Here is a 67885-nt window from a genome sequence, read left to right on the forward strand (position 1 = left end):
GCCCGCCTCGTGGCGCAAGGTTTCTCACAACGCCCTGGAATCGACTACGAGGAGACATATTCTCCCGTAATGGACGTTATAACGTTCCGCTACCTTGTCAGTTTGGTAGTTTCCGAAAAACTTGACATGCAGCTTATGGATGTGGTTACAGCATATCTCTATGGGGATCTAGATTCAGAGATATATATGAAGGTTCCAGATGGACTTCAATTACCCAAATCAAGTGGCTCTAAACCACGGAGCGCGTTTTCAATAAGATTAAAACGCTTACTATATGGATTAAAACAATCCGGACGGATGTGGTATAACCGTCTAAGTGACTACTTGATTGGGAAGGGATATATTAATAATGAAATATGCCCATGCGTGTTCATTAAAAGAACAAGTTCCGGATTTGCAATCGTAGCAGTTTATGTTGATGACATGAACCTAATTGGAACTCTAGATGAGTTAAAGGAAACTGCTCAATATTTGAAATCCGAATTTGAGATGAAAGATCTTGGGAAAACACGGTTTTGTCTCGGTTTAGAACTCGAGCACCATAGTGATGGCATTTTGATCCATCAGTCTGCATACACTCAGAAAATCTTAAGGCGCTTTAATGAAGATAAAGCAAAGCCTGTGAGTACTCCCATGATCGGTCGTAGTCTTGAGCTAGGAAAAGATCTATTTTGTCCAAAGGATGAGGACGAAGAGCTATTAGAGGCAGAAGTGCCCTATTTAAGTGCAATAGGCGCATTATTGTACTTAGCTCAATGCACAAGACTAGACATCTCATTCGCAGTGAACTTGTTAGCTAGACATAGCTCTGCGCCTATACGTCGCCATTGGATTGGTGTAAAGATAATCTTTTGATACCTAAGAGGTACGATTGATATGGGCCTATTTTATCCCTACAGAGAGAAGGGGAATGACGGAAGAATGGGATCGGACCCCATTAGGCATGGAGCCACCGTCCACCATGACAAGGTGGCCGGCCATGTTGCCGCCAACGCCGTCATCACCACCAGGGGTGGCCGGCCTCACCCTATTCCCCTTCATCAAACGACAATGATGTCTTAATGGGTTTTGCTGATGCAGGGTACCTCTCTGACCCTCACAAAGGTCGCTCCCAAATGGGTTATGTCTTTACCATGGGAAGCACTGCGATATCTTGGAGGTCTATGAAACAGACCCTTGTTGCTACTTCCTCAAATCATGCAGAGATTATTGCTCTACATGAAGCCGTACGTGAATGTATATGGCTAAGGTCTATAATTAGACATATCTGAGGAAGTTGTGGTTTGAAGTCTACCACAGATGAACCTACATGCATTTATGAGGATAATGCAGCTTATATTGAACAAATGAAGTTAGGTTTCATCAAGGGCGACAACACCAAGCATATATCGCCTAAGTTCTTCTATAATCAGCAACAACAATCACTTCTAAAGATTGAAGTGAATCAAATCCGATCAGAGGATAATGTAGCGGACTTATTCACTAAGTCGCTACCTAAATCCACCTTCGAGAAACATGTGAAGAGCATCGGATTGAGAAAGTTATCCGAACTCCCACGATTGTAGCAATCAGGGGGAGATATCAATATCAGGGGGAGTTATGATGTCTACATGTTCGATCTCGAAGAGTGAATGACGTGTTGTGCTCTTTTTGTCCTTCGACCAGGGTTATTTTTATCCCACAGGGTTTTTGTTACCTGGCAAGGTTTTTAACGAGGCAACGGATGAAGCGTCACCACCAAGTTTGAGCGGCACAAGGGGGAGTGTTGAAGCAATATCGATTTAGTGTGCCTTATCAAACTAGGAGTAGCAATAGGAGAGAAGGTTCTAGATTTCCCAATCCTACACGGATTGGTATTCCTTGTAACATTAGAACTAGTACTTTGTAATCCCTATATATAGGGCTCCTATTCTCAATAATAGGACACACAATTCTCTCATCAATCTCTCTCAATACACATATCCTTAAACAGTTTGATATAAATCTCTAGTTAGTTTTTGTGTTAAGATCCCCCTCCCGTTCTTGGAGCAGCTTCCCCTCCTATGAGCTGCAAGATATTATCTGCCTGCACTTTTTTTTTTTTTTTTCTCACAGATATAGACATAATATTCCTTTGTTTCCAACACTAAGTATATCAGAAAAGGTTTAGTATGAGTCTTCCATTTCCAGTACTAAAGCTATATTGAAACAATAAGCAAAGAAAATAGAGATTAGTGATGATGTATTGGAAGTTGTAGATGCTTCACTAAGAAACATGATTGCATATTACTCGACACACGGGACTAGATTGACAACTATTCTCAAGTCATCTGAACATCCCCTAACCTAGATGAAAACTTGGTTTGAATGAAGATCAACTGACCATTCAGGTAATGGAGACATATACAGGGAATTGTTTAACCATCGTAGGCTTCAGCATCTGATGCCAAGTATGGTTTGCTTATGATTAAGTACTCCTTTCATTCCTCACTCTCTCCCTATTTTTTTTTTCTCACTATATTACAGTAATTAACTATATACTCGGACACACTGTTTGTACATAAAGATGCACTTAAACAAATTTTCTACACAAGAACAGTTTCCTTTTCTTCCTGGACATTCTTCTCTTTGATAAAACGGACAAAAAGGTCGGTGCCAGTGGAGTCGCACTCTGACAGTCTTTCATTCCGGCCACCTTCAGCCATGCCTTTCACAAATTCAACCATGTTCCACCAGTTGTCCCCTTCGAACAATCTCTAATTCAATCTTAGGTATGTGAAAGCACTCAACACATTGCTGGAATCCGATCTGCTTGTGGCCAAAACCTGTCCATATGCACCAGAATCATACCTCTCCAGTGCACTCTCTCCTGCAAGTTCAATTCCAGCACTCTTGGTTGCCATCTTTACTTGCCGGACTAACCCCTCAGGAGAGCAATTCGCATTGTCAGGCTGTTCTCCATCTTTCATTTCCATGCAGGTGAAGTTTAATACAACCCCATGTTAGCTGAACATTTTTGCTGTTGGTATGTAACCATCTCTAAGTCTAGTATTATAGTAGCCAGCAGTTAATTCAGCAGCATGGGATCTTGTTCTGTAGTGCCAATGACTCCCAGCTACCTTTCCAGATAGTTTAGCTTTCCTTGGAGCACTCCTTTTGCAGCTGCCAGGAGTCTATCTCCGTGCCTTAATAGCTTCTCTGACTACCATTCGAGGAAGAACTGTCCATACTCGGTATTCCAGGTTCCATCTCTTTTGAAAAATCCGGTGACATCAGGAAACTGATTGTACCGACCGGAATCATGGGGTCCAGTCCTTCCCCAATCTCTCTTTCCTTGTGCCTCTGCTAATGCTTCCAGTTAAGCTTTCATGTACTGTGACAAAAAAAACCTTGTTTAGAAATAAAATATATACCAATATTCTCTACAATCTTTTAATAGTTTCTTTCTGGGAACACTTGCAAATATATCTTTGTTTAATTGTTTAGCACATCAATTGAAGTTAACATGTTTGTTGCAAGTATCTTGCCACAATAACGTCTCCCAAGTAATCTCTGAATCTGTCTTGGAAGCTCTGCATGTAGTCGGTATAAACCGGGATGGGCGTTCTTCCTCCGAAAACAGGCGATGAATCACACCCCAAGGATATGTACTCAGAATTCCTCCTACCAGATTTGTCTGTGTACACAAGGTCAGGGTTCTTGCTTATCTCTTCAAGCAACCATGGAGGTAGTGGAATACTAAAAATTCACAAAAGTGATTGTTTAGTAAGTAAATCAGCTCATAAAACTACACAATTTCTTTCTAGTCCAAGTAATTATTAATTTCTAGATCTATATCCCGAACCACTATAGAGATTAAGTTTAAACATGTCATACCTGCATGAGTCACCAACATTTCCTCCACACTGATGGAAAGAATACATGACAACTTGAATCTTCAAGCCATGCTTTTGGACCAAGTTCACAAGCTCTGCATACCCTTCCCAATGGTACTTGGAAGGTCCGTCTTTCTCGACCAATCCCCACCAAGCTCTGCATACCCTTCCCAATGGTACTTGGAAGGTCCGTCTTCAAAGCCATCAAACTCGCATTCATTGCTGTTGGCTTGTTCAAATGCCCTCCTTGCGTCACTGTGTCTAGTGGAAGCATCACATACACAGGCACCTTCTTGGAGTAGTTGTTATTGCTGCTATGAGCTATATTTGGGAGTGCGTGAAGCAACTCCCTCGGGAGATCATCAGTGGTGGTGCTCACCCTGATTCTTTCCCGGAAGAGCTGTGCTTCTTGCAGGGAACTCTTTGCCCGGATGCAGCATGATAGCTTGATTTGCGCAAAGCAAACTACATGTCTACATCCGAGGACTCATCGGAGCTCTTCAGGCTTTTGGAGTACTCTTTAAGATTAATGAAAGACGTTCAAGAACGAAGCGTTAACGTCATTTAATTTTCTGTGAGTTTGGCAGAGAGGAGCGAAAATGTGATGAGAATGATGAAGGGTTGTGTGCTTGCTTATAAAAATAAATTCTCTTTTTAAGCAGTGTTTGAAGGAGACAATGTTGGTGGGGTCTTATAACGTTACTTCGTAGAAAATTTAGTCATGGATGTCCGTGAAGTTTGTAAAATCTCAATTGTCCAAATAATTCGATGGTTAGAGCTAGAACCACAACGGTTAGAGCTAGAACCACATCACTTGATACAAGTCTATTGGTGTTTTCATTTTTATACCAGTTACACTGCTGTTAACTCCAAAAAATAAAAAATAAAAATAAAAATTCCGTTCAAAACCTCGTACAGCCGTTCACGATCCTTCATGGGAATACTAATTACCAGATATAGCCATATAGGATCCTCTCCTTGGAACAAATTAAAAGAAGAGAAGGAATGCTAAACCTTTTCTTCCGTTTTGCTTTCATTGAGTCTTCGTCAGTTGATCTCTCACAAACATACTAAAGGGCTAAGGCTATCAGATTTGTATATATTTCCAATAAATTGTTTCAAGTAATTATTACAGGGCCTTCGAAATTCAAATATACCCGCAAGGTTTTTCGTTTATAAAATCTGTCATGGGCGCTTCCCATGTTTTGGAAGTTGTTTCTTGTCATCTATGTTATGACTGAGGTGAAGAATTGCTTGTTCAAGCGCGTCTTATGAAACAACAAAAAAGCTAATGTGGTTGCGGAGAGTGAAGGAATCAACTACCCTATTTTGTTCATCAAGTGATGACTATAGCATTTTCAATTGGTTTTGTATGCGTATACTCAGATCCTAGTCGTTTTTTTGAGAACAGAAAATACAGAGACATCAGGCCAAATGGCCCAAACTCTAACCACCAAACGCCCATTTCCAAGGCTACTTTGAGCATTTGAACCCGAAAATTCCAGTAAAACCTTATAATCCAACCGCCAAGAAGACAGTGTCCTCTTCAACACCGTATCCGAAGGTACTAGACCACGTGTAAAGAATTGCACACCAGCAAATTGACAACAAAAGTAAACCAGAGTTGAACAAAATCGTCCTCGTCCTCGGGAATGACACCATTTACATGGCCGAACACTTAGAGAAGAGATGATTTCTTTTTTTGATGTAGTTAACGGCAATCAAGTGTCAGTTTGAACAAAAAGCCTCAATATAGGTGATGTGGTTCTAAATCTAACCATTAAATGAAATGGAAGATAGAGATTTTACGAACTTCAGGGACTTCACGGCCTTTGCACTTTAGAGTAGTCGGATCATATATTAATCTCTTAACCTATTTCCAAAAAAAAATAATCTCTTAACCTATTTGCGAATAGAATAGAGAACTGTAACAGGCAGGCATGCATCTTTCCCTTCAAATTCAAATCCAAGAAGAAACGAAAGGAGTCAAAATCAGCTCCGGATTTGAGAAACAAAAGCGACTCCTTAACTCCGGTATTAGACCTTGCCTCGAAATCTCTACCTTAACCAAGAAGCATACCAGAATTGTACAAAGAGAAGGAGCAGAATTTGAAGGTTTTCTCACTCCAAGAGCTCAGGGATTCAACCAATGGCTTCAGCAGGTTGCAAAAGCTTGGGGAAGGGGGATTTGGGAGTGTGTATAAAGGAATAATCAAGCCCAAAAATGGCAAGGGTAGTCCAATTTTGGTTGCCATAAAGAAGTTGAATCCACATAGCTTACAGGTTCCAATTCTTATCATCATTAAGGAACTGTAACTGTTTGGTTAATTTTTTCCATTTTTCTGTCTGTTTTTCTTCCACTTGGTTTTTCTCCATCACTACTGTCTACTTAGTCTTGGATGTTGAATGATTGTGATGGTAGCATTGAATGCTATTGTATTCTGATCTGAAAGAATTGTCATATTGGATAGGGAATTAAAGTAGTTTGTTTTTGGGTTGAATTATTCCTAAAGAATAGTTATATATATGTTCATGTTTTGACTATACTTCTAGTAGTGGCCCTGTTCTGCATTTGTTAATAAACATATGGTTTTTAATTGATCAGTACATGTGGTTTGTTTAGTAGATTTATTGGGTCTTTGTGATTTTATATCCATGTTAATATAGCTTGTTGGATTTATAAGAAACACTATTCAATTCTTCAATATAATCCCAAAATACATGTTAGGCACTAGGCATAGTAGAGTGGGGAGGAAAAAGGGGCATGGGGTTACCAACCCATCCTATCATTCCTAATTCCTGGCCAATTGGAGTGGGAATGATATGGAAGTAAATAATCAAATAGAGAATGTGCTCAAGTGAGTAGGACATGAAAAAGATTAAATGTGACATAATGATTTTTCCGTTGAGGTTGAAAGAAATCTGAATGTCTTCTATTGATCAAGTCACAGAAGTTCTGTGGTATACATTTAGTTAACGACCCTACATGCAGTTTTGTGTATGACAAATTTGGACCTTGGAATTAATCTGGTGCTCGAACTCTAGGAGTGTGGAGATAATATCATCATTTGTAGTGTTAGCAAGAACCAATAGGAAAGTGAGTACTAAACTTAGGCGAATGGATTTCATATAGTGTTTCAAAACCATTACTAAAGTGAATTGTAAATAGACTTGTTTCTATTATGCAGCTATCTGTTGTATGACAAGGCTCTTACTAGTTACGAAAGAGAGGGGTTTGCTCTCAAGAACATGAATTGGAACAGATTCTCAAATTTTGTGGAAATAGCATTTTAACTTTGAGAATGGATAAATGTAATGATTTAGCCCTTGAAATGATATTGGTCTGTGTAAAAGATACATCCCATTACTCTTTTAAACTGTTGAGAAAGACTCGCACATTCAACTGAACTCTAAGTTCAAGTTATCCTTTCCTAAACACCCATTTTGGAGGCATTGTGTGCCTCTCTATTATTTTTATCTATTTAGTTGTCAAGCTTATGGTTCTTTGCTGTTTTAATATAGGGTCATAAAGAATGGCTTGCAGAGGTTCAATTTCTTGGTGTGGTAAATCACCCAAATCTGGTAAAGCTTCTAGGATATTGCTCTGTAGATGGAGAAAGAGGGATCCAACGGCTATTGGTATATGAATATATGCCTAATAGGAGCTTAGAGGATCATCTTTTCAACAGGGCTTTGAACCCTCTTCCTTGGATCACGAGGTTACAAATAATGCTTGGTGCTGCTCAAGGATTGGCTTATCTACACGAGGGACTGGAAGTCCAGGTGAATATAGTTTTCATTTATTTGACCTATGTTTGACCATGTATTTCCTTCCAGTTTGTTTAGAATGTAGAACTACCATATCATGTGAGAATGCAACTCATATATGTTATTTTGACCAATGGAATACCAAATCAGTGTGACCTGCTTAGGATAGTGTAGTATTAGAACCACGACTAATGATTGGAATGTAGTAACTATGTATTATACATCTTTTACTTGTCTGCTGCATTTATAGTGGCATCTCTGGTTTTGGAACTTAAATTGTATCTGCTGCTAATATAATTGCCTCCAGTTACATATATTGGTGGACACTGTCACTTCAGTAACTGTCCATTATCTTGATGTATTTTGTTCTCTAAAAGCTTAAGCTGTTGGGACCCTGTGGTTGTGTCACATGGTATAAGAGTTCTTGAGTTCAAAACCATCTAATGAAATTGCACTCTTCTTTGTTGTCTAGTACAATTTGAAATTGAATATAAAACTTGAGAGTAATATAAAAGAAGCATGAATTAAATTATCATTCTGTAATTTCTGTGCGTTAATAGGTATCCCCTGTTTACTTCAACACACTAGTCCCCTAATCTTATTCTTCCATTTTTGTAGCTAGAAGTCAATTACAGGGAACAATTTAAATTCTCGCTACTTAAAAATATACTTTAATGTTAATGTTATAATACTACATCATAGATTTGGTTCAGCTATGATGTAGTATTATAACAAAAGTCAATTTGAGCCTAGTCATCTTGCTTGTGAGCTTAAAACAAAAGTCATCTTCTATCAATATCCAAATGCTGAAGAGTGTATTTAAGGATGGTAGATACTGGCTTACCTCACATGGTAATTCCTTATTTTGTTTGAAGACAAGAATTTTTATATACTTTGTTGAACCTTTTTTGTTGCATTGTTTGAATAGGTGATATATCGAGATTTCAAATCCTCCAACGTGCTCTTGGATGAGGACTTTAAGCCGAAGCTCTCAGACTTCGGGCTTGCTAGAGAAGGGCCAAAGGGTGACCGTACTCATGTATCGACAGCAGTAAGTAGATAATAGATGACTTATTTTACTACTAGCCCAAGTTCTTTTAGAATTCGATGTCAACTTCATTTGGAGGTTGGCAGAATCTTGTTTTAATTGCAATATTGAGAGGACAATTGGTATTAGTTATTATTTACTTTTCTGGTTCTTTGCTTCTATTTAACATTTTCCCTGGTTCATATTGTATTTGCTTTTGTTATCAGGTGGTAGGGACTTATGGATATGCTGCCCCAGAGTATGTCGAAACAGGCCATCTTTCCATCCATAGTGACTTATGGAGTTTTGGTGTGGTGCTGTATGAGATCCTCACTGGGAGGCGTGTCTTAGAAAGACACCGGCCAACAGCGGAGCAGAAGCTTCTTTATTGGGTTAGACAGTACCCTGCAGACAGTAAAAAGTTCAGCATGATAATAGATCCACTCCTAAGAGACCAGTATTCTATTAATGCAGCTCGAAAAATTGCCAAGTTGGCAGATAGCTGCCTGAACAAGAATGCAAAAGACCGGCCAACAATGAATCAGGTGGTAGAGATCTTGAAGCAAGCTATACAAGATTCACAAAAGGGTACCAACTCTGTAAACAACAATTTTGGGGCATCTGGGTCTAAATTGGGTAAAAAGAACCCCAAGTTAAGGTGATATAAGAGAGAAGCCTGTGATCAAACGAAAGCATTATTAATAGTGTCTGCTGTGACTATGTTCTATTTAAATTTTTTAACAGGTTGAAAAGATTGGATAAGTGGAAATGGGAAGTTTTGTGTAAGTTCCAATTTTGCAGACCTCAAATACTTTTAGCCTGCTCTGTTTTTACACCCTTTTTAACTGAAGTTAGGGGTTCTGGTCCAACATGAGGGTGGTTTGATCACTACTGAGAGAGGGTGTGCGTACTACTTGAGGGGGCTCGGGTACAATTGGATGGTTATCATTTCTACCTTCTGTTTTCCTGAGACTGAAGCTATGAAAGTTGGAGCAAAGAATGTAGATAAAGAGGGAGTGAAAAGAATGACAAAAGACACGATCACTCATTAGAAAGGGTAGTTGATTTTATAAGATGTCACTGATCTCTTGGAGCTACAATGTGAGTTTTCTAGTTTACTGGTTAGCGATGTATGAAACCTTGAAGAAACTACTGTACAATATACATCCGTTTTCCAAAATTACCATATTCTGTCACATTGACATATCCATGGTTATCTTACATTAGACATCGTGCATTCTAAACTGAAAGAAGGTAAAAAGAAAACAAAGAGCGAAATGCAGCTACAAAATGAAGAAAGAGGAGGCAAAGACATCTCAAATCGAAAAACCTCCCATATCCTGCCCTCGGGAGTAGGATACTAACTCCTTCCTCCACATAACAGTAGGCTGCAACTTCTAAGATCATCTTATAAAAAGAAAAAAAGACCACACTACAAACATTTATGTAAGTACAAAACAATAAATGATGATCTGCTAGTATTATTAGATAAATCATATCTTTTGTACCATACATGAATTTGAAATAGGCGCATCTCATGAAGACTTTAGTAGTGAAGTGTCAGAGACTCCCAAAATCCTCTGAAGAATCCAAGCTATGCACTATCGTAATAAAATCCTAGGTTTCTGATACCATTAGTTTTTCCTCTGCCACTAGAGATACCAGGATCTTGAGCAGTCGCATATTTCGGGGACTTGAGTGTTAGCTATGATCTGCAAAGTCCAAAATTCCCCATAGATGCAGAGTAATAAAATCTCTGAAGTTTGATTGGAATAGATCAGATTAATTGAAATGCTCTGGAATGGAACAATATATAATTGCAAGTAATTATTTTGAAATCAATCGAGAAAGCTAGGTTTAAATTACAGCCAGAAAGATGGAATAAAAGTGATACCAGCTCATACTACATACAATCCATTATTCACACACATTTCTGAAGAGATAAAAGCATAATAATTATTTCTTGCTGAAAGAGAAAGCAACGACATCTGAAAACCTTCAACATTAACCCTTGAATCTTTCCACTTCCGGGATCATTAGGCTCATTTCCTCGAATTCCAGAATCTCCTAACATCATGTCAAAACAAATGACAGTCAAAAAACAATATTTCTAAAAGATTGAACAAATATTTTGTGTTTCCAAACGATTGTAATACTATAAATTTGAAAGAGTTTCTACAAGTATATCTAGCCAGAAAACATAAACACTAAAAACCAATTATTATGTAGCTTAGTTTACCATTTATCTTTGAAGTCACCTTTGCAGTTTTGCCTTGTACACAACGGTTTTGACATAAATCCAGTCTTTTGCATTGTCCAGGAATCTGAAATAAGCATATCTCCAAGAAGTCTTAAGCAGTAAACTGCCGCAGACCATCCAAAATCCAGTGACGAATCCCAGCACAACACTGATAAAAAATCCCAGGCTTATGAGACCATCATTATCATGTTCTTTGTTATCAATTTCAGTTCCTTCTCCTGGACAACTTTGTGTCAGCGGTGGTCCACAAAGTCCACGATTTCCCATATATTGAGAAGCATTAAAACCCTGAAGTTGGGTGCCTGATGGAATTCTTCCTGACAAGTTATTGTGTGATAAGTCCAAGACACTAAGAAAGTTTAAGCTCGCAAAACTTGAAGGAATTTTACCAGATATCCGGTTTCTTGACAAATCAAGAGATTCCAACATCTTCATGTTACCAAAGTCTTCAGGAAGCTTTCCCGTCAATTTGTTTCTAGACAGGTTCAGAGATTTCAACTCTGTCATACTTGCTATACTTGGCGGAATTTCCCCAATCAAATAGTTGCTTGAAATGTCAATGCTTCTCATACCTATAAGATTGGGAAACTCTCTTTCTATTCCTTTCCACACAAGTTCCACATTTTCACCAACTCCAGTATTAGTAGGCAACGAGGTTATGTTATTGAAGCAATGTGGCAAGCCTCCTGAAATACTGTTGTGAGAGAGGTCCAAAACATGAATGGCAGCTAGACTGCACAGGGAGAAGGGTATGATTCCATTGAACTCATTGGACCGTAAGCGTAGAATCACCAAGTTTTTTAGGCTTTGGTCAATCCATGTTGGTATCTTTCCAGACAAGTTATTGTTGCCAAGGTCAACCATCAATAATCCGGTACAGTTCTCTAAAGAAGGCAATTCTCCTGAAAAGTTGTTATCATGTAACCGCAATATCCCAATTCCCTGTAGACTGCCTAACGAGCTTGGTATTTTTCCAGATAATTTATTCTTTCCCAAATTCAATAGATACAAACTTTGAAATTGCATCCAACAATTAGGAGCCTCCCCAGACAATAGGTTCTTAGAAATGTCAAGATACATCCAATATGGAGACTGCGTTGCACATAAGGAAGACAAATGTCCTGAAAACCTATTATTCGAGAGATACAGCCTTTGTAGCATAGGAGAAAATGATGGCAATGCGCCAGAAAATAGATTAGAAGACAAGTTGAGAGTAAACAAGCTTGTTGATGATAGATTCGGCAGTTTTCCTGATAGTCCAGCATTAGAGAGATAAAGATCAGTAAGATCTGTCTGCGTTAGAATCCACTTGGGAAAAGCTGGTCCCATCTTGCAAGAGGACATATCTAACCTCAAAAGCTGAAATGGTGGATTCCAATCAGAGCTCAGGTTGATAGAGAAACGATTACCAGAAAGACTCAAATACTGTAAACGAGAGAGGTTCAAAAAGTGGGCTTCTGTTATGACACCACTCAAAGAATTCCCTCTGAGATACAAGCTTTCAAGGCTAGAGAGTTGCCCGACACTCTTGGGTACAGACCCATTTAGTTGATTATTTGAAAGATATAACTTTCTTAACTTTAAAAAACGTTTCAAATCTGGCAATGATCCCCAAAATTGGTTAAAACCCAAGTCCACGGTCTCAAGTGTGTTCTCAGCACAAGACAAGGTTTTAACAGAGTCCTCAAAGTTTTCAGACAATTGGTTTGACCATAAGGTCAACGACTCTAAGCTGCATAAGTTTTGAATGCCTTTTGGTATCCCACCTTCAAGTTTATTCCAAGACAGATCAATATGGACAAAGTTGCTGCTGACATTGGCTATCCAATAAAATATTGAAGAATTAAGAGAGTTCCCAGAGAGGTCAAGGAGTTGAAGAGAGGTGGAAGAATTAATAAAGGAAAGTGATCTTAGATTGACATCAGGAAGCTCACACCAAGATAACTGAAGCTCGGTCAGCGAAGTGAGCTTGCTTAAAGATTGTGGCCAATTCACAACCTTTGACAAATCTAGATATGACATGTTCAGGTATCTCAAGGAAGAAAGATGAGATAACCACTCAAGATTTTCAGGACTAACAACTTGGTTATGGTAAAGATCAAGAGTGTGCAAATTAGAGAGGTTTCCAAGTTGGGGAGGAATAGGTCCACTGAAATTAGCATCTGCAAGTTTGAGTTCTTTCAGTTGACTCAGAGAGCCAATGAACTTGGGAATGATCATTCCTCCAAAATCATTATAACTGAGGTCCAAGTAATTTAGATATCGCAATTCAAGTAGTGAAGGACTAATTTCACCTCTCCGTTTAATGGAATGGTAATAACTATAAGAGAGATCAAGAGTGATGACATGACCTGTTTGGTTGTTGCATGCTATTCCTCTCCACTTGCAGCAATCTTTCTCACTTTCCAAGAGTCAAGAGCACTGGACTCATCCACAAGGCCTTGTTTGAACTGGAGAAGAGCATGCCTTTCACTCTCCAAGCACATGATGTTGTTGGAGCTTCCAACACTTGAACAACAAATAGCAGAGGCAATGGCCAGGCACACAAGCCCAACCAAACCAGAATGCATAGACCCACCACTCATTATACTGAAAAACATGATTATGAAGATGATATGCAACCTGTAAAGTGAAGTATATATAGTTGAAGCAAAAGGACTTTGGAAACTACATATGTACAATCGTGGAAACAGCAATGGAGTTGCTTCATTGACTGACTTGATCGGCATAATTTGGAAATTGGGTTTTTCCTTCGTCGATTATCACGTGGTTTTGTACAATCATTCTATGTTTCTCTCCTTTCTGATTATCACGTGGTTTTGTACTTAGGCTGGGCCCTCAACTGGACCCCAAGACTCTCTTCTCTTGTAAAATTGAGAAATTTGTAAAATTCGTGAAAATGGAGAAAGCTTTCACTCTGGTTCAGACAGTTGCAGTGGCAACAGTCTTCTACGTTTCCTGCTGGTACTTGCTTACTTTCTCTCAATTCCATTCTTTTCAAAACATATACCCGGCTCGTCATACATCTACTTGTTTGCTGCATTTATAGTGACATCTCTGGTTTTGGAATTAAAATTGTATGTGTTACTAATATAATTACCTTCAGTTACATACCTTGGTGGACACTGTCACTTCGGTAACTGTCCATTATCTTGATGTATTCTGTACTCTAAAAGCTTTAGCTGTTGGGACCCTGTGGTTGTGTCACATGGTATAAGAGTTCTTGAGTTCAAAACCTTCAAATGCCATTGCACTCTTCTTTGCTGTCTAGTACAAAGCGAAATTGGACATAAAACTTGAGAGTAATATAAAAGAAGCATGAACTAAATTATCATTCTGTAAGTTCTGTGCCTTAATAAGTAACCCCTGTTTACTTCAACACACCAGTCCCCTGATCTTGTTCTTCCATTTCTGTAGCTGAAAGTCAATTAAGGGGAAAAATCAAAATTCTTACTACTTAAAAATGCTTTCTTGTGCTTTAATGTTAATGTTATAATACTACATCATAGACTTGGTCAGCTCTTCTTGTCAGCTAGAACAAAAGTCATCTTCTGTTTTTGCTTCTGGCCATCAATATCCAAATGCTGAAGAGTGTATTAAAGACCGGCCAACAATGAATCAGGTAGTAGAGATGTTGAAGCAAGCTACACAAGATACAAAAGGGTACCAACTCTGTAAATAACAATTTTGGGGCATCTGGGTCTAAATTGGCTAAAAAGAACCCCAAGTTGAGGTGATATAATAGAGAAGCCTGTGATCAAACGAAAGCATTATCAGTAGTGTCTGCTGTGACTGTGTTCTATTTAAATATTTTAACAGGTTGAAGTGACAACTATATATTGCTAATACTCCTACAATTGGATCAAATAACGCGTCATTCTTTTTTCACTTGCTTATGTCTTCTTCTGTTTTTTTTTTTTTGTTTGGATCAAGTTTTGCTTGCTTTTGTCAAATTTCAATAAAGCAGTCAGACATTTAGGCTTGATGTATCGACATTTTAAATCCTCTAACGTGCTTTTGGATGAGGACTTTAAGCTGAATCTTCTATATTGGGTTAGGCAGTTCTCCTGCAGAGAGTAAAAAAATCAGCATGATACTAGATCCACTCCTGATCGAGTCTATCGATCCTCTCCTGTTCAACAACCATATATTGTGTGTTTCATATGATTACCGCTTCACTCATACTATAAATTAGAATATCTTTCTAATTGCAAGTCCTGTCAAACACCACAAATAAAGAAACAAACTTGTGTAACTTATTTTACTTTGCCATTTATCTCTGACGTCTCCCCTGCACTACTCTTGCCTTGTACTCGGCCGTTCATATCAAATCTTATGCTGGAGGCCTGGAGCTCCCAACTCTTGAACAACTAATTGCAGAGGTAACGAGCAAGCATAGAAGCCCAACCAACACTTGCTACTCATAATGTAAATATAGTCTCTGCATTTGATAATGAATAAAGCGACAGAAAGATCTCTACAATCTAGCTATAAATAGCTACATTGTGTGTTGTGTGGACTTGAATGCTGAAAAGTTACAAATACTAAAGTGAATGTATGAAATCAATAAAATAGATTCATCACTGACCCTGCAAGCTCGGACGAGTAACTGTAGAGAGCTCAGAAGATACTAAACAAGGCTTCGCTTGCACAAGTAAAACCTCAAACAGCTGGTCTGCATTTTTACTATTGAACTTCAAATCTGTTTTTGGCATTAGAATAAAAGTTCTGCCACAGAAAATGAACACAAAATTCAAACAGATACTTTTTGAATGAAAACAATTTGTGCATTTTTACTGCGTTTCACCCTGATTGAGCTTTGGGATTGATTAAGAAACACGAGAGAATATACATCTTCATGTCAAGGACTCAAAACATATACCCGAAAGAATATACATCTTCGACCAAGTTTGTCCCATCTTAGTGTCTTCTACTTAAAATCTTCCATATACAATATGTATTCAATCAATAATTGGAAAAAATTAAAATCTTCAAACATATTTAATTGAACAACCAAATAAGCAAGCATAGAAGCATATCATATAGAAGTCCATGTATGACTCACTCATAAAATAGTCGAGAATCTGGCAGGTGCTATCACAGACTTTGAAGGTTTCATAGCCTTTAAACATATACGATCACGATGTTGTAGAATGTAGCAGCACAGTACTTATCAAAATGAAATATACTGCCAGCTAGAACCAATTGCACTTGACCCTATATGGAACCAGTTTATGAACTTATCTTCTTTGTTTTGCATTTCATCAAACACATTGTGGGCATACTTCACAGTTCACAATGGTCAAAACGCAATATCTTCAGAGGATGAACAACCATTCTCCTTTTTCCTAACTTTTATCTTCAGAGGATGAACAACCATTCTCCTTTTTCCTAACTTTTGTGATATACTATGTCATGTATATGCAAGGAGATATTACAGAGGAGACTTCAAAGATAAATGGTGACGTGATAACCGAAAGCCACCGTTTTGACAAAAGCTAGTCTCAAAGATAAATGGTAAACTGCCACCCACTGACTCCGTTTGGACAAATGTCGTGTAGTATAGAAGAAGGAGAAGAACCTCCTCTAAACTAAAATCCAAGATTTAAATTTTACCGAAGGTGAAACTAACTAAAGGAATGAATGATTAATTATAATGACCTGCTCAATAATGACATCGAGTTTTTGTTTTTTCAAATTGCAGCTATTCAAATTAGCTATCATCCATCAATTATACAAATGTCTCAATGAAGAAAAAAAAAGCATAATATCATCAGGGCTTGTATCAGCCCATATTACATTTCTCAAGAGAAACAACCATAATATTTATTTCTTGCTGAAAGAGAAAGCAAAGACATCTAAAAACCTTCCACATTAAGCCTTGAAATTCCAGTTCTGGGGTAATTAAGCTCATTGCCCAGAATGCGCGCCAGCAGCCCCTACGATTTATCTTTGAAGCCTCCTCTGCATTTTTGCTTTGTAGACAGCAGCTTTGACATAAATCCAATCTTTTGCATTGTCCAGGAATTTGAAATAAGCATATCTCCAAGAACTCTTAAGCAATAAACTGCCGCAGACTATCCAAAACCCAGTGATGAATCCCAACACTGTACTGATGAAGAATCCCAAGCTTATGAGACCATCATTTTCGTGTTCCCTGTTATGATCATCTTCAGTTGTTGCATCTCCAGGGCAATTTGGTGAGAGTGGTGGTCCGCAGAGTCCAAGATTTCCCATATATTTAGAAGCATCGAAACTCTGAAGTTGGGTGCTTGCTGGAATTCTTCCAGACAATTGGTTGTATGACAAGTCCAAGACTCCAAGAAAATTCAAACTCGAAAAACTGGAGGAATTTGACCAGATATCTGGTTTCTTGACAAATCAAGAGATTCTAACTTCTTCATGTTACCGAAGTTCTCAGGAAGCTTTCCTGTAAATTTGTTTCTTGAGAAGTTTAGAGAAATCAAGTTTTGCATACTAGTGATGCTTTCCGGAATTTCCCCAACCAAAGAATTGCTTGAAATGTCAATGCTTCTCAAATGCCAAATATTGTTCCCGAACTCAATCTCTATTCCTTTCCACACGAGTTCTACAACCATATAAGCATAAAGAAAATCATCAGCCAAAGCCGTTATGTTATTGAAGCAATGTGGTAATGCTCCTGAAATATTGTTGTGAGAGAGGTCCAAAACATGAATGGTGGCTAGACTGCACAGGGAGAAGGGTATGATTCCATTGAACTCATTGGACCGTAAGCGTAAAATCAATGAATTAAAAGGCGTGCCTCAAGGCTCGCCTGAGGCTCAAAAGGCGGAAATCAGCCCTTAAATTGAGTGAGTTTCGGTTGTAAGGCGATGAGGCTTCAAAGGCGTCGACCAAGGCGTGAAAGGCGAACCAGAGGCGCAGGCGCAGTAAAAATTTTTTTTTCAAAACCCAAAGACGCCGGTTTAGGCTTTGTGTTTTAAGCATTGTCTAGGTCGCGAGAAATAGCAGAACAGAGTTCCAGAACAGATTTCAGCCTTTGCACTTCCAAAACGCAGCAAATTCGAACCTAACCCAGAAAAATGATAAAAATATCTTAGAACCCATTAGTTTTCTCAAGAATTTGACATTAAGGGAGATTCTTTTCTCACTTGGAATTTGAGTTGGAGACTTGGAGCAACTGAGCAAGAGATTTGGATTATGGGAGTTTGATTGGCAGCAAAAGATTTGAAGGTATGATATGAATTTGATTTTCGCACTTTGAATGAGTGATTCAAGGCTTAGGCTCTGCTTTTCAAAGGCTTTGTGAATATGTGATTGTTGATTGTTACAACTGAGTATTTCTGTTGCTTAATTCAATCAAATTGGCCATAGATGAATGTTTTGGTTTTTGCTTTTCATTATTTTACAGATTGCAGTAAAAGAAATTGATTCAGAAGTTCTATATCATTGACTCCTTACCCAGATTTTGTTTGATAGTCTTCAAATTTGCTGTCCAGATTTCATTTGAGAGTCTTCATATTTGAATGAGTGATTGGATTATGAAATTTTGAATCCCATTATCAAACTTTGAATAGGATTATGAAACTTTGAATATGCTGCCCAGATTTTGTTTGATTGGAATCATAGAATTATAAAACTTTGATTAAATGATTCAACTAGTTAGGCACTGATTTGATGGAGGCTTGGAGCTGAACCTTTGATTGATATACTTAATAGGCTTAAACTAGTTTGTTTAATTGATATGCTGCCCAGAATATAATCAATTTTTTTTAATTCCTGGCAGTTTGCAATGATTTTATGTTTTAGCAATTTTACAGTCTATGTAATTGGTAGGATGCTATTGATAGAAAAGCTAGAATTCATATGGAAATATAGAACACTACTACAAAAAGTTAATCACACAACACTTATCACACAATGGAACATAAATCATCTGTTGTGTGTTTAAGTAAGCTTTATTGCACAACGGTACTTGTTATATTCTGTTGTGTGAATGCCAACAAAGTGAAAACTTTTTTATCAGAACTACATTACACAACGGAAATGAAGTAATGTCTGTCGTCTGAGTCTTAAAAAATTTAGCGGCAGATTTTCCTCCACTTTGGAGTCTTGGTTGGCTCTTGAAACACTGAAATTTGGGCTACTAGGACAACGGGTTATACTATTTCCGTTGTGTGATTGAAAAACCAGTAATCAAAATTTGAGAAAACTTGCTTGAATATCTTCCCCTAGATAGGCCTAGTGCAAGCTGTTGTAATTGTACAACAGATTTAAGATTTTCTGTTGTGTGAAGATGGAATTGGGCGGCAACATTTTGAGCCAAAACACTGAAGGCGCCATGTTTCCCTCCATGATTTGATATTTTGATTTTAGTGCTGCACTTAGACGACAGTTGGTGAGATTTCTGTTGTGTGAATAACTTGAAAAATTTTTAGTTAGGTTTAATTGCCACATCGTGTCCAAAAGAAAAAAACACAGCCCTCCTCTCAACACTTGACGCCCAGCTCTCTCTCGACCTTAAACCTAGAAACCCATGCCATCTCTTACAAACCCATCCCTTTCGAATGGCTTCAATCTCATAGGAGCCTCTTCCTCCGCTTTCTCACCTTCACCCTCTTCTCTCTCGCTGTCACCGTCCTCAACAGCCTTGGTTTTTCTCCACCTCCCACTCTGTCTCTCTCTCCCTTCCGTCGTCAAAGCTTCCGTAAGTCTTTCTCGATCTCAGCCAATATGATTATGATTATGCTTGTGAAGTTAATTTCTTCGTTTAATTAGGTTGGATGGCTGAGCTTCCTTTAGTCGGAAACGGTGAGAATCTATTCAAATTGTTATGGGTTTGAGTGTTTGAGTCACCTCTCAATTGAAGGTGAAGAAACCTCCCCCCTAAAGCGCTCCAAGTTTCAGAAATTCCTTGACAACTTCTGCAAAGCAAGTGATTGCTTCAGCGCAATCCGACTGATTCTTCTGAACCTCGATCGGGAGCGCGGTAGCTATGGCCTTAAGGAGTCGGTGCTGGCAATTTCGCCCTCGTCGCCGCCAAGGTTAGTTAAGGTTTTTGCCAATTTTCTTTATTATTTTGCTGAGTGGATCTTGCTTCATTTTCATGAAGAAAGGGAGATTTTGTATATCACTGTTTCTTCTGTATACTATATTCAAATGCTAAACTTATCTATCAATATTGCAGAAGCAGCTGGAATGTCATTGCCTGATAATCTTTCTGTTGTTGGAGTTCTCCATCAACCCAGTTCTCAGGGAAACAGGCATGACAAATCCTTATGAAAACAGTGTCGAGATTTTTCTATATAACCAATGCGCTAGGCTGTCACATGTTTTTCTACTATTGCAAACTTAGTTTCTTGTTGAGATTATATTAATGCTTCTAATCCAAAAGCAAATTGACAGGCTGAACTGGAGGGGCAAGAACATGAGGGGTTCAGCCTTTTAGGCATATAGTTTATAAATTGAATATTCTTTTAGTGATTATCAGAGTCGATATGGCCTCCTTTTAATTTAGGGCCTAAGCTTGATGCATCACTATTTCCCTCAGTTGAAAAAATATGTTTGCACACACACACTTGTGCCCAAACAAACACATTGACACATGAGCATGTACACACATATAAATTTATGTGTATAGATACTGTCATGTACATTTTCTTATTCACATCAACTACAATACTAATCCATAGATGAAACAAGATGCTGCAGTTTCATATGTAGTTGGGTTATTTGTTCTAGTTAGCACATTTAGAAAATTATGTCCTTTTGCAGACTGCTGATTGCATATGAGAATGGTCTGATTGTTCTCGGGATGCTTTAGAAGATCAAGTTGTGCTTGTAAGAGGTTCCAAGGACCTGCAAGTGAAGGAAGAAACAGTCCATAATTCTTTTGAAGGCACAAGAACTGAGCTGACTGATGCTACATCAGGCAGCAAACAGGTGGAGAAAGAGATAAGCTCTCTTTGTTGGGTATGCGATAATGGGTCAAGTCTTGCTGTTGGCTATGTAGATGGTGATATAATGTTTTGGGATATATCAACTGCTGAGTCTACCAAGGATCATAGATCTAAAAAATTAGCTAACAATGTTGCGAAGCTAGAGTTATCATCAGATGACAAGAGACTCCTTGTCATAGTTTTACACTGGTCTGCAAATAGGTTAAGTCATCATCCTAGGGGCCAACTCTTTGTTTATGGAGGTGAAGGAATTGGGTCTGAAGAAGTTCTCACGGTATGATTTCAACTCAATTGATCTTGTTTTGTACTTTGTTGTTAGTTCTGTTACTTATATCTATGTTCCTGTGATACTCAATATTACTGTTAGAGGTACTGGTAATAGTATTTGTTAAAGATAGATTCATTTCAGCCCTTGATAATAGCAGTTAAGAATTCATGTAAAGCATTTCGCCCTGGAGACTTGTATAATTAACTCTGCATGTCTGCTCCTGGATCTAGATATTTCATTTGTCTTCTCTAATTCAACTTTGCAATAATTTCTCTCTAAATCACAGGTTCTGAGCGTGGATTGGTCTTTAGGAATAGAAATTCTGAAATGCATAGGTCGTGTGGACCTTACACTTGTTGGTTCATTTGCAGATATGGTTTTACTTCCAGCTACTGGTGCAATGGAGAATGGTGACACATTGCTTTTCACTTTGACAAATCAGGGACAACTGCATGTCTATGACAAGGCTTGCTGGTCTGCCTTAATGTCTCACCAAAAGAAAAGGATTGATGGGACTGCAGTGCAGTATCCTATGTTTATACCTACTACTAAACCGTGTATGACAGTGGTAAAGCTTGCTTTGGTGGATAGAGATGGGAAATACTCCTCAGCTCTGTCCAAGGTAGTGTTCTTTTGTGACACAATAAACTCTAGTTACATTGCATCTTGGTACTATCATCAACCATCACTTAGGTTTTCTATAATAATGAGATTGTCTCGGCTGAAAAACTTCACGAAGCATATAGAAGGAGAATTCAAGTATTCTTCCTCTTCCCTGTCTCTTCCTTTGTTGATTTTGTGTCTTTTGGTCATTAAGGAAGTTTTAGTTGACAAGTCTAATGCGAAACACACTTTGAAGAAGGGGGGTGCAAAGTGGCCTTTGACTGGTGGTGTTCCCAGCCAACTTTCTGATGCTGAAAATTTTTATGTCGAGAGACTATATGTAGCAGGATATCAAGATGGATCTGTTCCAATATGGGATGCCACCTATCCAACTCCGTCGCTTATATATGCTATAGGTCCTGAGGTTGGTATGCTTTCAAAACTTTTGTCAAGTCTACACAAACAATTTTTATGTTATCAAAATCATTATTTTCATTTGACAGTGTACTCGAGACTAAATTTCATAAAGTCATTTTTTTTCTTGTTTTTTATGGATGGAAGGTAAAAGGTATCAGATCTACAGGTGCAAATGGAACAGTCTCAGCATTGGAATTGTGTTCTCTTACTTTAAAATTAGCTATTGGTGATGTGTGTGGTCTGGTAAGAGTCGGTTGACCTTGTGGTCTGGTACATTGTTTTCAGCATTAGTGACTCAAAGTCTTTGAGTGTGATTGGAGTTTGGTGCATAGTTTTGTTATTTGGTTCTCTTGGTTTTAATGTTTATGTTTTGCATTTGTTATTTGTGATCAAGGTGCCGCAACGGAGACAGGGACTTAGTTCAGGTGGACTAATGATTAAGGAGTTGAATGACTTGCTTGATCGTTTGGCATCAGGTGAAAATAGGTATGTTGCTTTTGTCCTAGTTCTTAATGCTTAATGAGATGCACCTTATTGCTAATATTTTCTTCATATGTGTTATAAATGTCTAATTGAAGTACCTTACGGAGAAGATTTCTTCATTATATTTTGGTGTATTGTTTGTTTTTCAAAATGCTTAAATGAACAAACTAAGTATGGGTCTGTATATTAATTGCAGGGCATTGAAGTTGGAAAAGCTGTGATCCCGCTGCTGGCTCTGAGAGTTGGTGATGCAACTAATGCATGTAAACGAAGTACATTACTTCTCAAGGTAGAGGCCTCTTATCTGAATACACAAGTCTAGCTCAAAATTTATTCGTCTGAAGTCTTTATCTTGGGGATGTTATATTCTGAACGACATCCTTTAGTTGTCAATACAAATTTTTAGCACACTAATCTGTAAATTTACGTTTGCAATATGTCAGGACTACTCCGGTAGTAATTTTTTTCCCGTTTGCATTATGTCAGGACTACTCCGGTAGAAATTAAAGGATGATCATCTTTTCAAAGATGTGCTGAATACATGAAAATTTGGGCTGTTCTCCAACCTACCTGTGACTCTCTGAGATTTATTCCTCCTTTTTTTATGATTTTTAATGATTGCTTGCTTTTAAACTTGAAGTCCATTACTGTTCTAGATTTCGGGTAATGCTGTTCATGTGAAAGCCTAGGATATTTTGCGGATAAGGTTATGGTTACTATGAAACCAATGAGATTGTGAATCCAACATATTTTAGTTGTTAATTTCTTTGGTAACCTGCTAGGTACTCACTCAGAACTTGTGTTCAACAGCAGCAAGCAATTAATGTCATTTTGAATGCGTTTAGGACTTGTTGAAGAATGTTTCAATCAGCCAGAATCTTGAATGTGTTCAAAGGGTAAGGTCATTGGGTGAGCAGAACTGGAGTCAATACTAGAGCTTCTGCAGGGTCCTTGTCGATCATGTATAGGATCGATGGCTTAAGAGATCGAAAGACTGCTTATCATCTTTGCCTACAAGAGAGCTTCTGCAAGAACAAATGAAGGTGCATTAAAGAAAAGCAGTCGTAATCTATGTAGTTTAGGTCTTCCTAGCTAGAACATTTTACAAGTACAGACTCAATCTCTGTTGTCCTAGCTTGAATTATAAGGATTGTAGTACTGTTTCTATGGTCATATATTGAATATTATTTCTGGAAAAACGTTTATATGGATATTCTTCTTGTTGTCCAAATTTCATTCATACAACACAATACAAAACAATGTGTTGTATGACTGTAAAAGAATTCAAAATTAAGGCTTTTCCCACAACAGTTATTGGTCGTTAGCCAATTTGATTACGATATTCACACCACAGTTAAAACAAATATAATTGTTGTGTGAACTAACAACCAACAACAAAAGCAAACAAAATTCTGTTATGTGAGATTCATAACACACAACAGAAATAAATCATCTCTGTTGTCTGAGTGATCAACAGACAAGAGAAATAATTTTACTTTGGTTGTGTGTCACATATCTCAGACAACAAAGAATGAGTTATATCTGTTGTGTGTTATTAATCTCAGACAACAAAGAATGAGTTATATCTGTTGTGTGTTATATATATCAGACAACAAAGAATGAGTAAAATCTGTTGTATGTTATGAACCTCAGACAACAAAGAATGACTTATATCTGTTGTGTGTTATGAATCTCTGACAACAGCAACATTTCTTTCTGTTGTCTGAATGTACCGAGTCATCCCCGCGCATGCCATGCCAGGTACATGCCTGCGCAGAATTCACACAACGGAAATATGTTTTCTGTTGAGCAAACTGTTATCACACAACGGTGGAATCACCGTTGTCTGATTTTTCAATCACACAACACTCACTTAGACCACGGTGAGCTTGGTCATCAGACAACAGAAATCCACCGTCGTCTGATGACTTTTTTGTAGTAGTGGAAAGAATAAGACTTTGATGGAAAACGTTGTATATTCATTCGCAACTAAAGTGTTCATCTTTACAATGGTATTGATACCCTGGTTTGAAGCTAGGCTATATAGGTGTATGGAGATTGAAACTCTAGTACAAATCCTGAGAGATCATGAGGCATTATGTAGTGAAGGTTTATTTTTGTATGGCTTATATCACAATCACGCTTGTGAGCTGGGTGCAGCAAAGCTGCAGTCTTGACATGCGCATGACTTGGTTAAGACTGATTCATTTGTCTAGTTATCCTCTACAATGCTTGTCTGTTTGGCTGCTTTTCTGATAGGATTGCAGGAGTGTTTAGTTCAGACATATATCAGTTTCCAGTCTTGTGTTAGGCTTGTGATTAGTTTTCAATCCTAAATTAGGATCGATATCACATTCCAATCCTACAGTCTTAATAGCTATTTGTAATGCAGGTAACAATGAGTTCTACTAGTGGGATAACAAAGAAAGATCACGAGTGAATGACAATAGATAATATTTTTTTGGATACTCTTAATGTGGTATATATAAGAGTAATAATTACATGAATATATCTCATTTATACGTAAGGCTTACGCCTTACGCCTCAAGGCGAACGCCTTCTTGAGGCTCTCCCGAAAACGCCTCGGCCTATACCTCAGCGTTTTAAAACATTGCGTAAAATCACCAAGTTTGTTAGACTTTGGCCAATCCATATTGGTATCTTTCCCGACAGGTTATTGTTGCCAAGGTCAACCATCAATAACTTGCACTACACCAATAATGGCATCAGACAACTGCGCACATTTTAACTGTCGTATGAATTTATTAGACAACAGCAAGAAGTATTCTATTGTGTATGATTCAATCATACAACAGTTATTGTAAAATAGGTGTGATGTTGTCCGCATTTTTTAAAGGGACAACAGATTTTCAGATTGCTGTTGTCCAAATAGCTAGTGTTAGACAGCATAATAATTGTTGATGTTGTTTCATTGTTATTCAGACAATGGTTGAAATTTGATGTCGTCAGAATAAATCTATTCAGACAACTCTTTTTACATTGCTATTGTGTAATTTATTATCAGACAATCACTATATTTTGATGTTGTCTGACTTGTTTGGTTCAGACAACAGTCATTTATTGCTGTTTTATTCTGTTGTGCAAAATTCCTTTAAACAAATGGATTCCGACAACAGTTATTTGTTGCTTTTATAGTTTGTTGTGAGACTCTTTTTCAGACAATGAATGTGAATTTATGTTGTGTGAGTTTTCACACTTGACCAAAACTCAATTTTTTTACTCAATCCCTCCATCGACCAAGAAAACTTTCATTTTGCCCGCCCATTTTTGGGCCAAAAATTAAATTTCCCCCTTTTCACACTCTCTTACCACTGAATACTACTCTTGTTCTCTCAGACCCAGTCCTCTGACCTCTGTCTCAGCCCCCCGTACTCCCCTTGATACAAAACTAAAATCCCAGGGACCAGGCCTCCCACCCTAGGCTCACCTCCCCATCGCTCCTCCTCACCGCGCTAACGGCTATCTTCTCACGCATATCTGCTAAGGCCAAGCCGGCTTCTACCCATGTTTACAGAGAAAGCCAGCCATGGTCGCCGAAGCACCACGGTCGAAGCTCCAATCCCCGATCGATATCAACGGTCCTCTGCCGCTACTCCCCGCCGACTCCTCCGGCGTTGTGGAGAAGGAAGAAGACGAATTTCCTGATGGAATGTTCCTTATATAAAAACCCCTCACTCACTCTCTCCTCTATGACTCTCTCTCTTTGAGGTCTTGTTTCTCTCCCTGCTTTAATTCGTGTTTTGAGTTTTGATTACTATCTATTTTGAATGGGTTTTTGAAAAAAAGTGGGTTATTTGCACAAATCGAACTGAGAAAATTGGGAAAAGCGGTTTAGATTTTGCCCAGATCTGAATTGTTATTTTAAGTTTCTGGATGGAGTAGGAGGCTGGGTTTTTAATTTCAATTGCAAAATCTAGGGTTTTTGAAATTGAATCTGCGGGTTGTGGTTGTTGCTAAGGTAGGAAGTGCTGGATTTGGCTAAAAAGAGTACAAGAGTACATCATTGAATAGCCAACAAGTGCTGAATGGCTTATATATGTTACTCCCCCTGAACACAAAGATCATTTCAATACGGTTTTTAAGATATGTGGTGATTGTATTATAGCATACTGTTTTTGGTTGTTGTGGTGTTCCCTGTTAATATTATTGTAGCATATAAGCCTAGTTACTCATGATTTTGTTTTACAGTGTGCTAAATGTGCTCGTTGGCTGCCAGATGATAATGGCTATCCAAAAGCTAGCCATATATCAGTTGAAAAGCTATCTAACTTAGCCGAGCCCTGCAGTTCATTAATTTGATCCAAGAAGCCAAGATACGAAGCAAAAATCTTGTTAAGTTTGTGGAATCTCATAATCAGCTTGAGTACTGGATGGAGTGGGCTAGGTTTTTAATTTCAATTGCAAAAATCTGCAGATCTTGGCTGTTGCTAAGGTAGGAAGTGCTCAATTTTCCAAATATGCAACCTATTCTATGTTTCAATAATTCCTACCTCCAGCTTATGACTTTATGTTTCTCTTATTGGATTCTTGTTCTTTGACCTATCATTTTGTTACATACGTGGTCAATGAAAAGATCACCGTCAGTTCTAACTCTACCTTCTCCAGAAGGTAATTGCTGTTGCTTAGCTCATCATTTACTTTTACAGATCTGTTAGTATTAGTCGAGTCCAATATGTGCATATGGTTTAGTTCAAAGTTGGAAATAGATTTTTACAGATCTCTATGACTCTTTGCAAAGATTTATTATTTGTTTTTGCATTAGCTCACTATAAAATTGGCTAATCAAACTGTGCCAATTGAAGTTATAAACTTGCTTAGTAAATGTTGCGTTGTTACTGATTAGTTTTTCTTATGTGGTTACTACTGCATTTAGTATGAGGTACGTCTTGCTCATGAAGTCATGTTTTTGTTTTTTTTTTTTTCATTGTGTAATGAGAATTTGAGGCCTATTGATTTATTGTTTGTGTTCTGTTAATTTAGTGGGATTAGAAGTCAAAACTGTTATCACAAGGAAGGGCATCAGGTGTCATGTACATATAGGGATACTCTGTATATGCTGATATTTTGAGCCATCCAGATTGTTGTGTCACAGATATCAGATTTCCATAACATGCATGTAATGGCTTTCAGTTATTGCAGCAATCATGTCCTTTGCCAAAGTAATAGGTAATTCTTCCATTAGAGAAACTCAAAAAAGACTTCATTAGAAAGCATTACTCTATATGGTTGCCAAAATTATAAATAGCAACCTTGGATGCTCTTTGGCTAATCTCCCTGCTTTTGGTAATCTGAACCAATTGAAGCTGCTAATTAAGCTTGTTATCTTGTCTGGTTATTTGCAGTGGGGGATTCTAATAATGCTGCAGCTGTAGTAAATATAAGTATTTTGTGCTATATTTGAATGAAAAGACCTATGAGTTTGTGCCTTATTTCTCCTCTGTGCTTCCTAGCTTCTTCTTTCCTTCCTTTTTGTTTAAGCTCAAGTGGAAAAATAGACTAGTGTTTCAATGAGGTACTTAATGAGTTTGCTCTATTTGTGTTTTCAGATTTGGTCAACAACCTTGGTACCATTGCAAGGTCTGGCACCAAGAAATTCATGGAAGCCTTGGCTACTAGATCTGATGTTAGCATGATTGGTCAGTTTGGTGTTGGATTCTACTTTGCATATCATGTTGTTGAGAAGGAAGAGGAAGTTGATGAAGAGAAGGAAGTGGTCATGTTTCTGGCCTTGATTTTTTTGACATTTATGTTTAGGCAGGGTTAGTATGTTCATGTTAATGTTGGGATATGAATACTGCTGATGGAATTTGTATGTTTTGGAACCAATGGAAAGTTTTTGGAATCAATGTTGGATGTGTTTGTGGATATTTTGATCAATAGGTTTTTGTTAGATGCAATGTCCAGAATGCATGTCCTATAATCCTATCTCACAGACAATTCAATTATGACTAAAAACTATTGTCTAATAACTGAACTTCAAAAAATTGAAATGAAAAAAACTGTTGTGTGTAAAACCTAACTACAATATCCCTGAAACAAGTGTAGTTGCCCAACTGTACGAAACACAACTACAAAACTACATATTCTGTTGTTCAACTACTAACAGAACAATAGTTATCTTGAAAAATGATGCACTATGATACATTAACAGACTGATATTTCCAAACATATGTTGTGTTAATAAAATCCACTCAACAGTTAACAACTATTCCTCGATGTTGAAGATTCATAGAGACAACACTTTTTCTAAAAGCAATGTTCTCTGACTTGTCCTCACAAGTCTCCAGCCTTCATCTTCTCCTGACTTAATTTGCTTTGCACAACCTCAATGGTTTTCTACTATTGTCTTTTCTGGTGTTCAGACAACAGGTATTTAGAAACCTGCTCTTGTACTATCCTTCTTCAGACGACAGTTTTGTGCTGTTGTCTGACCACCCCATCAGACGGCACAGGCTTTAACAACAGCGCCCAACCTCATCAGACGACAGTCCAAAACTGTCGTCTGATGCCATTATTGACGTAGTGTTGGTACAGTTCTCTAGAGAAGGCAATTCTCCTGAAAAGTTGTTAGCATTTAAACTCAATAACGTAAGTCTCTTTAGATTGCCTAAAGAGCTTGGTATTTTTCCAGATAATTTATTTTTCTCCAATTTCAAAGCTTCCAATCCTTGGAATTGCTTCCAATAGTCTGGAAGCTCTCCTGACAGTTGGTTCTCAGAAATGTCAATCAAACCCAAATATGGAGCCTGCGTTGCACAGAAGCAAGACAGCGGCTCAGAAAACTTGTTATTCGAGAGATACAACTTTCTGAGCTCAGGAGAAAATGATGGCACTGCACCAGAAAGTAGATTAGAAGACAAATAAACATTACTCAAGCTCATTGTTGACAGATTCGGTAGTTTTCCATGGATTTGGTTCATAGAGAGATCTAACTGAAATAAGCCAGAAAATATATCCCAAAACTTGTTAGGTAATGATCCTGATAGTCCAGCATTAGAGAGATAAAGACCGGTAAGATTTGTTTGCGTTAGAATCCATTTGGGAAAAGCTGGGCCCAGCTTGTAGGAGGACATGTCTAACAGACCAGTAAGTTGAAATGGTGGATTCCAATCAGAGCTCAGGTTGATAGAGAAATAATTACCAGAAAGACCCAAATAGTGTAAACGAGAGAGCTTCAGAAAGTGGGATTCTGTTATGACACCAGTGAAAGAATTCCCCGAGAGAGATAGATGTTCAAGACTAGAGAGTTGCCCGACACTCGCGGGTACAGACCCATTTAGTTGATTTTTGCCAAGATGTAACTCTCTTAACTTTGAAAATCGTGCCAAATCTGGCCATGACCCCCAAAACTGGTTATAACTCAAGTCCAGGGTCATAAGTGTGTTCTCAGCACAAGACAAGGTTTTAACAGAGTCCTCAATGTTTTTAGACAATTGGTTGCTCCATAAGGTCAACGACTCTAAGCTGCATAAGTTTTGAAAGCCTTTTGGTATCCCACCTTCAAGTTTATTCCAAGACAGATCTAGTGTTACTAGAGAAAGCATGCTTGTGAAGACATCTGGGATGGGACCTTCCAGTTGGCTATGAGAGAGATCAATATGGACAAAGTTGCTGCTGACATTGGCTATCCAATAAAATATTGAAGAATTAAGAGAGTTCCAAGAGAGGTGGAAGAATTAATAAAGGAAAGTGATCTTAGATTGACATCAGGAAGGTTAACCTGGGATAATTGAAGCTCTGTCAGTACAATGAGCTTGCTTAAAGATTGTGGCCAATTCACAACCTTAGACAAATCTAGATATGACATGTTCAGGTATCTTAAGGAAGAAAGATGAGATAACCACTCAAGGTTTTCATAACTACTAGCATCATAGTTCCCGGAAAGATCAAGAGTGTGCAAATTAGAGAGGTTTCCAAGTTGGGGAGGAACAAGTCCACTGAAATTAGCATGTGCAAGTTTGAGTTCTTTCAATTGACTCAAAGAGCCAATGAGCTTGGGAATCACAATTCCTTCAAAATCATTATAACTGAGGTCCAAGTAATTTACAAATGGTAATTCAAGTAGTGAAGGACTCATTGCACCTCTTAAAGGAACTTCACTATAATTGAAATATGAATCATAACTAAAGGAGAAATTAAGACCTGTAACATGACCTGTTTGGTTGTTGCATGCTATTCCTCTCCACTTGCAGCAATCTTTCTTACTTTTCCAAGAGGCAAGAGCATTGGACTCATCCACAAGGCCTTGTTTGAACTGGAGAAGAGCATGCCTTTCACTCTCCAAGCACATAATGTTGTTGGAGCTTCCAACACTTGAACAACAAATAGCAGAGGCAAGGGCCAGGCACACAAGCCCAACCAAAACAGAATGCACAGATCTACCACTCATTATACTGTAAAACATGATTACGAAGATGATATGCAAACTGCAGAGTGGAAGCATATATAGTTGGAGCAAAAGAATTTTGGAAACTACATATATATAATCGTGGAAACAGCAATATTGGAGTTGCTTCAATCCATTCCATAGCAAGTCTCTGGAAATTGGTTGACTTGATTGGCAAAATTTGGAAAATGTTGAAGGAAGTCGACATCATGTGTGCCTCTTCAAACTAGGGTTTTAGTCGTAGAGTTGTAATAGGAGAAGGTTCTAGATTTCCTAGTTATGTTCGGATTCTATTACCTTTTATGTACGCTGTAACAAACTATATAATGGGCTCCTATTATCAATAATACATGATAATTCTCCCTACAATTCCTTTTTACTACAACACGTTATCAGCACGAGCACGACCCCTAACCCTAGCCTAAAAGAAAAAGAAAAAAAAAAACCCTAAAAACCCTCATCACCAAAATTTGCCGCAAGCTACCTCAAGCCCTAGCCCGTGCAGCCCTGCCTTCCCCCAATAGCCTCCCTGCCGCACACCGCAGCCTCCCCGCTGAGCATCTGCTGCCCCGCAGCTTTCGCCCAGCTCACACTGCCACTGTAGCGTAGCTGCCCCGCAGCCCGCACACCAGCCCTGCAGCCCGCCACTGCAACCTGTGCTCCAATCTGCCAGCTTTCCTGCGCGCTGTTGCCTACATCCCAACCTCCCTGCAGCCTTGCTTCCCTGCCTCCTACGCGTTGCTGCCTGCATCCCTGCAGCAGCTAGCTTCGCTGCTGCCCTTGCATCTGCAGCCCCGCGCATCCGACTCGTTGCAAGCCTCGCTGCATCATCTCCTCTGCTAGCTTCGCTCCATCACGCCTGCATCAACACGCGCGTGATCCAAACCCTGAATCAACAAGTAAGTTTTGTGATTAAAGTTGTTGTTTTCTTGTATTTTAAATTCCTTTATTTGCTGCAGGATTTGTATAAATATGAACATGGTTTCGAGTATTTAATAAGCGGAATTGTGGGGATTCAAGCTTAACGAACTAAGAGCGTTCGTAACAAATGAACTAAGAGTGTTCATAATAAACGAACTAAGAGCGTTCGTAATCAATGAACTAAGATTGTTCATAATATTCAGACTAAGAGCGTCCGCAAGCATCAAATTGTGACCATATTAAACATCAATGTTTCGGTCTAATCCAAATATTCTTAGAAATTGATTTCTTGGTAGCGTAGCTCGGAATTCTTATTAATATTAGTTTTTGTGGAAGCATTGACTCCGAAACTAATTCGTTCTTGTTTCACCCTTTTTCAGGATGTCAAACACAAACAAACTCGATTTTGTTCCATTGGATTATGCAGGCAAAAGATACCTATTATGGGCTCAGGACGTTGAGCTCCATCTTATTTCCCGTGATCTATTGCACACAATCCAAGAGCTTTGTTCTGAAGGAACTGCTCCAGACCCTCAAACTGAGATTGACAATTCCAGGGCACTTGCCCTAATGATGCGTCATATGGATAGAGACCTCCAGTTTGAGTTCATGAATGAGGATAGCGCCATAAAGCTTTGGCAAGCGCTTTGTGAACGTTATGGCAACGTTCGTGACTTCATCCTTCCGAATTTAGAAGCAGAATGGAATGATCTTTACTTCTTTGACTTTGATACAGTCATACAATTTTATTCGGAAGCTCTCCGTATCACAGGAATGATGCACTTCTGTGGCAAGACGATCACAGAAGAACAATTGATTGAGAAAACCTTCAATACCTTCCCTGTCTATGCTATGAGGTCTTGTGATTAATTTTGGACTCATATAAATGCAAGACGGACCACAAGCTTTCAAAAGCTTATTAAAGCTATGGAAATTGCTGAAAGGCAAGACAACGAGCTTGTGAGAACAGAAATTGATAGGCTTCGAGATAGCTATCCAGAGCATCGTCCCATGGCTAGAGAAAGTCGCCATAGACGTCATGATCCATATGATCAAAATGCTCATGAAGGTAGTCGCCATAGGCGACAATCACGCCACCATAGGAGCCGTGACTTTTAGGGACTAAGGGTTGGAAACCATAGAGCTAACGTTGGCCATGGTCATAATCTTCCAACGCCTCAGGTCCTAGGGACCATGCACATTGCGCCAATGCGCCTCAATTAAGGGAGAATCCTCTTCATGGTATCTATTTTTGATATGGAACGTCTGATCAATGGGCCTGAGTTTGCAATGTACCTAAGAAGGTAGCTGCCTCACAGTGGTCAAGACATCGAGTTCAAGAAGACTTTAAATCTGGCGATGAAGACAAAATGCCGCAGATTTTTATTTAGAATAATCTTTTATTTCCAAGAATTATGTAATGGTAGTTATGCCTTAAATCAATAGATGACATTTTGTTTTAACTCTTTCTCACTTGGCTCACCTAATTAAGTATGATGTCTAGGAAAGTAATTGAGATTAGTGATACTTAAGAGAGCCTCGCTCCACCGACATCTCTTCCTACTTTCCTGGTCATATTTGATTGGAGTCACCAAACGGATTGAGTGACTACAATCTGTCTAAGTTTGATTTTTATTTTTGGATTAAACTTTGGTTGAGAAACTTTGATGTAATCATTGGCTATTAATAGAGTGTCGATTCTTTTACTTAATGTGTTGGACATACCTTAATTCGAACTTTATTTGAAAGATATAAGAGTCAATCGTTTTCATGTGGAAACACATTGTGAGAATGGACAAGAGTTCCTTTGCACACCCCCACACTTGAACTTTGCTTGTCCCCAAGCAAACTAAATGAAACAAAATCCAAAAATCTACTAACTCACAAACATAAATAAAATACGGTATTAGCCTTTCCAACCATAACCCTCGGAGAACTAATTATGTATATGACCATGAAGTAGATGTAAGCACAATATAAGATTTTTGAATTTGTAAGGCAATTAAGATGCACATGTGAAAAATGCTCAAGTATATGCATGTGTTGACCATGTGTCAAATCAATCCACCATAATCAAATAGGCATATAAAAGACCCGACATAACCCACTAAACTTTCATAGGTTCACTAAGTATTACCGCTCAAGTGTTTAGGGGCCATATATATGTGTTTCACTCAAAAGCAATTTCACAACATGCGCCGCCATATGCTTGCTCTTCGATCTCATCTCCGCTAGGTAGCTCACAACATTCAAGATCAAGATGTCTTTTATTTTGTTGTATTGGGGCTAAGGGCGAGTGGCAATAAGAAATGAAGGATAAGGAAATACAAAGTCCATAGAAATCGATGAAACAACTCTCTCTTGTAGAGACATATGACTTTTGTTTTCGAATGCTAAGGCACTCACTCTAATCCCAATGTACAACCCACTAAGTAAACCATGTAATACCTTTTTTTTTTTTTTTTTTTTTTTTTTCAACACAATTTTTTTTCTACTTTTCTTTTCCTTGAACTTTCTTTCTATTTTCACAAACTTTCTCTTTTTTTTTTTTTTTGAACTTATCGAGAACTTTCTTTTCTATACAAATCCACTCACCCCCACACTTATTCTTTTGTAACCTCACACTTTTGACTTTTTCTTTCTTTTGAAGCACTCAAACATAGTCATTCTCTCGAATCGCTTCACCAACTACCATGGAAGGGTAGGATAAAAGTGTATAGTCTAGGTAGGAATTTGTGGTGCAAATGAACAAAAAGGCTAAATATACATTGGCTCAAAGTGGCAATCTAGTGGTAAATATATTTGGGCACATGCTTCTTTGGCCATGGTGGTATTATGCCTAATGCCTCAATCCTTTCTATCCCATTGTAAGCTAAAAGTAGCCTCGAGAGGTCTCAAGCAAGTTCTAGATACGCAATGTCATGAAATTGTACACGCATGAAAGAATAAGTGAATGAACGATGCATACACTATCGATATAGGCACAAAAACTCACAAATAAGGGCATGCAAGTTAATCGAATAATCTATTTGCTTCTCTAATTATGATGAACGAACCTAACATAGGCTATGTGCACACATATAGTCAAGCATAGATCACATATACACTTAATCACAAAACAAATTCAAAGTCCTAGATCATGCTCAATCTATCCACAATCATAACAAGTTAAGTCCATGTCTCGTCATTGGGGTTGGAAAAGACATTAACCACTAAATTCTAATTACAAAAAGCTAATCTTTTTTTTTTTTTTTAATAGGCGTCCGAGCCCTCACCCCCACACTTAAAACCAACATTGTCCTCAATGTTGCAAAGTGAGCTCGAAAGCTAAAATCCGTGTTGGATTTAGGCATGAGAGTGAAGTTCGGGCGAAGGCACAAAAATCAACTATGAAAATGAAAATCTAAATGCGGAGAAAAGATACGGAAAACCCCTTTTGTAGACCTCCATTGCTCACGACCTTCGGAGAAGACAAATATGAGACACCAACCTCAAGGCACAAGGCCTTGACTTCCTCTACGTATGCTCCTCACTAGCTCAAGGTGCTCATGAAAAGATCAACTCTATTGAAAAATATGTAGTGTCTAAGAGCAATGCGTCACAAATAGCCCATCAAAGAATAAGGACAAGGGACCTTAATTAAGATCATGGCCTTGAACACATCCAACACACTCCACGACTGCCCATAGATTATCCTCCAAAGATGAAATAAAGCGCAAAAAAGTCCAATCACCCCGAGTGAACAAAACTAGTGAGTGCAGAAAACTTCCAGCAATGACCTTTCTGTCTTCAAATACCCATATCTCAAACTCAAGAATAGATAAATACGTGAGACATCATGGAATAGAAAGTAGACTCAGAGAGCTTTCTATCCATATAAAGTGAGCCACCTATCTCCAACTGAGAAGAAATCTATAGCTGATCAAAGTTGTCAGCTTGTAATGAAGTCTTCTGCTGACCCTCAGTCACCAATACTGCAATTTCTGAAGCTCCAGAGGTGCAAAGAGGGTGAGACCAATGAGATATGAAACTAGACTCATAAGGCTACCTGAAGGTAAAATTTCACTGAAATATAAATTTTGAGTCAAAAATCGTCGGCCTCCAAACTCACTATTCTGTTCTGCAATTTTTGCTACGCCCTGTTTCTGACCTCTGTCACTTGGAACACAATATCTGAAGCTAGGAAGGTTCAAATTAAAAACTGTTTTGTCACTATATAGAATACATGTGAAGATACATCTCTGAAAATTTTTATCTCAAAATAGTTTGATATGTAGAGGCTATAGGTTCTCAAAGTCACTCTATAGTAGTTGCCTCTATTCTGACCTTCTTGCATTAACTACTAAATAACTTGAGTTCCAGTGATTCAACAGGGCTGTAATTTTGGCAGCACATAGTAGACACACGGAGATATATCTCCAAAAAATTCAGCTGAAATTAGCATGTGGATTGGAAGCTATAGTCAATCAAATTCAACTGAACTTTCTGGACAGAAAATGCTCACTGCCAAATTCATTCTTTCTCCACATTTCAATCTCCAGACACCTCCCATCCTCCCAAAAAAAATGGCTAAATAGCCTTATTGATGCAAAATAAACAAGAAAATTTCAAAACTACCTAGGGTTGCCTCCCTAGAAGCGCTTGTTTTTAAAGACCCCAAGCCGGTCTATAGAACTTGGTCTCTTCAAGGTGGCTCTTTCTTTCCACCACCACCCACACAAGCTTTAGCAGAACTAGAATCTTCACAAGATGGTGCAAGAAATTTGATGTTCACCGGAGTGTTCCACTCAAGATACCCTTTCTTCTTCTTTTTCAACCCACAAATCTCCTCTATTGTCTTAATTTGATTCTTTTGCTCCTCATTTAATGGGGGATCCGCATTCACATTTAGCTCATCAAGAGGAGAAATTGCAAACACTTGGCAAGAAGAGGAAGAATTAGAAACCAATGGCTCTTGGTTGTAGTGTGAGACTTGGTTCAACGGGCCAAATATTCTATCTCTCTTTGCTTCATTGCCCTTGACCAAGTTAATAGAAAGTACACTTTTTACCACCTCCGGAGGGTAAATGGGTTCAAGCCTCTTGAGTAATACATTTTCGCCCAATACCTTCATTTTGATAGTACCCTTTTGAACATTAATTTTTATCCCTGCGGTCGCCATTAAAGGTCTACCAAGAATGATAGGTATGTTCTTGTCACAATGAGGTACATCATCCATATCCAATACCACCAAATCCACCGGTAAGTAGAACTTGTCAACCTTGATTAACACATCTTCAATGACGCCCATAGCTCTAATAATGCTCCGGTCCGCAAGTTGCAAGTATATAGGAGTAGCTTTAATAGGCCCTAGATCAAGTTTCCGAAAAGTCTCAAAAGAAATAATGTTAACACTTGAACTAAAGTCCATCAAAGCTCTATCAAAGACTTTCTCACCAATAGTGCAAGAGATAATAAAGCTCCCCGGGTCCTTGAGTTTTGGAGGGATCCGTCCTTGCAAGATAACACTAACCTCCTCACAAATTTCAAACCGCTCATCATTCTTTATCTTCCTCTTATGGGTGCACAAGTCCTTTAGAAATTTTGCATAAACCGACGTTTGTTGAATGAGCTCAATCAAAGGGATGTTGACATTGACCTTCTTCAAAATATCGTGCACTTCAGACATCAAGCCAAATTTCTTCTTTTTCCCACCCTTCTTCACATTTTCCTTTCTTAGCACATTAGGGTAGGGAAGTTGAGGTTCCGGTGTGCTCAAAGCAAGAAGTTGATCAAAGGTGAGACTTCCGGTGGTGCCCCTAAGGGTAGTCACGGTCCCACTAGGGTTCTTAACCTTCAAGGCCTCGCCTAGTGATGAATAGACCGGACCACTTCTATCACTAGAGCTACCATGAGCATGTAGGTCTTCCTCCTTATTCCTCCCCCTTTTTCTCTTGTAGTAGATGGCTCAAACTCATTAGGAGTGGGTCTAATGTCATTAAGAATCTTTCTAGAGGTGTCATCGGTCTTAGATGGGTCCCTAGCCTTCATGGCCTCACCATCTAATCTAGGATCCGAGACATCCTCATCCCTAGAAGTGTTCTTTCCCAATAAAGCTCTTTCTTTGCCACTATCAATCAAACAATATTTTCTCTCATCATTCTCAAAGGACAAGAAATGACTTGGATACACATTTACGCAAGCGTACGTATCATTGTCAAGACAGGGAAATATTATGCCCAAAGTTTATCGTACCACGGGGATTAGTGGCTAACCCACAATCCTTGGGTAATTGGAACTAAAGACACTTAGCAAACAAAGAAAAGAAAAAAGAAAATAAATAAAAATGTTAATCTAAGGCACCAAGTCTTAGCAATGCTCGGCTTTGATTTTCACCAAAGCCTAATCAAAACTAAGAACCTAGTGGTGGATATGCACAAATGAGTGGATGAGTTCAATATTTGGGAGTTGATTTCAACTTAACAAAAAGATAATGAATGTAAAGCAATAATAAAAAAAAAAAAAATGTAAACAATAAAAATGAGAATGTTGGGTGTTAGGGAGGTTCCTTCACCCAAATCTCATGTGTCGGAAGCTAATCTAATATAGATGCATATTTCCTATTTTGGCGGTAGTCGTATCCAAGGCGGTTCAAGGCTCAAGGACCGAAATTTCCTTTCATGGTATTCCTACTCCGGTTCAAGGGCCGTAGGGACTCACTTGGCATGAATTAGAGCCGGTTCAAGGGTCACTAATTCACATCAAGAGGCGTAGAGATCGAGGAATTAGACTACTAAGCGACCCGCCCGCGCAATCATGCAACGAGTGTAAATCACCATGCTTATAACCCCTCGAATACGAAATTGAAGGTTTCTAGCTTAGGAATTAGAGGGGGTCAAGCCTCTAACTCCATCCTAGACATGCTCAAAATACACACCCTAGAGTTGACTAGGCTCCTAGACATGCATTTTAACCCAACAAAAATAGATATAAACATCCATCATATGAAAATTGCATCATTACATTAAATTAAACATCTTTTACACAAAATTTGGGTTAGGGACACAACCCTAAAACCCAACAAAGAAATTACTCACAACCCATAACTATGAACATCAAAGATACAAAATTCAAAGAGAAAAGATTATAGAAGTGTAGGAGAACACAAAGGTAGCCACAATTAGCTAGGGAGCTAAAATGACTTCTCTTGAATTACAACTCTCACAAATACCTAAAGCTTGATTCTTGTAGCTTTTGATGAATCCTTGAAGCTTGTGTGAGAAATTCTATGAATACCCAAAAGAAAACTAAAACTACTATGAAAAATAGAGGAGGAGAGAGAGAGAGAGCAGCCCAAAAGGGCTGCCTCTGTTTTTGGTGTGGCTGCGGCTCCTGTTGCTGTGTCAGTGTCCCCCCCCCCCCAGGGAATTAGGTCGTGGGTCAATATATATTGTGAAGAGAAAAGGATGTGTGGCTGTGCGGAAGAGGAGAAAGAATGGGTTGGTAGTCTGCCATGTGTTAGCCATTAATTGGCTCAATCTAATCAAAAAAAATGTGCTGCACGTACGTGATAATAACAAAAGGAGGAGGATTGGTCACTAAGGATTAATTAAGCAAAGGTTTGCTTAATTAAATGGTCAACACGTGCAGCATCCATTTTCTTCTTTCATTTTCATTTTCTTTTATTATTTCATTTTTCTTCTCTTCCACCAAATACCAATACATGAACTTCACACCCTGATGACGTTGACCTTAGTCAACCCATTGATCGACCGTTAACTTTTCTCATCTTTTTGTCGGAAATTCTAAGTTGGTTCAATTTTGCACTATTTTCTCTCGGTTTCCGCAACTCCGCTTATTACCTACAAATAAATAAAAAATAGATTAATTACATAATAATTGACATGGGGATTAACTTAATTCTAGTGTTTTAGATATAATTACACGCATAAAAATGCTTGTAATCAAGAAACCATAACCACTATCAAGAATAGCTCTTCCGGAAGGTACATTTTCTTCCCTTCCGGCTACCTTATCCACCCCCTTATTTCTTCCTTTTGCATTCAAAGTCACATCACCCACTCCATATTTACCGGAAGGTACATTTTCTTCCCTTCCGGTCCCATCCTCCTTATAATAAAAAGAATCATGATATGTATGCAATTGATCATCAACAATACGGCGAAGATGTACATATTCTTCCCTCTTGACCCCATATAAATGCAAATCGTCATCATGCACAAATAAAGGATTTGTATGGAAACTAGAAGATGTGGGCATGTATACATGATTATCATATAGCTTTCCCGAACGTAAAGTGGTGACGGCATTGCATTCATGGACTTTTCCTCTTGGATTTGGCTCCGGTTGTGAAGGTAGGGCTCCTTGTGGACGTGCTCCAAGCTCTTTTTCCATTTGACCCAATTGAACCTCCAACTTTCCCACACATTGTGCAAGTGAACTTTGACCTTGAGCAAGAATACTAAGAGTTTGATCGGTCTTTGCTTGGCTTTGTGTAAGAGAAGTATGACTTTGAGCTAGGGTGGTCAATATATCATCCATATGAGACTTCTTTGGTTCCAGTAGTTGTGGTGCTTGTCTATTTTGAAATCCGGGATGAGCATTTTGTGTAGAATTGGCACCTCCAAATGAATGGGAACTTTGACCAAACCCTTGAGTATCATGTGGGGCTCCTCCATAAGTATGTGTGGCACCAAAAGATGGCCCTTAGCCTTGAGAATTGTAACTAGATGCTTGCTGCCCATAATGTTTTTGTCCACCAAATTGCATGATCCCATGACCGTGGGGACTAAAAGATGAAGAATTAGGGCCTTAATTCCTTCCATATGAATGAGAACCAACTTGGTGTGCATTAGAGGACCCTCCACCATCTCTCCATGAGAAATTTGGGTGGTTTCGCCAACCCGGATTATATGTAGTAGAGTAAGGATCATTTCTTGGTGGCCTTTGATAAGAACTAACCGCTTTAACTTGCTCCTCAACAAATTCCGGAAATTGTGAAGCCAAGTGACAATCATGAGTAGAATGATGAGGGGACTCACAAATCAAGCAAAGATATGAAGAACTAACACTCTTGACATGTGAAGAAGAAGTACTATTACCCTTTTGTGCTTGAAGAAGCATCTCAAATTTCTTGTCAATCTTTGCTTCAAGCCTTTCAAGCTTAGAACTCATAACTCTATCATCTCTACAAACATGAGAAACATCATATACACCTCTACCATGAGGCTCCATATCAACTCGGCCTCTAGATGTGGTGTGGTCATCTCTACCTCCTCTTCTCCTTTGATGATTATCCCATTGACCGGATTGTGTAGCCACTTCCTCACAGATATCCCAAGCGGCATTAGGACCTTTTTTTAGAAAATTTCCACCCGATGCATTATCCAATCTCCTTCTATCATCAATAATCAACCCATTGTAGAAAGATTCACAAAGAAGCCACTTGGTGAGTCCATGATGATGGCAACCTAACTCAATATCCTTGAAGCGTTCCCATGCATCATAAAAAGTCTCATTATCCTCTTGAAAGAACTTGGTCAAGCTATCCCACATATAAGTAGTCCGATGATGTGGATAATATGCATTCAAGAAGACACTTTGCATATCGGCCCAAGAGAGAATGGATCTTGGCTTAAACTTATGAAACCTTGTGCGTGCTTGATCTTTCAAAGAAAATGGGAATAATCGAAGCTTCAAACCTTCCAAAGTTAATCCTCCCAAGTGCATAGTGGAACATATGGCATCAAACTCAATTATATGATCATATGGCCTCTCACTAGCCATGCCATGGAAAGTAGGTAGAATAGACAACATGTTAGGCTTGATCTCAAAGTTGGCATTTGTCGGAGGAAGCACAATGCAAGATGGAGCATTCACAATACTAGGACATGAATAATGGCTCAAGGGAAGCTCCTCCTCATCTTGTGGTTCTTGACGCTCGTTAGCCATATCTACTACAAAATTGACAATAAACTAGAGGGGTGAGAAGAGAATGAAAAATAAAAAGTATTATTAAAATGAGTAAATTAACAAGCAAGAAGTGAAAATAATAATAATAATAATAAAAAATAAAAGGTAAACAAATAAATAAAGAAACAAGAAATAAAAATAAAAGTATGCTATAAGTGACCCTAAATGCCAATTACCAAGGGATTAAGATCCAAAGACCCTAATCCCCGGCAACGGCGCCATTGACTTGATGCATATGCTCTCGCAAGCGTACGAATCGTTGTCAAGTAAGGGAAGTATTAAAACCTTGATTATCATACCTCGGGGATTAGGTGTTGAACCTAACCGAGGTAATTAGCGCTAGAATCACTCAAATGCATACAATGAAAAATAAAAATAAAATAAAGTAAAATAATATTCACAAGGCACCAAGCCTCGGCAATGCTCGCCTTAGCTCACATTAAGCCTAATCAAAGCCACTAACTTGTAGCCCATTGAGTTATGCACAATGGAAGGTAGAATTTTGTTTGGGATTTTTGAATTGAGAATTAACTAAATTAAATGCAAACTAAAATAAAGGCAAACAACTAATTATCAAGCAAGAAATTAAATTCGGATTTCAAATTAATGGAAACATGGGAGTGTCGGGTGATTCACACTAACTCTTTTGCAAATATCGATGCCAATTTCACAAATGCATGCATTTCCTATATGTGTTGAGTCTCGTATCTAATACCGGTTAAGGCTACTAAACCAATTTTCCTTTCGGTGTATTGATTATGCCGGTTAAGGCCACAATCAACTCTCTAATTTGGGCATTACGCCGGTCAAGGCCGCAATATCCAAAATTAGAGGCCTAGAGAGCAAGATAATAGAGACTCAAGCAAGCTTAGCTGCAATTAAGCTAGCTAATGGTCACCACACTCAAATCCTAGATGCCACAAGACTAATAAGTTGTCAATTTATCAATCTATTCATCACAATTGCCCACAACATAATTTCAAAGGGTGACAAAACCTAGAAACATGCTTCTAAGGACCAATAAATTCGGATTTAAAGCATACACAATAGAAATTGCATTTATTTCATTTAAAGCATCAATATTTACACAAGATGAGTTAGGGATTCACAACCTATCTCCCAAAATTGAACTACTCGCTACCCATACTCAAATACATCATCCAATATATAAGAAATTTAGAGAAATGATAGAGGAGAGAGGGAACACAAATTAAGCTCACAATTTGCTATAGGCAAATATGAACCAAACTTGATATTAAGTCCCCACTCTTTACCAAAGCCAAAATCCCTTGTGGTGATGAAACCTTGATGATGTGAAGTGAAAGCTCCTTGATTTTCCCTTGAAAAATGGTAGAGAATGATAAATTGGAAAGAGAAAGAATGAGAGAGTAGATGGAAAATGGAGGAGAGGTCTCTAAATTCGGCCAAAAGGCCTAGAGTGTAGAAAAATGGGTCTTAAGCTTGTGCAATGTGTGTGCAAAGGTGTTTAAATACCCCCTTGGGTTCTAGGGTCAAGATTGGACTTGTACTCTAGATCCAAAGACTCAAAAACAAGTAGAAAATAGGTAAAATGAAAAGACTAAAATAACCTAATAAAAATGTAGAGAATTAGAAGTGTAGAAAACATTTTGGAAAATATCAAGAAAATAGGAGGGCAAAAGTGTAAGTGAGTGTGTGCCTAGTGTGAACACAAATAAATTTCTTCATCCACATGTGTGATGTGTGCGTGTAAGGTGTGTGGTCCACTAATTATTATTATTATTACATTAATTTTGAATTTGAAATTTGAATACAATGATATAACACTAATGGGCTTGGGTCTTCACTTGTGTGCTTCTTTGGTCTTGGGTCTCGGACTTCTTGCTATTGGGCAAAGTTGACTTGGTTGACCCGATGGTTAATCAGTTGACTTTTCGTCTTTTTGTCGAAAACCCCATTCTGCTCCAATTTTGCACAACTTCTTCCGAAATCCATAACTCCACTTATTTACTACAACATAAATAAAAATGGATTAATTTCATAATAATTAGTTTGAGGATTAGCTTAATTCTAGTATTTTAGATATAATTACATGCATATAAATGCATGTAATCACATCACCGCTAATGACTACGGACATAAACGAGTATCAGAGAAACTTATTTGTCGCTCTATTGGGTTGTATGCAACCACTATTTGAGTCATTGAATCCAACCATGTCATGGGAGATGATTTATGGGATTCTGATACATATAGACTTTGGCATGACCGTTTGGGATACCCAGGTCATGACATGATGATCTATGTATTAAAGACTTCACACGGACATCCATTTTTCAGAACGAAAAGAAGTAAGAACCAAGAATTGGTTCTAGGAGCTAGACATACGCCTCATGGCGCCATGATTGTGCAAGACTAGCCACACATGGTCTGTACCGCCTACCCCTGCGGCCAATACATGGCATTGACGCCATGTATGGAGACCTGGCTCCTCTATCTACTTCTCAAAGTAAATTGTGACATTCTGCCTCAACCAAAACCTTCATTGGTTGATTATAAGGCCAATCTTTCGTTCTATAAAGCCTGTTTTTTTTAGGATCAAGATCATTCTATGCAAAGGACACTAAAAAAATAATTCCATTCTTACATAGAATCCAAGGGGATTCTGTGGATCGACTCAACCAACTTGCGGACTGCTTAGATGTTTTATGCTGTTGGTTGATATGCGGACACGCTAGTCATGTGTCGCACTATCGTCCACTCGTAATGCTGCTTAAAATGAACTCCTAACCTAAATCATATGGCTACGGGCTCACTACCCGGATTATCCCGTTCAGTCAATTCGACTTGAAAATGCTAGAGAGTTTATATCGAAAATTTTCGATGACTATTGCATATCATTGGGTATTGATATCAAGTATCATATTCCCATGCACACACCTAATTGGTCATGCGGAAAAGCCACCATTAAACGACTACGATGGTAGCCCGGATATTGGTAATGCGCACCAATATTTCCGCTTGGGTTATGCAATATCGCATCCAACTATGTTAATTCGTCTACGACTCATAGCAGCCACTCAAGTTTTATTTGCGTTACAGCTAGTGAATGGGTTCGAGTCTAATATCTCGTACTTATGCATATTTGAGTGTGCGGTTCATGTGCTAATTGTGTCGCCACAGCGCATCAACATGAGTCATTGCAACGAATGCATATATATATATATATATTTATGTTGGACATGAGTCTCCAACTAAAAGTCCGCTATGTAGAACCCTTGACAGACGATCTCTTTTTTTGCTAGATTTGCGGATTGTCACTTTGATGAGACAGTCTTCCTGTCATTAGGGGGAGATTAGAACGTCAACGTTCAACAGGAACAATAGGAATTGTCGTGGTATGTCCCTACTATGTCTCATCTTGATCCCCTAAAAGTGACGAGATCACATATACTTGCTGCAAACATGTCCCCACAGGAGGACATGGTGCCACCCAGAGGAGATGGATACGGCACCACTACTATGGATGGTGGTATGGTGACACCACAAGGTGGCATAATGGCTTCATAGGCCATGGGTTCCGCTAGAGAGCGTAGGAGACCCATAGGTCCAATGGATTCTCGCCCTAGGAAGAAAACGAGTTTGGCACAACTTGATCCATTGATCATTGATACTTAAAATCCATCTCATGAGAATATTCTGGATTGTGGTTATGTCTAAGAGACATTATTGGGGGACGCCTCAATGTTAGAGCCAATTCTCGAGAATATAGAGATCTCTACGAACTACACTAGTGTACATGAGGACGTGGAATTATTGAGACCAATGACATCGAACCTTACTCCATTGAAGAATGCTAACGTAGAGAAAATTGGCCTAAATGGAAAGATGTGATCCAGGTTGAATTAGATTCACTAACGAAGAGGAAGGATTTCGGGCCTGAGATGCCAACACCTCTTAACATAAAACCTATTGACATTAATAGGTCTTCGTTAGATAGCGTGATGAGAAAAAGAGATGATAATCTCACCTTATGGCGTAAAGCTTCTCACAAAACGCCCCGGAATCGACTACGAGAAGATATATTCTCTCATAATGGATGTCATTGCACTCCACTACTTTGTCAATTTGGTAGTTTCCAAATAACTGAACATGCAGCTTACGAATGTGGTCACTACATATCTCTATGGGATCTAGATACGGAATATAATGAAGGTTCTTATGGACTTCATTTACCCAAATCAAGTGGCTCTTGACCACGGAGCGCATTTGCAATGAGGGTGAAACGCTCACTAAAGTGACTACTTGATTGGGAAGGGATATATATGATGAACTATGCCCCTGCGTTTTCATGACAAGTTCTGGATTTGCAATTGTCACGGTTTATGTTGATAAACATAATTGGAACCCTTGAGAGTTAAGGGAAACCGTTGAACACTTGAAATCCGAGTTTGAGATGAAGGATCTTGGGAGAACACGGTTTTGTCTAGATTTAGAACTTCTATACTGTGTCAATAAATGCTTTGCATTTTGATAAAGTCAAAGATGCACTCCCATGGTCGTCCGTAGTCTTGACCCTAAGAGAGATAAGTTTTGTCCTAGGGATGATGACGAAGACGTGTTAATTGGCAGAAGTGTCTTACCTAAGTGCAATAGGCGCATTATTGTACTTAACACAATACAAGACCTAACACCTCATTTGTTATGAACTTGTTGGCTAGATGTAGCCTTGTGCCAACGCAATGCCATTAGACTGATATAACGACAATCTTTCGTTACTTAAAATGTACGATAGATATGAGCTTGTTCTATCCCTGCAGAGAGAAAAGAATGATGGAAGAATGAGAACGGATCTCAGTAGCCTAAGTGGCACCGTCCAAGATGCCGTGATCAGCAAAGCCGCCGGCCACCCATCCTCCTCCCTTACATCAAAACGATGATGATGTTTTGATGGATTTTGCTGATGTAGGGTATCTCTCTGACCTTCACAAAGGTCGCTCCCAAACAGGTTATGTCTTTACCATGGGAAGCACTGCGATATCTTGGAGGTCTACAAAGCAGACCCTTGTTGCTACTTCTTCAAATCATGCAGAGATTATTGCTCTACATAAAACCATGCGAGAATGCATATGGCTAAGGTCTGTAATTAGACATATTCGAGGAACTTGTGGTTTGAAGTCTACCACAGATGAAGCTACTTGAGCAAATGAAATTAGGTTTCATCAAGGGCGACAACACCAAGCATATATCGCCTAAGTTGTTTTACAATCAGCAACAACAAGCACTTCTAAATATTGAAGTGAATCAAATCCGACCTGAGGATAATGTAGCGGACTTATTTACTAAGTCGTTACCTAAATCCACCTTCGAGAAACATGTGAAGAACATCAGATTGAGAAAGTTATCCGAACTCCCATGATTGTAGCAATCGTGGGGAGATATTGACATCAGGGGGAGGTATGATGTCTACATGTTCGATCTCGAAGAGTGAAGGACGTGTTGTGCTCTTTTTTTCCTTCGACCAGGGTTATTTTTGTCCCACAGAGTTTTTGTTAACTGGCAAGGTTTTTAGTGAGGCAACGATCAAAGCGTCATCACCAAGTTTGAGCGGCACAAGGGGGAGTGTTGAAGGAAGTCGACATCATGTGTGCTTTTTCAAACTAGGGTTTTAGTCGTAGAGTTGTAATAGGAGGAGGTTCTAGATTTCCTAGTTATGTTCGGATTCTATTACATTTCATGTACTCTATAACTCCCTATATAAAGGGCTCCTATTATCAATAATACGAGATAATTCTCCCTGCAATTCCTTTTTACTACAACAGAAAATGATTTTTTTCTTGATTGATTACTAGTCTCTGTCTTACATTATAATAGAAGATGACCCAGCACAACTTATATGACTATTGCTGAGGATGCGTATATGACTAGTCTCAGTTTTGTACAATCATTTAAAAAAAAAAAAAACAAAAACAAAGTACATGTTGTCATACAAGGCTGGGCTCTCAACTGGAGCCCAAAGCCCTTAAGTTCTCTTCTAAAATTGAGAATACTCGCTTACCGTATTTGTTTTGTAAAACCTCTTCCCCTGTTTATTCATGAAAATGGAGAAAGCTTTCAGTCTGGTTCAGACAGTTTCAGTGGCAACAGTCTTCTCTGCCGTTTCCCGCTGGTACTTACTTTCTCTCTCTCACTTCCCGGAATTCCATTCCTTTCAAGTTTTAACAAATAATTTTGTGAATCAGGTACGGCTTCATGTTTGTAAGAGAATCTGCTCGCAGAGACCTCGGAAGCTTAATCGATTCCGATCCTCATTCCTGACTTCATTGGGTACTTCCATTCTCTCCCTCACTCACTCGCTACCCACATAGTTATTTGTTTACTAAAGAATTCTAATTGGGTTTGGTCGGTTGGGTTTAGTATTGTTTAGTGGTGGAGGGAGAAATGAAAATGTATGGGGGCCAAAAAAATAACCAAACACCACATGATCACAACATTACGGTTTCTAAATATTAACAATATTTTCAATTCATTTCATCCCCTGCATTTGCAATCAATGCATATACTACATAAAATTGATTCCCATTATACAAAAAAAGACTAGCTATTTCCTAGCACATAACGCAATCAATATTTCCCAACAAAATAGAGACAATATGCTGCCCAAATAATGAATTCAATAATCAATACACAACTTTCTCAATTGGATATATACGAGAACAGAGGAGAAGAAAAACAGTAAAAAAAAAAAACAAATTAATCAACCTGAATCACAAATTCACAATAAGACTATAAGAGGACAATAGATCACCTGAACTCCTGAAGATCGAGCTCATCACACTATCGGTTGGGTACTTGTGTTTGTGTTTGACTGTGATTTGTGGAATTATGCGCGTGCTGTAGTGCTGATATGTTTAATCCAGCCACCACTTAAAAGGTTTATGGGTTGTGGAATGTGGGAACACATATAATATGTTTACGGTTTGTGGGATGTGGGATGTGGGATGTGGGAACACATAAATATATTGTAAACATATTTTTCTAGTGGGGGCATATATTCAAAATCTCCCTCCAATTGACAAATGTCATGATCTCAATGGGGGCAATGGCCTTCACTCGTCCTTAACTGGCTCCGCCACTATACTATTGTTTACGAGTGAATGTAAAATTAATCCAAAACTAACACGGTTTCACTGTTAATGCCAAAAGCAGAGGACTTGGGTAAAATTACAAGACTTGAGTAAAATCCCAATGTTGTAACTCTAAGATGTAATTCTAATTCAGTTGAATTTTACTCATCAAGATGGTGTTCTGCTGTAAACGTAAGGACATGCTTCTTCTTTTTCCCTCATTATTGAAGTTTTGAGCTCACATTACAGGCTCAACATGAAATTGAAATCATAGTATTCTTACAGCTGATAATGATTAGTTTTAACTCTTTTTTTTAATTATTTTTTCTTTTAACTTTTATTCTCTGAATCATTCTTTGGTGGAATGATGTGGTGTTTGAACTTGGACAGTAGATGCTCTACTATCCCTCCATTTGGGGGTGTGTTAATTAGTCTTTTACTGTTTTTATGTATTTGGCACTCTTCTCCTCGTACTTTAAATTTTTATTTTATTTTTATCAAAAGAAGAACTTCATTAAATAATGAAACGATTACAATGGGTTATGGGACCATGAGTATCCCACACTAGACTTCACACTAAAAGTCCATGCTGACACACTGATGGAGCCAATGAGGCCCCGACTCTAAACAAAGAAAAGGTTGACTAACTTTCAAAGCCTCCTTTGCTAACTGGTGAGCAATATTGTTGCCTTCCCGCTTTACAAAGTGACCACTACGAACATGAAATAATTGAACTAAAGACTTAACTTCCTCAATAATATTACCCTCAACACTTAAATCATTAGAACTATCCTCCAGCGCATTAACCACGGAAAGGGCATCACCTTCAACTTCTAGACTCGTAAATCCCACATGCAAGGCGAAGCGTAAACCATGTAGAAGAGCTAGAGCTTCCACCGATCTTGGGGGGAGGTTTCCAACCTGTGGCACTGCCATAGCCCCTTTTAGCAAACCCACGTTATCTCTAAAGACCACACCCAGGCCACAGACATTATTTTTATCATCGCAAGCCCCATCAAAATTCATTTTTAAACAACCCACAGAAGGAGGCCTCCAATTAACTTGCCTTTGTATCGAAGAAGTGCCATGAACCTGCCTTGCTCCCCCCTTCTTCTCCTATTCCACCTGCCATTCACTAGCCATTCAAATGACAACAGCTGGCTCTAAAGCCTGTTCTCCATGTTTGTGCAATTGAAATAGCTGCATGAAATGTCAATTCAAAATGTGAATTCTTGTTCAAGTTTGAATTTTGATTCATGTATTAAGTAGGGTTCCCTTTCTAGATTGTGACTTATTCAGGTGTTTGGGTGCAGGTTGATGGCATCAGGTGGGCAGTGTGGAAGTCCCTTCATTTGTTAAAGCTTGAGAAAACATTGTCTTAAGGCCTTCCTGGAAAACTCCTTTGGCCATCTTTGGCTGTTTTCAGGTCATCTTACCTATCCTTGACAGTAGAATATGTGTTCCTGAGGAGTTTAGATATTAACTTTAAAACCTTTATATGCTGACTTGCATTGGAGATACAGCTTTCTGTTGTGACGTAGTTGTTATTCAAGATGAATGAATTAGATACTGTATTTGGTGTTGATCATACTCTTTGGTGTTTCAAATTAACGGAGAGCATTCTGTGAATTAATGTGTCAATATTACTTGTTGTGGATCATAGAGGCTTTGCCTTGCCTGTCATGATGATGAAATAAAAAGTATATCTCGGATTTTCCATGCAATGTTCTCTTTATTTTTCTGAAAGGCTAGTGTTATGTTTCTGCTCTGGCCTCTAACCAACTCTCTTGTATAGAAATATGTAAACCTAGTGGCTAAGTGCATGATGATTTGTATCTGCCTATGGCCGGTTGTCATTTACTTTGGTTGTTTTATCAGTAGTCGGGAACTAATATGTTAAAACACTGAGAAAGGTATGAGTTAGTTTAATTAAGCTACATATGTATATGCATGAAGCCCTTTTTCTTCATGGTAAAAATAGAAATAATGGAGGTATATTGAACATTACTACAAGTTAGTTTCTTGTTCATCAGCAAAATCTAGAAGTATTCTAATGTCTAGAAATTAGGGAGGTTTGAGCTTAGCGTAAAGAACGGGATGAACTGGTGGCTGTTAAAACTCAATTCAAGAAAGAGATGAGTGAAGTCAAAGAAACCAGTTTGATATAGATCTTTAGTGAGTTTTTGTGTGTTTCTATGAGCTGCAAGATATTTATACATCTCCAAACTCCATCTGCCTGCACCCATTTTCATAGTCAATGATATGCTTGTGAGCTTGAAACAAAAGCCATCTTCTATTTTTGGTTCTAGCCATTGATATCCATATGCTGAAGAGTGTATTTAAGGATGGTAGAGACTGGCTTACCTCACATGGTAACTCTTTATTTCTTTGAAGACAATAATTTGTTATATACTTTGTTGAACCTTTTTTCTTGCATTGTTTGAATATGTGATATATTGAGATTTGAAATCCTCTAACGTGCTCTTGAATGAGAACTTTAAGCCGAAGCTCTCAGACTTTGGGCTTGCTAGAGAAGGGCCAAAGGGGTAGGCATAAGTTCTTTAAGGACTCCGTGTCAACTTCATTTGGAGGTTGGCATAATCTTTTTTGAAATGTAATATTGAGAGGACAAATTGGATTAGTTATTTATTAGCCTTTTTGGTTCTTTCCTTCTATTTTACTAATTCCCTGGAATAATGGTTCATATTGTATTTGCTTTTGTTATCAGGTGGTAGAGAGTAGGGACTCATGGATATGCTTCCCCAAAGTATGTTGAAACACACCACCTTTTAATCCATAGTGACTTATGAGATCCTCACTGGGAGACGTGTCATAGAAAGACACCGACCAACTGCGGAGCAGAATCTTCTTTATTGGATTAGACAGTACTTGAGACCAGTATTCAAGAGACTAGTATTCTGTCCAAAATGGGTGTACGTTAATTATTTGAAGAAGTTATTTTAGCTCGTTTTCTGCCACAAATAAATAGTTTTTGAAGGTAATCCACACCATATAGTTGAAGCAAAAAGATTTTGGAGACTAGAGGTATAAATGTGAAAATCACAATTGACTTGCTTTTAGTTCCAAGTCAAGTCTTTAGAAATTGGCCGACTTGACTGATTTTGTAAAGGTAGTCATGGCTGATCTCGTTCGGATATCTAATGATGAAGGTAGTCAGTGTTACAAGATGACCCGAATGGATTTGTGGGCTATATTGTTGGGATACTTATCAAGTAGTTTGATAGGTTGCTATTGTTTTGTGCGTTTTTTGACAGTGTGTGATACTTTTTCTTGAGGAGTGAATTCCACACTCCCTAATTTGTTCTTCACTCTCTTTTTCCTTCTTTAGACAAAATTTAAGTTACCAGAAAAGAAAACATGGACTATTTGATGCGGCTGAAATAGCCTCACAATTTAACCCTGCAAAATGTAGTTGTCAGTATAGGATAAGCAGGGATCGTTCAGTCCGTGGATTGTAGGGTACACCTACACAAAAGGTCAATTAACAAATAAAAGAATAAAATGGGGGTTTTCAAATTTGGTTCCTAATCTACTTAAAATAAAAACAAAACAAATAAAACAATATACAATGATCGACTTCCCTAACCTAGACCAATACCACTCGAAAATTACTAAGTGTAAAAACAGAAAATTCATTTCAACATGCTACAAAAATGTGCCCATCTTAAATGCCTAGATAAGAGCCCAAATGAAAAGCCTTAGCGGATCAATCCATTTATCTGATTCGTTCTAATGTAGGCTTGGATCGGAAAAGTCCTTACCAAGCCTAATACTACTAATTTTTGAAAACACTCAGCGTAATTCTCTTAACTAGTAGTATTATCTAACCCTCGAATCAACTCACACGTGCAAATTAACCATTACACATAGAATTTAACACGTAATTTCCAGAATTGTTTAATCATTAAAGCATGATTTTTATCACTCATTAGAACTAATTACGACTTGTTTAACTCAGCGTCTTAACAAATAACAATTACTCTTGGCAAATTAAGCAAACACACAAGAACTCTCACCGTTATTCTAGCATGCAAACTTATTAATCTAACTCTGAAAATTACCTAAACACGTAGAAGGGCACAAGATTGTAACATGCATTATAAAAGAATTCTCGAAATTAACTCAATAATAAACTGAAAATCTCAAAAATATTAATAAAAATATTCTGAAAATTTCATGTCTCCAATTACACAACTCGCAAATCCAAACACACAAAACCGAAATAAAAATTGTAAATAGAGTCATAGTTACACTTTGAAGCTTTCCTCAGCGGCTTAGCAACACGGTGATGAACTTGTCTCTGCTATGGTGGTGGAGCATCCTTGACTCAGCGCCTAAGAGCTTCGTAGATTGATGGATGGATGGTGGTCACGGTCTTGTAGGTGATGGAAGTTTAAGGAGTGAATTGGGCAGTCTTGGAATGGTTTTTGGCCAGGAAGTGATAGGCCAAGAAGTGATCGGCCAGGAAGTGATCTTGGCTGGGAAGTGATGCAAATTCTGTTCTGGACGTTGCCTATTTATAGGGGAGCATTAGTTGGCTTTTGTCGATCATACCCTTCATCATTGGACGGATGAGATTGCATCATAATTCCTTTAATTTCCCAACTGAAACATCTCCTTTATGGCCTTAACTCCTCTCATAATGGGGCAATTCCTTTAATTTCCAAGCTAAAACGTCTTTCTCTTATTTATTTTCCAGTTGAAACATCTTTCTCTTTTATTCCTCAACTGAAAACGTCTTTCTCCTTTATTCCCCAACTGAAAACGTCTTTCTCCTTTATTTCCCTTCTTCATTGCTTGGTCAAATATCTTAAATGCTTTATTTTATGACTCCATCATTGCTGTTTCAAAGAGTTCCACCAGGCAAGGTTTCCTACAACAAGCAGGAGAATATCAGAATTTTCTAGAGAAAATAAAGGGAATTAAAATGTAAAGACCGCAGAAACAGTCGACAGTGAGGAATCCTGATCCAGCTAGGATTTTTCATGAATTTTACTTTTTCCGCCTATTTCAACAAGACTCTCAAAATGACTTAATGACTCAAAACACTAAACTAAGGGAGAAACAAGGCTAAAATGTGGCACATATTCAATAATATCGTCACACTTTTTGCTCCTATCAGTATCGATTATAAAATGGGGTGTAGATTTCACTCTTGTTTTTCTTTGATTTGGTGTTTTGCCTGGCTTTGAGTTTTACCCCTATCCGGTTTTAGTAAGGCCGCTCTGACTCTTGTATGTTTCTCCTATTTTATGAACAAATTGTTAAAACTGTTCTGTCCACCTGCCAATCCACGATGCTCCACCATCGAAGACTTGGCATAAACAGCAGTAACAACACTACCAACCGAATCGAAAACAGTTTGAAATGAAACCAGTTGATCTGTGATTGAAAGAATTTAAGTGGAAGGATATCAGGCCTAGGCACCCCTCTGCCATTTGACAGATTAGAACCAAGTTCAAAGAACGCCAAAAAGAAACCGGAATAGAAGCCAAATCCACGAAAAGCTTATTGTTTTCCAATGATTTTAATTTGGTTCTAACTAATTAGATGAATTCAGTCTTTTCCGTGAACGTCAAAGCTGAAAGAAAATACACCAAAAGCTTGATGGCTTTGATGCACATCAATTCCACTTGGTTGACCTTGACTATAACCAAAATGAGTTGGACGTTTGTGGAAATTTTGTACAAGTTAAAAGCAAACATATATAGATATTGCAAAGCCAAACTTGTAGAAAGGAACACAGCTGCCTTCAAGATCAAGATCGAGTATTAATTAGAAAGATTTTAGTCCACTAAAATTTGCGTATTCAATCAACTCAAATTAAGAACCAGTGAACTAGGGATTCAATCCATCAAAATAATTAAAACAGAGGCTCAAATAATGTAGATGTTACAATTCAAGTAGTCAAGGGCCGGTCACACCATGATGATACGACCTGTTTGGTATGTACTTAAAAAAGTTATTTCAACCTTGACAGAATGCATGGACGAATCCATTTATGATATTAGACATGATGATTTGCTTTTGAGTAAAGAGCAAGGTAAACATTCCATTTATGTTTTTATCTTGATCGACTTCCCATTTGTACAATCATACTGTTGAATTGGGATATGAAGAAAAGTGCATCGGCATGCCATTTGTAGAAGAACCAACTTGAATATACTGACTATTTTCAGCTAAATTCTATAGCCAACAGGAAGGGTTACAAATAAAAATAAGTAAACTGAAGTGGATGAGGTATGAAAGCATGACACCAAAAACTCTCTTCGGCATTTCATCAAACGCCTTGTAGGCGTCCTTCACAATGACCCAAAAAAGTGAGGTTGAGTAAAACTCATTTTGGGTCTGAGAAGATTTAATTGAACTTAGATTCTCAGACCCAAATAAGGGTTTGAGATTCTCTCAATTGGCAAGTTCTTGGGTTTTGCTCCGAGCTGCCGTCAAAATCAAAGGTATGCTTCTTTCCTCTTTTGACACAAAATCACAATCAGAGAGGTGCTCGATTACTGGATTTGTGGGACTATGAACAAGCTATAGGTAGGAAAATTTGATTCATTGGATCTTTTAGGAATCAAACATTAGCTGTTTGCATAAAATGCTCCGAGAAATTCTTTTGGCAAATATCTCATGCATTCTACTTCTTTGAATAGATGGAGCTTTATTTGCATGCTTAATCTGTTTTTGAGTGTCAAAGTTGATCTGAGATGAATGATGGATAAATATCTTGACTTGTGTTACAATGACTGGATTTTGCTGTTTGGAAATTCCTTGGTTGTTCACCCAAAAATGAAAACCAGCTGATTTCCAGTTAGTAAGTGCCTGTGCATACATTACCCTTTTCTTTCTCCAAAAAAAGCAGTATTTTGTAGTTAAGGAACAATCACGTCAATTTATGTTCACATAGATATATGTGCTGATCTTCTTACCATTCTGAAATAGATGGGATGATATGACAACTATGAGTTTTACTGATAACTAAAGCCTGGGGAAGAAATTTTTATAATTGATTTGATTCACAAACTTGTTGAGATTGCTTCTTTGTAATTCTATAATCTTATTACCATTCTGGAATAGAAAGGATCATATTGTACTTGGGCATTTGGTGGTTGTTTGCAGTGTATTGGCACACAGAGGCGGGGGGCATGGTGGACATTACTAGGCCTTTATCAGGCCAATGCTTTTCGATCATTGGTACACATCTGTTTCTCATTTTTCTGTCATGCATCCGCTGAAATGTGCAGACAATTTTTGCATTTGTGGACAACTGAAATTTGATTGTCATGATTTTACTACATCAATCCTAGTTGTGGTTTTACATTCAGAAATTTTCAGAAGCATGTAGGATACAAAGTGGGTAACTGAGGTTGCTAATCATCGCTGAGCATTATTCTGTTACCATGCCATTAAGATTTGTGTTTCTCATGAACAAATTTGATGACGCGAGGGTAACCAAAGAAGATATAAAGAGGGCACTAGAAGAGCAGTGTGGTGGTGAGGAAGATGTATTTCTTATTCTGCATGCACTATTGCTTCTGTTTTTCCTGCTTAAATGTATTCAGTAAAATGTTAACCCTGAAGTCCTAGTCCTTTCTCATAATTTTCTCATGCTTCGACAGCTACCCTAGACATCCCTGGGTTTAACACTCCTTTCAAATTTACAAAATATTCACACGCTTACATGCTGGTGTACGTAAGTGAAACTGACAAGGACAAAATACTCTGTATGTATGTCTATGTATAATCTGGTGTACGTGGGTTTAATAACACTCCTTTCAAATGAACTGAATGTATCCATAATCTGGTGTACATACACGTGCTTGCTGCATATGTTCATTGGCATTATAGACTTTAAGGGGTGTATTTATAGGGGAGGGAGGGAGGGAAAATAACTACTTTTGTTGTGCTGGTACATTCTATATCCTGAATAATGTTCATACTAGCATTGCTGGGTGGGTGGAATGTGAAGTGAACAGAATCAGACCCAAAACTTATAATGCTATAGTTTCCGTTCATTCATTTGACTTCTAGTTGAGAACATCCTTGCTTTTGCAGTATGGAAATGTTGTGCAAGCTCTAAGAAGAGGCGACCTCCGACTTCTTCGGTATGCTTTTCAAGAGCATGAAGACAGGTATGAATTGCTTTCATTGTGAAAAGCTGGAGATTGTACTGCATTTTCTATGAGATGCTAATTTATTTGAAATATATCAGGTTCTTTAGGTTTGCTGTATATCTTGTCCTAGAGAAGCTAGAACTTCAGGTCTATCAGAGATTGTTGAAAAAAGATGTAAGTTCCCAAGCAACTATAAATCCGCCCTCTGACAGTATAATTTCTCTGAAGATTCAATTCATGATGATGCTTTCTTCATTGTGCAGTTATATTATCCAAAAGCTGAAGGACCCAAGCAAAGCTCACCAGCTGAAGTTGGAAGTAATTGTCAAAGCATTGAAATGGTCATTGATGTGGATGAGGTACTTGCTCTGCTGTCCCTTTCAATCTTGTTTTATTTCCAGTTTCTGTTGTTGATAGGCTATTTAATCAAATATCTGGTCAAATTTGTAGGTAGAGGGCATAATGGCGATGCTAATACACAAAAGTCTGGTAAAGGGATACTTTGCACACAAGAGTAGAGTTGTGGTTTTAAGCAAGCACTGATATCCAACTCTTATGCAAGTCCATAACAATAAATTATACTCTGCTAGTATTATTAACTTGAACACTCTAAAATATAGTTGAATAAACATAACAGAATTAGAAAAGATCTAGAACAGTATTAGCTTTACCAATCATCCATGGGGTTTGCTGTTCCTTTTTGCCATGTACACCGTCATTGTGATATAAATTCTATCTTTGTATCATCCGATAGTTTTAGGTTGCCATACTAACATAATAAAATTCTAGGTTTCTGATACCATTAGTTTCTCACTTTCTTTGTCACTGGAGAACTGGAGATTCCAGGATCTTGAGACTTGAGTAGTCCCATCTTAGGGGGATTTCAGTGTTAGCAGTGGTCCGGAAAGTTCAAATTTCTATATGCAGAGGAATTAAAACTATGAAGTTAGAATTCTTCCTGACAATTATTTTATGATTAGTCCAACGCTTCCGCCTGTCATGATGATGAAATAATAAATTTATCTCAGATTTTCCATGCAATGTTATCTTTATTTTTCTGAAAGGCTAGTGTTATGTTTCTGCTCTGACCTACTGTATTGTACAGAAATATGCAAACCTAGTGGCTAATAAGTGGTTGATGATTTGGCCTTTTGACATTTACTTTGGTTGCTTTATCAGAAGTTGTCAACTAATTTGCTAAAACACTCAAAACGGTATTAGTTTGTTAAATTAAGCTACGTTAATATTTGCATGAAGCCCTTTTTCTTCTTCATGGTAAAGATGGTAATTTTGAAGGGACATTGAACTTTCCTACAAGAACTAGTTTCTTGTTCATCAGCAAAAACAAGAAGCATTCTAAAGTCTTGAAATTAGGGAGGTTTGAGCTCAACAGGGATGAACTGGTGGCTGTTAAAACTCAATTCAAGAAAGAGATAAGTGAAGTAAAGAAACCAGTTTGATATAGATCTTTAGTTTTTGTGCATTTCTATGAGCTGCAAAATATTTATACATCTCTAAACTCCACCTGCCTGCAACCTCTTTTTTTTTTTTTCTTTCACATATGTAGACATGATATTGTTTGTTTCCAACACTAAGTTTATCAGAAAGGGTTAGTATGAGTCTTCCATTTCCCGCAGGGTAGCTATATTGAAACAATAAGCAAAGAAAATAGAAATTAGAGCTGATATATTGGCAGTTGTAGATGCTTTCACTAAGAAGCATGAACGCATATTACTTGACACACTGGACTAGGTTGACAACTATTCTCAAGAGTCATCTGAACATCCCCTAAACTAGATGACAACTTGGTTTGAATGAACATCAACTGACCATTCAGGTAATGAAGAAATATACAGGGAATAGTTTAACCATCTTAAGCCTCAGCATCTGATGCCAAGTATGCCTTGCTTATAATTAATTACTCCTTTTATCCCTCACTCTTTCCCTTTGCTTTTTTCCCACTATATAATAGTAGTTAACTATATACTCGGATACTCAGTTTGTACATAAAGATGCACTTAAAACAAATTTTCTACACAAGAACAGTTTCCTTTTCTTCCTGGACATTCTTCTCTTTGATAAAACGGACAAAAAGGCCGGTGCCAGTGGAGTTGCACTCTGACAGTCTTTCATAGTTTCATTCCATTGAGGAACTTTAACTGTTTGGTTAATTTTTCCATTTTTTCTGTCTGTTTTATTCCCCTTGGTTTTTCTCCATTACTGCTTGGCTGATTGGTTTTCTTAGTCTTGGATGTTGAATGATTGTGATGGTAGCATTGAATGGTCTTATAATCTGATCCGAAAGAGTTGTTATTATTAGATAGTGAATTATATTACCTTGTTTTTGGGGTTGAATTATTCCTAAAGAATAGTTATATATATATATATATATATATATATATATATCTATATATATCTTCATGTTTTGACTATACTTCTAGTAGTGGCCCTGTTCTGCATTTGTTAATAAACATATGGTTTTTAAATGATTAGTACATGTGTTCTTTTAGTAGATTTATTGGGTCTGGGATTTTATATACATGTGGAGAGAATATCATCATTTGTAGTGTTAGCAAGAACCAAAAGGAAAGTGAATAGAATTAGGCAAATGGATTTCATGTAGTGTTTCAAAGCATTCCTAAAGTTAATGGTAAATAGACTTGTTTCTCTCAGCTGGAAAACATATCATGCAGCGTTCTTTTGTCTGACAATGCTCTTACCTGTTACTAAAGAAAGAGATTTTTTCTCTCAAGAACTTGAATTGGAACAGATCGTCAAATTTTGCGGATGGATAAAAGTAATGATTAAGCCCTTGAGATGATATTGGCCTGTGTAAAGGATACATCTCATTACTCTTTTAAACAGTTGAGAATGACTCGCACATTCAACTGAACTCTAAGTTCAAAGTTATCCTTTTTAAACGCCCATTTTGGAGACATTGTGACATTTTGTGCCTCTCATCATTTTATCTATTTAGTTGTCAATCTTATGGTTCGTTGCTGTTTTCAACTTTTCATTTAGGGTCAAAAGAATGGCTTGCAGAGGTTCAATTTCTTGGTGTGGTAAATCACCCAAATCTAGCAAAGCTTCTAGGATATTGCTCTATAGATGGAGAAAGAGGGATCCAACGGCTATTGGTATGTGAATATATTCCTAATAGGAGCTTAGAAGATCATCTTTTCAACAGGGTTTTGAACCCTCTTCCTTGGATCACGAGGTTACAAATAATGCTTGGTGCTGCTCAAGCTCGGATTGGCTTATCTACACGAGGGACTGGAAGTCCAGGTGAATATAGTTTTCATTTATTTGACCTATGTGTGACCTTGCATTTCCTTTGAGTTTGTTTGGAATGTAGAACTACCATATCATGTGAACATGTGACTCATCTATGTGAATTTGACCAATGGAATACCAAATCAATATAATGACCTGCTTAAGCTAGTGAAGTATTAGAAGTAGGACTAGGAATGTAGCAACTACTTATTACGTCATACATCTTTTACTTGTTTGCTGCATTTATAGTGGCATCTCTGGTTTTGGAACTTAAATTGTATCTGCTAATAATATAATTGCCTTCAGTTACATACATTGTTGGACACTGTCACTTCAGTAACTGTCCATTATCTTGATGTATTCTGTTCTCTAAAAGCTTTAGCTGTTGGGACCCTGTGGTTGTGTCACATAGTATAAGAGTTCTTGTGTTCAAAACCTTCAAATGACAATGCACTCTTCTTTGCTGTCTAGTACAAATCGAAATTGGACATAAAACTTGGGAGTAATATAAAAGAAGCATGAACTAAATTATCATTGTGTAATTTCTGCGCGTTAATAGGTACCCACTGTTTACTTCAACACACTAGTCCCCTGATCTTGTTCTTCCATTGCTGTAGCTGAAAGTCAATTAAGGGGAAAAATTTAAATTCTTGCTACTTAAAAATGCTTTCTGTGCTTTAATGTTAATGTTATAATACTACATCATAGATTTGGTTCAGCTCTGCTTGTGAGCCTGAAACAAAAGCTGTCTTCTATTTTTGCTTCTGCCCATGAATATCCAAATGCTAAAGAGTGTATTTAAGGATGGTAGATAATGGCTTACCTCGCATGGTAGCTCTTTATTTGTTTGAAGACAAGAATTTTTATGTACTTTGTTGAACCTTTTTGTTGCATTGTTTGAATAGGTGATATATCGAGATTTCAAATCCTCCAACGTGCTCTTGGATGAGGACTTTAAGTCGAAGCACTCAGACTTTGGGCTTGCTAGATAAGGGCCAAAGGGTGACCGTACTCATGTATCGACAGCAGTAAGTAGATAATAGATGACTTATTTTATTACTACCCCAAGTTCTTTTAGAAATCAATGTCAACTTCATTTGGAGGTTGGCAGAATCTTGTTTAAATTGCAATATTGAGAGGACAATTGGTATTAGTTATTATTCGCCTTTCTGATGGTGTTTCGTTTTTGTACTGCTTGCTGAATCTAATGAAAGGGCTGACCTATTTGCGTTAAACAAAAAAAAAAACATTTTCCCTGGTTCATATTGTATTTGCTTTTGTTATCGGGTGTTAGTGACTCATGGATATGCTGCCCCAGAGTATGTTGAAACAGGCCATCTTTATTGGGTTAGACAGTACCCTGCAGACAGTAAAAAGTTCAGCATGATAATAGATCCGCTCCTGAGAGACCAGTAATCGCCAAGCTGGCAGATAGCTGCCTAAACAAGAATGCAAAAGACCGGCCAACAATGAATCAGGTAGTAGAGATCTTGAAGCAAGCTATACAAGATTCACAAAAGGGTACCAACTCTGTAAATCACAATTATTGATCTGCATAAATGAGTTCTTGATTTTATTATAAATATAACAAAAGTTTGGAAAAAGGAGAATGGTTGTTCATCCTCTGATGTGTTTGATCAAATGCAAAACATACAAAGAAGATAAGTTCATAAACAGGTTTCATATAGGGTCAAGTGCAATTGGCTCTTGCTGTATTGTATTACTACATATCATAACATCGTGATCGTATATGTTTAAAGGCTATGAAACCTTCAAAGTCTGTGATAGCAACTGCCAGATTCTTGGCTCTTTTATGCGTGAGTCATATATGGACTTCTGTATGATATGCTTCTATACTTGCTTGTTTGATTGTTTAATTAAAATTATTAAATCTGTTTGGAGATTTAATTGTTTCCAATTATTGATTGAATACGTATTGTACACGGAAGATTTAAGTAGAAGAAACTAGGATGGGACAAACTTGGCCGAAGATGTATATTCTTTCGGGTATATGTTTTGAGTCCTTGACATGAAGATGTATATTCTCGTGTTTCTTAATCAATCCCAAAGCTCAATTAGGGGTGAAACGCAGTAAAGATGCACAACTTGTTTTCATTGAAAAAGTTTCTGTTTGAATTTTGTGTTCATTTTCTGTGGCAGAACTTTTATTATGATGGCAGAAACAGATTTGAAGTTAAATAGTAAAAATGCACACCAACTATTTGAGATTTTGCCTGTGCAAGCAAGCCTTGTTTAGTATCTACTGAGTTTTCTACAGTTACCCGTCCGAGCTTGCAGGGTCAATGATGAATCTATTTTATTGATTTCGTACATTTGCTTTAGTATTTGTCACTTTTCAGCATTCAAGTCCACAAAGCAGACAATGTAGCTATTTATAGCCAGATTATAGAGATCTTTCTTTCGCTTTATTCATTACTCAACGCACAGGCTATATTTACATTATGAGTGGTAAATGTTGGTTGGGCTTCTGTGCTTGCTCGTTACCACTGCAATTGGTTGTTCAAGAGTTGGGAGCTCCAGCATAAGATCGGATTCATATCAAAACGGCCGAGTACAAGGCAAGAGCACTATAGGGGATACGTCAGTACAATCTTGTTCACCTACTCGGTTATTTTCATGATCAGTTGTACTCAACTGCCGTTAGATCTAAATCCAATAGTAGAGGATACTGATGGAAAGTAAATAAATTTCATTCACCTTATTGTTATCCAGTGATTAGAATTTTTTTTTTTTCCTACTAGTCCCATTTTGCAATATCCGGACATGTTTTCTTTTGATTTGTACATACTTCCATACAAACGTCCAACTTATTTTGGTTAGAGTCAAGGTCAAGCAAGTGGATCGGAATTAATCCACATCAAAGTCGTGATCAAACTTTCGTGTTATTTTCATTCAGCTTTGAGATCCATTGAAAAACTGAATCCATCTAATTAGAAAAAAAAAACATTAGAAACACTAAGAATACTTAATCAAAAGTGGTCTCATTAAACCATATGTATAAGGGTATAATCCAAGAGAGACGATACTCCTTATGAAAGAAAAAGAGAACACACACTCTTAAAACACAAAAAAAATTACAATATACTGCACTGCAAATTAATTATTCCAATAATACAGTCCATATATATATACAAGTCCATTTGGGATTTTGGGTCATCTTGTATATATAGGTTTGATTGTGACACGACCATCTTTGTCTATGAAGAACTTGTGAATATGGACAAGATCAGCCATAACTACTTGTATATCTTAGTCAAGTCGAACAATTTCCAAAGACTTTCACAAAAGCAAGTCAATTCAATTTTAACACACACGTATGGTCTCCAAAATCTGCTGTCACAAAACGAGCTGAATCAATTTTCTTGCAATAGTTTAACAATTAATTATCGAGCTACTTAAGTTGAGCTATTGATTTATTGAGAAGTGGTTTTCGGAAAGTCATTGATTTATTGGGAAGTGGTTTTCGGAAAGTCATTGATTGAGGAAATATTAAGAGAATTAAGAATTTTCGAGTATTTGAGTATGATCCATTTTTCGAGATGGAGTTCAGTTATTCGAGGAGGCAATTATGTTAGCACATGCATGCATTACATAGTCGGCAGTTCCTTCCAGGTAATAGTCTGGTCGGCAGTACCCTCCAGAATATTTCGGTCGGCAATCCCCTCTAGATGACATGAGATAGTTAGTCGGTAGTACCCTCTAACTATCTATGGTTAGTCGGCAGTACCCTCTAACTATCTATGGTTAGTCGGCAGTACCCTCTAACCATCACCTCCTCGTCCGGTCGGCAGTACCCTCTGATGCGTCATTGGTCGGCAGTACCCTCCAGGTGGCATGAGATGACTAGTCGGCAGTTCCCTCTAGTCATCGCCTATTTTTGAGATATGAGTATTTATAACGAGATTTATGGGACTACGAGATTTCTTAAAGGTGTTCGAAAATGGTGACCAAATTGCATCCACTATTGAACTACGAAAATGGTGACCAAATCGCCTATTTTTGAGATATGAGTATTTATAATGAGATTTATGGAACTACGAGATTTCTGAAAGGTGTTCGAAAATGGTGACCAAATTGCATCCACTATTGAACTATGAAATTAAACCTTGATTTAAATTTCTCTTAATTTTCTTGGATAAAATTGAAATTAATAAGCCTCTATTTAATAGGAGCCATTGATATTTTTTTTCCCTCAAATATGAGCCATCAGATTCAAAATATATCTATTGCTGTTTAAAAAAAAAAAACCGACATTAGAACCGTCCATATAAAATGGATGGATCATAGCCGTCCAAAACATAACCGTTGTAAACTCAATTAATACTAGTTTATTGGTGTTTTCCTTTTTAACGGTTAGATTTAGAACCACATCACTAAATTAATACTAGTTTATTGGTGTTTTCCTTTTTATACGAGTTACACTACCGTTAACTCCAAAAACAAAAACAAAAAAATTCCGTTCAAAACCTCGTACAGCCGTTCACGATCCTTCATGGGAATACTAGTTACCAGATATAGGATCCTCTCCTTGCAACAAATTAAAAGAAGAAAAGGAATGCTAACTTTTTCTTCTGTTTGCTTTCATTTAGCCTCCGTCAGTTGATCTCTCACAAACATACTAAAGGGCTTAAGGATATCAGATTTGTATATATTCCAATAAATTGTTTCAGGTAATTATTACAGGGCCTTTGAAATTCAAATATACCTGCAAGGTTTTTGTTAGAAACAGTATGCTTAAGCAATCACAAACATATAATTTAGAACCTATACTAGATCAAACATGTATATTCAAAAACTGAATTCTGTTCCAACAGTGTTTGGAAATCTCCTTGAGTTAAATTCAAGTGAGAAGAAATCTCCTTGAGGAAGATTCAAGTGAGGTGAAATCTCCTCTAGACAGATCTTGGAGAGGTAATATCCCCTTGAGATGGATCCGAGTGAGGAAGAAAATCATTAACGGATCCCTTTGAGATAGATCTAATCGTCTTCAATGGAAACTGATTTCCATTCAAACTCTAACACTGAATGTAAGTATGAAATAGGGATTGAAACAACATATCAATCCTGAAGCTGCAGAAAACAAGAACACAAGATTATGAACCCAAAAACTTACTCGATGCACTCCCACTGTCCATGATAGCCTTCTCCTGATTTCACCCTTATGTTCTTTTAGTATATGGGACTAACAACAAGAACAACTCGTGCATCAGAAGGGACCAATCTGACATATACATATAGCAATGCAGCAAATCAGTTTCATCCATAAAGAAACTAATTTCATTGCTTAACTGCCTATTTAACTGCTCTGCAACTGTATTTCTATTTTGAATTCAAAATAATATATATAAGCTTATCCATAAGTCAAGATTAATTGACAGCTTATACACCTATTGTTTAAACTCTGATCAAATTACATATTTATATGAATATATGTACACTCGCATATCAGTGTATGAACTCTAAGCAATGTCCAGTTCCATATGTAAGCCATGTCATAGCTTACAGTTTTTCGTTTATAAAATTGGTCATGGGTGCTTCCCATGTTTGGAAGTTGTTTCTTGTCATCTATGTTATGGCTTAGGTGAAGAATTGCTTGTTTAGGGGCGTTTCATCGGGTCCTGATTGCCCTATAGCATTTTCAATTGGTTTTGTATGCGTATGCTCAGATCCTAGTCTTTTTATAACTTTGAAGAAGAGAGGGTTTCTTTTTTTGATGTAGTTAACGGCAAACAAGTCTCAGTTTGAGCAAAAAGCCTCAACATAGATATTAGGTGATGTGGTTCTAAATCTAACCGTTAAATGAAATGGAAGATGGAGATTTCACGAACTTCAGGAACTTCACGGTCTTTGAACTTTAGAGTAGTCGGATCATATATTAATGGGAAAGGATCCTCTCCTAAGCAATGAAGTTGCCTAACCTACCTAAGCTTTTATCTATATGTTGACACGTGGATATAATGAATCCAACGGTCTACAACTTCTCTCTTTATTAGACTCTTCCTTCACTCCTCTCTCCCTCTCCTCTCTGTTCTTCTTTATGAGTCTGTCTACAGTGGAGACTAAACAAGTATAGGAGAGTAGCCTAAGGCAAGCTCCAACAGATTGGAATACGATTTCGACACCATTTTCTCTTTGAGAAAAATCAGTCACCGTCCCCAAACTATGCTGCCAAGGCCAATTTGATTCCTGAACTCTCAAAAGTATCAATGTGATATCCAAAGACCTATTTTGACATCAACGTGATACTTCCGTCCAAAATCTCTGACTGTGCCGTCAACTATGTGGCAAGGGTAAAATTGTCTTTCTTTACTAATTAATTATAAAAAAAGGAAAAAAAAACAAAGCAAAACAGATCGAGCTCTCTCTCTCTCTCTCTCTCTTCCTTTCCCAATCTGATCCTCTCTCCTTTCTATCACTGGGAATGGATTTTTGGATTTATGAAGAATAGCCGAAATGGAGAAATTTTTTTTGATCAAAAGTGTTTGTGGCTTATGAAGAACAGTCGGAGTAGCGAGAATCGCTGCCGATGTCGGTGACAAGGAGGAGACTCTGGGCCGGAGAGCTCAGGTGGAGGTGGACGAAGTACTGGTCAGAGCTGGTGGAGGAGAGAGGAGCGGTGATGATCCGGGTATTGAATTAGAATCTGGGAAAGAAACAACATCTCTTGAAAGCAAAACACGCAAATCCTTCTTGGTTCCAAAATCAAACTCCCAATTGCTCAAATCCACCCATCACAGAAATCAAGCTCTATTCTAGAAACCTTAGCAGCATAGTCTCATGGAAGTACCACAGAAACCTCGATATGTCAAATAATTCTCTCAAAGGCTCTGTCCCAGGTTGGTTCTTGTCTCATCCAACCTTAGTCGAAGTCATTCTCTCTAAAAACAAGTTCGGCGGCAGCTTCGGGTTTGATAACGGTTCGGTTTCGTCAGTCCATAAGCTATCTCTCCAGCAACAGGTTCACCAACTCTATTACGCTTTCTGGTTTCCCACACCTCAAAATCCTCAACCTTTCTCACAACAATTTGGGTGCTCTCCCTTCTGATCTTGCCAACCTCACTAATGTCCAACACCTAGACATTTCGAGCTGCAAAATCTCCGGCAGCTCGAAGCCAATCTCTATTCTTCGCGCATTGACCTACTTAGATGTCTCAAACAACTCCATGAACGGTTCTTTCCCTTCGGATTTTCCCCCAATTAGTCCCCTGAAATCCTTGAACATTTCGTTCAATAATTTCAGAGGTATAGTCGGCTTAGAAGAGTACCAGAAATTTGGGAAAACAGCTTTCTACAAGACTCAACCTTTACATAAGAACAACAACTACCCAAACCAAAATAAACCCATAAGTGAGTCCAACGATCAAAATCTGAGTGACCCATTACATTTGCCTCTTCCCACCGTTTGTTGCCTGTGGTTTTTGTTGTTTCA

General features: G+C 38.0%; 4 protein-coding genes, 1 non-coding gene and 4 pseudogenes across 15 annotated transcripts; 6 read left to right on the top strand and 3 right to left on the bottom strand.

Moving 5' to 3' along the window:
• Positions 1-2341: 2341 nt before the first annotated feature.
• On the bottom strand, positions 2342-4418 carry LOC112176925 (annotated as a pseudogene).
• A 1335-nt stretch (positions 4419-5753) lies between these two features.
• On the top strand, positions 5754-9715 carry LOC112177640 (annotated as a pseudogene).
• Positions 9716-10478: 763 nt separating this feature from the next.
• Positions 10479-11928, bottom strand: LOC112177641 (receptor-like protein EIX2). Of its 2 annotated transcripts, XM_040511809.1 has the most exons (3): positions 11299-11928; positions 10889-11226; positions 10479-10716 (listed from the first exon to the last, which is right to left on the bottom strand). In XM_040511809.1, the coding sequence occupies exons 1-2, from the start codon at positions 11771-11773 to the stop codon at positions 10904-10906; spliced, it is 798 nt and encodes a 265-aa protein (XP_040367743.1). In that variant the 5' UTR covers positions 11774-11928; the 3' UTR covers positions 10479-10716; positions 10889-10903. The 2 variants fall into 2 exon arrangements, with proteins under 2 accessions (XP_040367743.1, XP_040367742.1); XM_040511808.1 differs by having other exon boundaries at positions 10889-11928.
• Positions 11929-19338: 7410 nt separating this feature from the next.
• Positions 19339-23826, top strand: LOC112176927. Of its 8 annotated transcripts, none has more exons than XM_040511820.1 (10): positions 19340-19598; positions 19670-19935; positions 20666-21124; positions 21490-21740; positions 21936-22145; positions 22283-22381; positions 22533-22624; positions 22818-22910; positions 23108-23193; positions 23404-23826. In XM_040511820.1, the coding sequence occupies exons 4-8, from the start codon at positions 21492-21494 to the stop codon at positions 22840-22842; spliced, it is 675 nt and encodes a 224-aa protein (XP_040367754.1). In that variant the 5' UTR covers positions 19340-19598; positions 19670-19935; positions 20666-21124; positions 21490-21491; the 3' UTR covers positions 22843-22910; positions 23108-23193; positions 23404-23826. The 8 variants fall into 8 exon arrangements, with proteins under 8 accessions (XP_040367752.1, XP_040367755.1, XP_040367758.1 ...); XM_040511822.1 differs by having other exon boundaries at positions 23467-23826; XM_040511819.1 differs by having other exon boundaries at positions 19670-19702; positions 19799-19935; positions 23108-23826.
• A 2085-nt stretch (positions 23827-25911) lies between these two features.
• Positions 25912-28509, top strand: LOC112176930. The gene is made up of 3 exons (XR_002927209.2): positions 25912-26350; positions 26831-27074; positions 28189-28509. It is a non-coding gene; the product is annotated as an uncharacterized LOC112176930 (transcript).
• A 588-nt stretch (positions 28510-29097) lies between these two features.
• Positions 29098-31830, bottom strand: LOC112177642 (receptor-like protein 8). Its single transcript, XM_024315913.1, has 3 exons — positions 31493-31830; positions 30506-31035; positions 29098-30266 (listed from the first exon to the last, which is right to left on the bottom strand). The coding sequence occupies exons 1-3, from the start codon at positions 31828-31830 to the stop codon at positions 29098-29100; spliced, it is 2037 nt and encodes a 678-aa protein (XP_024171681.1).
• A 9570-nt stretch (positions 31831-41400) lies between these two features.
• LOC112181103 lies at positions 41401-41513 on the top strand (annotated as a pseudogene).
• A 13601-nt stretch (positions 41514-55114) lies between these two features.
• On the top strand, positions 55115-57960 carry LOC112176938 (enhanced ethylene response protein 5). Of its 3 annotated transcripts, none has more exons than XM_024315084.2 (8): positions 55115-55503; positions 56168-56242; positions 56374-56542; positions 56668-56741; positions 57104-57180; positions 57261-57336; positions 57426-57521; positions 57613-57960. In XM_024315084.2, the coding sequence occupies exons 3-8, from the start codon at positions 56449-56451 to the stop codon at positions 57703-57705; spliced, it is 510 nt and encodes a 169-aa protein (XP_024170852.1). In that variant the 5' UTR covers positions 55115-55503; positions 56168-56242; positions 56374-56448; the 3' UTR covers positions 57706-57960. The 3 variants fall into 3 exon arrangements, with proteins under 3 accessions (XP_024170852.1, XP_024170850.1, XP_024170853.1); XM_024315082.2 differs by having other exon boundaries at positions 55116-55503; positions 56384-56542; XM_024315085.2 differs by having other exon boundaries at positions 55118-55503; positions 56507-56542.
• A 1989-nt stretch (positions 57961-59949) lies between these two features.
• Positions 59950-63046, top strand: LOC112177643 (annotated as a pseudogene).
• The last annotated feature ends 4839 nt before the right edge of the window (positions 63047-67885 follow it).

This window comes from Rosa chinensis, chromosome 7 (genome assembly GCF_002994745.2).
Source record: "Rosa chinensis cultivar Old Blush chromosome 7, RchiOBHm-V2, whole genome shotgun sequence".
Lineage (NCBI taxonomy): Eukaryota > Viridiplantae > Streptophyta > Magnoliopsida > Rosales > Rosaceae > Rosa > Rosa chinensis.

Bases quoted from the DNA above. Each gene is read 5' to 3' on its own strand.
- LOC112177641 (XM_040511808.1), bottom strand. From the start codon at position 11,773: ATGGTTGACCTTGGCAACAATAACTTGTCTGGAAAGATACCAACATGG.
- LOC112176927 (XM_040511818.1), top strand. From the start codon at position 21,492: ATGGTTTTACTTCCAGCTACTGGTGCAATGGAGAATGGTGACACATTG. The intron at 21,741-21,935 runs GTAGTGTTCTTT...TTGGTCATTAAG, and splicing joins ACTCCTCAGCTCTGTCCAAG to GAAGTTTTAGTTGACAAGTC. The intron at 22,625-22,817 runs GTATGTTGCTTT...TATTAATTGCAG, and splicing joins TTGGCATCAGGTGAAAATAG to GGCATTGAAGTTGGAAAAGC.
- LOC112177642 (XM_024315913.1), bottom strand. From the start codon at position 31,830: ATGCGCGGGGCTGCAGATGCAAGGGCAGCAGCGAAGCTAGCTGCTGCA. The intron at 31,036-31,492 runs GTGATGAGGGTT...CATGTTTTACAG, and splicing joins GTAGCTTGCGGCAAATTTTG to TATAATGAGTGGTAGATCTG. The intron at 30,267-30,505 runs GTAGTTATGAAA...TTTATTGGATAG, and splicing joins TTCCGGGAACTATGATGCTA to CCAATGTCAGCAGCAACTTT.
- LOC112176938 (XM_024315084.2), top strand. From the start codon at position 56,449: ATGCCATTAAGATTTGTGTTTCTCATGAACAAATTTGATGACGCGAGG. The intron at 56,543-56,667 runs GTGAGGAAGATG...ATGCTTCGACAG, and splicing joins ACTAGAAGAGCAGTGTGGTG to CTACCCTAGACATCCCTGGG. The intron at 57,522-57,612 runs GTACTTGCTCTG...TCAAATTTGTAG, and splicing joins TGGTCATTGATGTGGATGAG to GTAGAGGGCATAATGGCGAT.